Raw genomic sequence first — 60,948 nt, 5'->3', positions numbered from 1 at the left:
TAATTGGTGACTCCAAATTGTCCATAGGTATGAATGTGAGTGTGAATGGTTGTTTGTCTATATGTGCCCTGTGATTGGCTGGCGACCAGTCCTGAGTGTACCCTGCCTCTCGCCCGAAGATAGCTGGGATAGACCCTCTTGAGGATAAGTGATAGAGAATGAATGAATGAATGCAACGTTAAAGAAACATATGCAACACATACAGTTTACAACAAAAACAAGAGAAACAAAAGCATTTGTAGGTAAAAAGGCCTGATGGATACCATTGTTTATAATTGCTTACAATTGCACAATACACCACCACCATGTTTGCATATAATTATATGATCTCTGGTTATCAGCAAGGGGAATATTCCTAAATTATTAAACTTGTCTCATAGGGTCACAGAAGTGTGACATTTGCTGTAAGTCATCCTTCTCAGACATGTACTACGGTTTGAAGAGGTGTCATTTCGAGTCAACCACACCCATATAACACATACCAGAGCCGGCTCAGGTATTCTTGATGCTCCAAACAGAATGTGACTCCCTTTGGATTGACCTTGATAGTAATACTTTAACCTCTGCAGTTTTTAGAAACATTATGTACATGATTTTGGAGATAATGTGGTCGACAGTAGAGGTAGAATACCTTACTCTTAAACGTAACACATACAGTACCTAACAGATAATTTTGTGACTATAGGGATGGTCCAATACTGGACAAAATTACTGGGTCAGATATCAAAAAAATATATATAACGCTAAAAGTGTAAGCACCTACATAAGTGACATTGGTGGGAAATAGTGTTTTTGTTGTTGTTGTATTTATAAAACCTGAAATCAAGGAAAGCAATAATTGTAGCGGTCAAATCTGTGGAGCTAACCGGAGAAAAACATAATTTGCTTTTGCTTCTCATTGAGTGCAATAGTCCCACCCTCGGCCATCTCTGTGTGGAGTTTGCATGTTCTCCCCGTGCATGCGTGGGTTTTCTCCGGGTACTCCGGTTTCCTCCCACATTCCAAAAACATGCTAGGTTAATTGGCGACTCCAAATTGTGAGAATAAGCGGTAGAAAATGAATGAATGAATGAGTGCAATAGTAAATAAAGACCTAACTTTATTTGTTGCATTATTTTTGTCCTCTGTCTCCATTGTAAGGCGATGGGATGCCTTAGTTTTGCTCTGGCATCTGCACACGTTACCTTTGATTTTGAGAAAGGCATGCTCCACGACCTTCTGTTAGATTCTTTCTGAATATTTTGAATAATTCCTCTTAGAGAGTATAGACACACCCCTATTCATGTGTCTTCATGCCTAGTCCAAACCTGCAATAAGCCTTATGAGGAAAAAAATGGAGGCACAAAGTAAACATTTTAGAGAGACAGTTCAAATCTGGCAACCGAGTTGGCTTGGAGTGTTCTTGAAGTTGATCCATTTGTCTACAATCTATGTACATATACGATCTAACCAAGAGGTCAAATGTGAAGAAGCAATGTTGTGAGTAAATTATATTGGTTCACCTGGAGGTGGAGCAGCACCATTCGTTATCTTGACGCTAGAGAACCAGACAGTCTCAGGTATCGTTACTACTTTGTGTTGGCCCCTCTTTTGCATTCAACCTTTTCCTCCCCCTCTCCTCTCCTAACCACTGACGCCACATCCCAGGAGGCATATCCATGTCACTGCACAGGTAGAGCACTGTCACAGAATTAGCTGACTGGAACATGTCTGCCTCTCCTGCAAGCCTACGAATTTTGTAAGTTCACTCCCTTACAAAGACATGAACACCATCTGTGTTTATGGCAGGTTTATTGTCATTTATGGTTCATATTTCTGCCTCCAAATGCGTAGAGTCGAGGTGACAACAAGCCCCCACAAGTGCAAATTATTATTCTGCTATTATGACTACAATTCATTCTTGAGTGAGCTTCATTAACTTACCACAACAAGGGCACTATGCTGCCACTCCTCTTTATCTCTGTATGAGCGCCACCCAAGCATACCACAACTACATTCAAGTGTACAAATGGAAAGTTTTATTGCAAGGATGTCCAGTGGTAGTAGCAGTGACACTGATGGGACACAACATTGACAAGTTGCATGCAAAAGAACACAACCACTTTTTTATTTAAAATGCAAATCATTCAGTAACTTGTTTTTTATAAGTAGTCAGTGCATCAATGGTTTGTTATTATGCAGTTTTTAGAATGAGAAGAGAGACAACTGGAATGTTGATACTAATAACTAATAAAATAAAAGCTTTGTCTAGAAATAGATATGTCAATCTTTCTAGTCTTGTTACAAAATCTCAAAAGAGGGTAAGCCCAAGTTTGGACAGCCCTGTTCTAAATAAACAAAACCATTACCATTTAAATTCACATGAATCAAATATATTTTCGTGAATGGTTGAAAGGAAAATGAAGACGTTATCCTTCAGCTAGAAATGCCTGAACGCAATGTTACACAAGCGGCCACACCCTGAACATTGCAATTATCATCACCACTCTACAAAACCAACTTTGCAGAATGATTTAAAACCTTCCCCTAACACACATATGCACGCAGACATGCACACGCACACACATGCACACAAATTCATATTTTGTTCAGGGCTTGTTGTTTGTCTGGGAACTGGCATAATGGTTTCTGTCAGAGTGTGAAAAGGAAAATAATAAACCATGTCTTCCTTAATCATGTCAAGGAAAAAAGATGAGTTGTCGGTACATGCAATGATCAGTCAAAATCATCACACCAGCAGTCTAAAAATGTCACAGCATAAAAGAAGAAGGATGAGTAATCAAAATATTTTGGGCGTTTTGGCAGGTGTGGAGTGTTTATGGTACTCCTTCCTATCCTACTTCCATCCATCCATCTTCTATGCAGCTTATCTTCACATGGTACAGTATTTGCAAAATATAGAATATTAAAAATTCTTTTTTAAACCTCAAGACTTTGCAGTACAAATACAAAAAACCCACATACGGTATTCCTGTTAAATAACAGCATTGCATATTGTATAAATAACAGCTATGTTTCAACTTTTTTAATAAGCCTGAAACAACACAAAAGTGTCCTTGAAGTAGGGCTGCCACTAGCTATTTTAATAATTGACTAATCAATTGATTATTTTTTTCAATTATTAAAAAAAAAGATGCACTTTTATTTCCGCCATTTAGCAGCAATCATGAATGGACCTTTTCCTCACATAATAATATACTGGACTAATTTCGTGGCCAATATGCAAGCCTTATCCTGTCTCTTGAATGCAGGAATGACAGGCGGCAAAGGTGGGTCTATGGATACACGCCCAGATATTATCTAACCCATTCCCAGTGTGCTGATTTATTATCCCCGCCAGCAAGTTACAAAAACATGCTTATGCAGACACTTTTCAAGTTCAAAATTTACATTATTAGAGGGGTCACCATCTGTCAGAGCTGTAAAATAAGACAGGACAGGATAGACAGTTCAGCTTTTAGAAGGCCAAGTTGCAGTGGAATGCTGTTTTGCAAATGTTGGTGTCTGTGTGCGTTCACTTCTGTGTAACCTGCCGCAGGGCAAAATCTCATGGGAATGCAGTTTGCTTTATTAAGGAATCATTTGCTGTGCATCGGTTGAGACTCAAATGTCATGATGAATACTAGCAGTGCTGTTGGATTAGTTGTGATTTCCAAAAAATATAATGGTTAAAACGAGTCTGAACCATGCAATTGGCTTCAAAAATGCTTGCCGGTAAATGACAGACAAGGGAAAACATCACTTTCACACACACTTGTCTTGGGTGTATGCCAATACATAACTCCTTGTCCCATGCACTTCCAAACACACAGGCATGCCACATTCCTCAACAGAGGTTGGTTTTACTAGATCGGTGTTTCCACTATCATTATTACTGCACCCACTCCCCCACACGTCTGACAGTCAAGTTCATTTTGTTTTCTCTATCGTCGTTTAATAGTACATTTCTTATATATCAGGCCGTCTACCTTGTGTCTTTTACTACGCAAATTAATTGTGTTATTTTATTTGTCAGGGCTGCACGGTGGTTGAGTGGTTAGCACGCAGATCTCACAGCTAAGAGACCAGGGTTTTTTCCGTGGGTTTTCTCCGGGTATTCCGGTTTCCTCCCACATTCCAAAAACATGCTAGGTTAATTGGTGACTCCAAATTGTCCATAGGTATGAATGTGAGTGTGAATGGTTGTTTGTCTATATGTGCCCTGTGATTGGCTGGCAACCAGTGTACCCCGCCTCTCGCCCGAAGACAGCTGGGATAGGCTCCAGCACCCCTGCGAACCTTGTGAGGAAAAGCGGTAGAAAATGAATGAATGAATTTATTTGTCTCATTTACACAACATGGTGGTTCACAATTCAATGCTTTAATATGCAGAGCAATCACAGAATTATAAGACATTTCAAATATATATTTTTTCCTGGAGAACAATATGCATGTTCTTCATATATACATATAACCACAGCAAATTATTCTCTTCACAAGTCAATGCCTCACCAGCCATAAACCTCACAGCACGTCACTGGTATGAATGAATTAAATACTGTGGTCTTGAGTCGGTTGAAAGGTGCTATAAAAATCCAAGTCATGATTATGAGTAGTAGTTGTGATGACTAACAAGGCTGAACAAGCCGAAATGAGTATTTCAATTATGATCTGCAAAAAGTGCTCATGCATCAGAGTAATATAAGAAAGATTCATGAGAAAAACCATGAATCGATAAAGTGCTTGCATAATTTACACATACGGTACGACTCTTGAACATACTAGTACACATATGCTTCAGCACTAACTATATATCCAAGTCAAAGACACTTTCATTTATGGTTGACAAACTCGTTTTCCTCAGAGCTCCACCCATTGGCTGGAGGCATGTGTGTGTTTGCGTGCTTGTGTGACAAATAGTGGATGAGCTGGGTGTGTGGAGCTAAAGTAAAGGTTTGAACATACCTGAGGTGGAGAGTAGTGACAGGCAGAGTGTTGTTTGGTTGAATAGAAATTCCACAGATATATTACCTTTTATTTATCTCTAACACTCAAATAACAAAATTGCAATGTACTGTTTTATTACTGTTTTATTTCCTCAATTTGTTATAAGTCACACTGGTGTTTTGTAAATTGTCATTGTGTATATATTCCCAGATGAAATTGTATGTGATTTATACCTGTCAATTTTTATACATCAATTTGTTGATTTGAGACAATCCCTACTTGTTTTCTTAAAGATGCTGCACACAGCATGATGAATAAATCTTTATTAAGTGGATGTAGTAAAAATGTGAAGTGGATGTTGTAAAAACCTGTCTTAAAGTAGTTCTTCTTGAACCAGATAATTATATACCAATGTCCAAGACTCTCGAGACAGCAGTTACCAAGCAGTTACAGGGCTCCAGACCCAACCAGGATAATATTAATTAACTGAATATTTTTGTTGTTAGAGCACAGACTGTTACCTACATTTTGTTTTACCATTATGGGAAATAATACCCCTACTGTCACCCTTACACTCATATAATTCTTGTTCACACTACATTGCGCAGGGAAATAAGAGACATCTGCCGCTAATAATATATGTTAAGCAATTATTATTTTTTTAACTTAAGAAAGTGTTTAGTCGAAGTGAGGAAGAAGGACAAAGTAAGAAGCCAAAAAAGTACCACTTCCCCACAAAATGTGAGGAAAGCCTTCTCTACCATGTCAGAGAGGCCATGGCTGACTTCATGAAGTATTAAGGTAATGTAATTTGAGGTAATGTCTCATCAATGTAACATTACTGACGCCTAGTGACCAGAATACTTATCTGTATATATATTTTTTGTTTAATAGGCTATAGCCAACCATGAAACAGCCATTACGGACTTACGAGTACACCACTATCTGTATCTATATCTGTATCCGTTCACCCATTGAAACTATCTGTATCCGTATTTGTACTCAGACTGGGCGGGACATAAACTGGACATGGGTGTGGTTTAACTGGAAATTGCTGGGGCTAAAATCTGTACATTATTCTACATCTGAAATTGATATGGATTCATCAGTACTTTGTACTGCTAACTGAAAATGAACCAAATTCTTATATTGTAGGTAGCACGTCTGTTTTATGGTGACTTCATGAAATAAGACAAAAACAATTTGTAGGAAAAAATGCGGCCATGCTACCCCAATTGAGTTGTTCAGGGTCTGCCCATTACGGAACAAGTTTATCATGTAACTAACTTTAGATATAAGCCAAAATAGAGGCGAGGTGAAGAAAACCTAATAAACCTCGGGAGAGGCGGTCACTGTGTGTGACTGACCAATCACAAAGCCTGAAGAGTGAATACATAATGAAAATTTTCTTTAAACACAAATACGGATAATGACGAAATGTACTTGTTTTCATACTTGTAAAAATGCATGATCCATAACAGATACTCGCTTATAACGAGTATTTGAGGACTTTCAGTCAGGATTGACAATTTATCCTAGCACTGTAAAACACACTTGCAAAAGATAACAACCTTGTTGCTTCAGACAAAGGTCTTGCTTTTTAAACTGGGCTTGTTTGATAGACCAGTTTATTTTAATACAGGGATTAGAACATGTCATTGGCATTAAATGAACTGCCATTAACTGGATTAAATCCTATTTGTCTAACTACTTAACAGTCTGTAAGTCTGTATGTGTTAAAGTTAGTCATGGCATTCCACAGGGATCCGTGCTTGAACCAGTACTGTTAATGCATGTTTTTCCTTGGGCAGTGTTATTAGAAAACACTGTTATGCAGACGCCACCCAACTTAGTCAGCTAACAGACATCAAACTGGATGACTTCTAACTTTTTTACTACTAAAGTCAGATAAAACCGATTATAGTCCTTGGCTCCCAGCACTTCAGAGGCAAGGTTTTGACTATAGAACTGCTTGAGATGCCCTGCACTCACCCCTAGCAGCACTGTTAGGGACCTTGACGTTAGACATGATCAGGATCTATTCTGTAAATTGCACGTAGAACAAGTGTCAAGAACAGCATTTTTTCACCAAATAATATTGGAAAAGTGTCGGGCTACAGCAGCAGTTTGTCTAACTTATGCCTGCCCATACCATAACCCGATCTCCACCATGTGCAACAAAGGCAAAAGAAACTGTGAAGAGATCCTGAGGTCGACCATCACTTCATGTTGCAGCATGATCATGCATGGTCCCACTGCACATTTTGCAAAGCCCTTTTATTGTGGCCAGCCAACTGCACTCTTATGCAATACTAATGCTGTCTATTCAGCATCTTGTGGATGCTACAAAGTGGAGGGATCATGAATGCACACTAACACAAATTTAGACAGATTTGTTAACAATATTTAGGCCTTTTTTGTATATAGAAACGTTTTAGATATTTGAGTTCAGTTCATTAAAAAATGGGAGCAAATACAAAAGTATTATTGTTACCGGTATATGAGTATAAAATTGTTTTAAAATATGTTGAAAACACTGCCCCAGGCAGACAAGGAGTGGCTGTCAGGGGACAGGGAAACGTTTTTGGCAGTACAGGTTGGGCAGAAGGTGTGGTTACACAGGCTCCAAAAAAAAAAAAAGAGCCTCCTGGAGCTTGAGTGCAGTCTGTTGCAGGAACAGGAGCTAGGAGCTGGCAGCTGGAGGGAAAGGGAGCGACCTCCACGGCCTCTGGTCCTGTCGTTGCCCGGTGTATCATCCCAAGGCCTCGACAGGCTCACCGGAATGAGTCAGTACGGTTCCCACAACACACTGAACATGAGCAGAAGAGGCGACCCGACCACCGGGGGGTCCTTCCGATACTCCCGCAGTGAATTTGTGCACGGAGGTGGTAATGGATACAACAACATGGACGGCTACAACTCTTTGTCCAAGTCTTCAGTTGGAGGAATGCCTTTAGACACCGTAGGAGGAATGGCAGGTGCCATGAGAGGCGGGATGAGGTATGTTTTAATGCGATTTGGCTTATTTTGGTAATTGCCCACTTAGTGTCAAAATGTTGCTGTGTGTCACTATTCAGCTGAACCAACCGCTGAACTAAACAGGTGTCAGATATAGAAAAGCATAGCAAATGTCCTAATAGTGAAGTACCTTTAGACACCCAAAATTGCATAAGAATCCCATATACAGTATACAGTGACTATACTGCATTGACATTTTTTCAAACCTTTCAATCATCCCCATGCAAATCTGCATAGTGATGTACAGGTATGGCGATCTTGTCACCCTGTTGCATTGATATTTCAATTTTAATAAAAGGTTCCCTTTAAGTTTTACACCAAGCCCAACCATGTAGAGAAAAACATGTTTTGGATATACCTTTTTTCTTTTTCTGCAAAATGACCCAAGATTTAATCTAATGAGCACCAATGGACGAGATGTATCAAAAACTGTCTCCTATTCATTTCAAAATATTTAATGTGTGGATTGTTTTGCAGTGTTGTTGCATGTAGTAATACAATATTTTTAAGGGCACTCTGAGGGTATTAAACAAACAAAAAATACTGTCAATACTGTAATTTTGGATCTCATTACATTGTGCAAGTGTTCATAATTCCATTATAATTACCATTCTTCTTACCACAGTGGCATCAATGATATCCATCAAAGAGCCGTGACTCTTCAAGCCCAGTGTCAGGAGGACCTCAGAAGGGCTGAATTTGCCCTACAATCTGTGAGTCAATATTTATTTTTATCCTACCTTAATGCCTCTCTCCTCAAGCAGTTCACACAATGGTTGTGGTCAGAGTATTTTTTGTTACAAAAGAAAAGTTATTGTCACAATAAACAATGGCTTGTTGTAATATGAGTAAGCTGTGGCAGTTTGTAATACTAGTCAGGCTGAAAATGACAGTATGTTGTTTATATAAATTTACAACACACTACTACCTTGTCAATGCGTCCACTGAAGGCTTAACATTTTATTTGTCAGAACACACATGCCTCCTTAAATTGATGTTAAGCAAATTGTTTTTTGCCTGCAACGTACTGTACAGTGTACTGTGGAAACGTGGGACTTATGTTGTTGCATGTAAGTGCAACATTGGTTACCTCACTAATTTATGATGATAGGAATTCTAAGAAAGCCTGATAGATTAAGGACATGTAAAATACACTGAAATATGTCGTATATAGTGACATCTAGTGGTGTAATTGAATATTGCAACCAAAAGAATGTCCTCGTTAAACCTCTGAAGTTAAGGATTTTTCAGCTGTTGCTTGCTGTTGTGTGTATAAAATATAAATATAATATAAAACAACATAGTTAAATGCAGTGAAATATAATTATTTACCTAACACCCCCCTCCCATATGGCGTCCCTGAATTGGACTCACAAGTGTGAATCATTGTCAATGCCCTGTGATCTCGCCCAAATGAACTGTGAACTGATGATGTGATGCATTCAATTGTAATCTGATGCATGTTTAAATGAAATAAAACCATTACCATTACCAAATCGACTTGGATAGGCTCTAGCTCACTCGTGATCCTGAACAGGATAAGTCTTGATAAGTCAATGACCAAATGAATGAAAAATGGGAAGTCATTTTTGGCCCTAACTTTTTTTTTTTTATCTATAGCATTTTTTTCAATAGCATTGTTTATCAGCATTGTCACTGTGTTTATGTATTTCAGGGCGGTTCTGCAGCTGATGCAGAGCGCTACATGTTGAGGGCCAAAGACACCATTGATCAACTGAAGAACTATGCGGTGGACCTCAGACAAATAGGACAGCCATTTGACAATGTTGTCAAAACGTAAGAGATTATATTTTTATTCCTTTTTGAAACACACTTAAAAAACCATAATTATAATTTTACTTAATTTGACTGCACATTCTTTTCTTTCCTTTTTTCCCCTCTTCTTTTCTCTTGTATCTTCTCTTTTTTTCCTATGCTCTCAGCATTAGTTTTCAACTAGTGCACTTTTCTGGTCAAAAACACTGTGGACACGTCACACACACTCAACAGGGGCCCCTGAAGCACCCAAAAATGGCATGAAATGCCAGAGTTTAAATTTTGCGATTTTTGACAACAAACGTAAAGAGGGGGAGAGTATCCTTTTTTTCCGTTTTTTTCAACTTGCTTCTAATGCACTTTTCTGGTCAAAAACACAGTGGAAACCTCACACACACTCAACAGGGGCCCCAGCAGCACCCAAAAGTGGCATAAAATGCCAGAGTTTGAATTTTGTGAGTGTGCATTTTGTGATGCACATTCTTTTCCAACTACTTTGGGTGAGAGGCAGGGTACCCCCAAGACTGGTTGCCAGCCAATCAGAGGGCACATATAGACAGACCATTCACACCTATGGACAATTTAGAGTCACCAATTTATCACTAATATGCATATTGTTGGAGATTGTTTTCCAGGAATATGACATTTAGTGCATTTCCTCATCACAATCCATTTTACTCATTTTTAGTTGGGAGATTTGTAACGATCAGCTGAAAGGGGTCCACTTGGCCATGACGGGCTCCTTGCAGAGGAGGAGGAGCGCTCGAGGAAGCTCTAGTTCCTGGGAAGAGCCGGGTCGGAGCTTTCATGATGCAGTGGCCTGGATTACACAGCAAAAGGTGAACACAGGGTGATACTTACACAGAAACGTTTTCAGGTCAAAGCGGCCAAGTGTTTTATTGTTTCAGCCTCTCATCCACATCCTGGGTACATATCTGGAACTCTGTTTTTTGAAAATGACTTTCAGAGTGGGACTTTACTAATCCGGCACATGTGGATGCATTTTTTTTAAATTTCAGTAGCATTCTTGTGTGGACACGGCCACAGTCACTCACGAGACTTGCAGATTGGCATGAATTGATTCATCAATTCAAATTTTGCATGCATACTGTATATGCTCATATAGACACTTTTGCCCCCCCCAGAATCTGATTGGCACTGCCTCCTGGGGAGAGGATCCTGCGGGGATAGAGAAACATCTCATCAGTCACCAGAGGTTTCACAACTCCATCCAGAACAGCCCTGAAGTGGAACGAGCCAGGAGTGACCTGGTGGGTTGAATCATCTAGTTATGTTATTGTTACTACACTAAGCCTTGAAGTAAGTCTAATTAGTTTTTGTCTAAATGCAGGGCATCTTATGGGTCATTTTTCATATTATATATCGAGTAGCAGGGCTGCAACGAGGACGCCCCAGCCAATTGCACTAAACATTCATACATTGAAAAATGTATCATTAATTCATGTGATCAGTATTGGTATCGGACGATTTCAGTCCTGAATGATCGGAATCGGCAGCATAAAACCCTGATCGGAGCATTTTCAAAATTAAATCATTCCTTAGGTTAAGAAAGGAGACAAGGGAAACCTTCATGCTTTGGACCAGGAGTGGGACAGTCTCCAGGTAAAAGTCATCCTATTGAGACAACATAAGGATGTATTATTTTTAATAAAGTGCTCTTCTTGCCTCTACTTTTGCAGCAAATGTCATTTGGTCGGCTGCAGCAGCTGGGAGACCTCCAGCAGATCATTCAGGAAATGTCAAAGGAAATCATGTGGGTCAACGACAAAGAGGAAGAGGAGCTGATATTTGATTGGGGGGACAAGAACCTTGACCAGTACATCCCTCGAAAGCAAGAGAGCTATTCAGTAAGTATACATACTGAACGTCATACACACATCAAGTCAAACAAAACTTTTTCAAACAAGAAAGAACAAGATAATGTTTTTTTATGTGTTAAATAGTCAATGCCACACATAATTTTGTTTGAGAACAGCAAGCCTTACATCTTTATGAAATGAACCTGTATACTTCTGCATAGTCACCCCTTCAACAACGTCTCCAAGCTCTTATTCTGGGAACTGGAACTTATAGTTGTGTTACAAAAGTTACTTTTATTGCAACTGTTGATCTGAAATCGTAGAAGGTGTTTGGTTTTAAGGTCAGATGATTTTGTGGGAGAGTTTGGAGAGGGAGGAGCCAGCAAGTGTGGCCTCAAGTAGGGGCATAATCTCGGCTTAAGGCTGCGTTCACATATGTGGTTCAATATGCTTGTTCAGACAAAAACAGAAATACATTGCTGTATACTGGGCTGCACAGCGGTCGAGTGGTTAGCGCACAGACCTCACAGCTAGGAAACCAGGGTTCAATTCCACCCTCGGCCATCTCTGTGTGGAGTTTGCATGTTTTCTCCGGGTACTCCGGTTTCCTCCCACATTCCAAAAACATGCTAGGTTAATTGGTGACTCCAAATTGTCCATAGGTATGAATGTGAGTGTGAATGGTTGTTTGTCTATATGTGCCCTGTGATTGGCTGGCGACCAGTCCAGGGTGTACCCCGCCTCTCGCCCGAAGACAGCTGGGATAGGCTCCAGCACCCCCGCCACCCTTGTGAGGAAAAAGCGGTAGAGAATGAATAAATGCTGTATACTGCTGTTTACATGATGTAATACAAATACTTCAAACCAAAGTACTGTTCGCTTAGTTGAATACATTGATTATTTGTAAATTCTGCTTACATTTTGAATGTTTATCAATGAAAAGCGCTTCCAACACATTTTCTCTTAGTTTATTAGTATTTCTGCATGCTTTTGCCTGTCATTTTAGCATTGGTCTGTGTCTTTGCTCTGGGCAACGTTCACCTTTGAGCTGAAGCAAACCGAATCGTTTGAGTTCTTTCTCAAGCGGTCTTGGTTTGCTTCATTGGTGCACACAGCCATGTCTATGATTGTGTTCACAACAAACAAACTATGCTAGCAGAGCAAACAAAAATTGAACTAAACCACCCTTTCTTTAAACAACAGAAATTGATGAGTGCCCTGGAGGATAAAGAGAAGGACTTGAATAAACTGAAGGTCAGAGTGGATGCGCTGCTGAAGAACAACCACCCAGCTTCAGACAAGATAGAGGTTTGTTCTGTGTGATGAATGGTGCAACACACAAATTGTTTGCTCCGCACATCTTTAAAGACTGTAGATCATTTTTCATAACACTGTGTGTATTATGACATCTTCCGTTGGTATTTTGCTCTCAAGGCCTACAGGGACACACTGCAGACTCAGTGGAGTTGGCTCCTTCAAATTACCAAGTGCATTGATGTGCATCTGAAGGAGAATGCAGCATACAACCAGGTAATTTGACACATTGTTAGATCTACTACTTAGAATAACAATACATTAGCAGGGATGAGTGGTACTGCAACATTACCTCACAGTAACATTGTACATTACGTTTGATTGTGTATTGTATTATGAATGAACTAAACAAACAACAAAAAAGGTTTATTGCGGCGGTTGAGCTGATAGTTGATACATACATACCAACACATGCACACATGGTTACTTTACAACAAACACCTCTTCATCTAATGGTGGTAACTCAATGTTAAATAAGCCAGCTGTTTTACCACTGACTGAAATAAATTTCAATGTTTCTTAAAGTTCTTTAAGGAGGCCAATGAGACATACAGATCCCTCCAAAAAGAAAAGGAAACCATCTGTAAGAAGTTCATCCGTGACAAGAACACTCCACTGGACAACCTGCTGGAGCTGCTCAAGGAACTGGAGGTACAATGGTTTGAGAGCAGACCATAGAAGAAAAAAGCTATTATGAGTCTAATGGAACATCACTAGGCTGCAAGGTGGCCTTGTGGTTAGCGTGCTTTAGCATGTTCAAAACAAACCTTCCAAATCAAATCAAAATCAATGTTCTTGATTTGCAGAGGGAAAGAGAGACAATAATGGATCACAAGAGGCAAGTTCAACATATTGTTAACAAAGCCAAGAGCATCATCAGACTCAAGCCCAGAAACCCTGAAGAGAAGAGCAGCAGCCCCGTTATTGTCAAAGCCCTGTGTGATTTCAAACAAGATCAGGTCAATATTTGTTTTTAGTACCTTCAGATTATAATCTTTTTTGTACATTTGTCAACTTTCTATAGCATCAATATCTGCTTTGTTTTGTCTCCACAGAAGGTGATCTGTAAGGGTGATGAAGCAATCTTAAAGGGCAACAGTCAGCGTAGCAAGTGGGAGGTTACCGGGCCGGGGGGACTAGATATGATGGTACCTTCTGTGTGCTTGATAATCCCTCCTCCCAATCCACTCAGCATCAATTTGGCCACCAAGTAAGTCGTTAACCTTTTCTTTTTAGTCTTATGCCCCTTTTCACTATTTCCAAAATACTTTCCTGGACACATGAAATTATATGTTGAATGAAACCTTACCATTCTGAACTTCTAATCTAAACTCTACTATATCCTATTTCATTTGAATTGTTATTCCGTCTGTCTTGACAACAGAAATGAACAGTATTATGAGTCTATCCTGTCCATCTGGAATCAGTTGTACGTCAACATTAAGAGTCTCATTGCCTGGCAGTACTGTCTTGTGGATATCAAACACATAAACTCCCTCACCATCTCCATGGTAAGTGATGACTAATCTCTTATTTATTCATATCTCTCATTATATGTATTCACTCAGGCACAAAGTATTAGTTTTTATGAAGATAATCCTGTTATGTAGAGTTAATGGGCTACATTTGTACTTCCAAACTAATAAAAGTACTTTTACAATAATTCATTCATGTATTCTTATTTGTAGAAGTACTAATGATGATGGCTGAGGAGGACATTTAACAGCTAATTAACTGCGGCAGCGTTAGCTCAGCCTTTAAGGGTTAGAATTCTACTGTGGACAAAAAAACTAGTTGTTCGGGACTTTCTCGAAGTCACATGATGCAACATTATTTCACCCTTTGTTGCCCTGGCACCGTTACACCGTACTGTAGCGTTGTTGCATCCTTGTTAGACCATATTGCCCCTGCTGTCATATTTCCCTCTTTTTGTCCTCCTTTCGTTGTTGTCTGGATTAAAACCTGCAGCATTTCAGAGTCACACTGCTAATGATCGGATAGTTATGTATATTTGGCAAGCCAAACGCATGCAAGTCTGTGAAAGGTGAACTACGATGTAACAAGGGTACACTGTTTGAATAGGAAAATCATCAAAACCAAATACTGTATGTTTTTTTAATGTATGGCTGGATTGTGCAATTGTTTCTTCAAAAGTAACACTTTATATGTGTGTATGTGTTTAGCTGGCAAGGATGCGTCCTGAGGAGTACCGCGATCTTCTCAAGAGTCTTGAGACTCATTACGAAGAGTTCAAACTCAGTTGTCAAGGCTCACAGATTTTTGCTGATGATGACAAGAGGAGCCTCGAAAGCCAATTCAATGGAGCACAGGCCCACTATGAAACTCTAGTAGTGCAGTTACCTGCTTATGGTAAGTAATATACATACAGTGTTGCGCAATGTGATGTAAACAAAGCTAGTAGTAGTGCAGCAGTGTCCATTATTTTACAGATGTACATGTCTATATGCAATTTGACTGAAAGACTTACTGCCCAATATTTTTTTTTATGATGCGATCAAGTCACATGACTTGTGACATACTACAACAAGTAACTTTATCAGTGCTAACGTGTCTTATTATTTTGCTTATCATGTCTACTATATTAAGTAATACAAATATAAAGGTTACTATAGGGGTGTTATTCCATGTCTACAGGGCTCTAATCATGTTTTTAAAAAAACATTCGAAGGTCATAAACATTTTTTATGGTCTAACTATGAAAATATCCCATTTATTAATATTGAATCTTACTTATCATGGTCAGGTCTGGAGCCAACTAACCACAATAAACAAAGCACACCTATACTTGGAAATATTCCTGCTAAAAGTTTCAAAAATGTTTGCAGTTGAGCAGCAGCACCAACAACAAGTATTTATCATGCAAGTTCCTGTCGAAGAGGATACCAGAAACCTCGAAGAAGAGCGACAGAGAGCAGAGCTGAAAAAAGTGAAGAAAGAGGTCATGAAAGTGACAAAGACGGAGCCGGTGAAGAAGAAGGTTGTCTCTTCTTCTCACAGTTTAACAGAGCTGCACACACTCAGATTGAAGCTGGAGGAAGCTGAGGGCTTGCTAAGTCAATACCTTCATATCTGCTATGGAGACAATGAGGCCAAGGACTGTAGCCTCAAAATCACCCAGTTAGAGGTAAACTCAAAATGATGCAAAATCACTGTCAAATTTATTGCAAACTCTTTGGGGTTTTTTTTCTTGATGAAAGAGCATACAGCATGATGTCAACCTGATACAAGAGGAGTACTTAAAGCTGAAGGAGCGCATCATGAAGGAGATGGAGAGCATGAGTGATAAAGATAAAGCGTGGTTCCTGCAGAGCGAACTTGGAGTCATCAATCAACGTCTCAGCATTCTGGAGAGTAGCTCATCAGCTTACCTTAAGCGGTATGAAAACACAAAGAACTATCTATTTATTCACTTTTTGTTTGTTTTACCCTATTTTGTTAGTTATCTTTGAGCTGAATGAAAACTGCAGTGCAAGTTTAATTACATCAGTACAATTAGTTGTTAAATATGATGGAAACAGGCTTATTTCTGCCATTGATTTCTGCCAAAAAAATGACCAGTTTACAAGTTTTTTCTCAAATTCATGTCCTGTTGCAGTTTGTTGATCTGTAGTTCACACAGGAACGCTCCTGCGATTTTATTATTATTTTTTGGTGGGTTGAAAACAATTCACATCCACATTGTCCCGGATTAGTAAATAGTTGATGGATCCCCGAGTGAAAACGATGTATTACAAATGGCACATTTAAGTGTCGCTATGTGAGCTGACACGCAGACAAAACCATGTGACACACCAAACTATAGAAGAAGAAAGGACCCATGTGCATGAATCCGTCGTCTTCCACTTTAAAAAAAATAGCATTTGGCGCATGCGTAACACGTAAAAGTCATATTCTAATGTGAATATATATTTAAATATATTTTAACTGGATTTTAGAATGAGATGCGCTGAATGAAATGCAATTTGTTCCTTTGTTATCAGGCTGCAGGCTCTCAGGGACATGCTGCAAAGTATGGCACGAGCTGAAGATATAATAAAAGTTCATGAGGCAAGACTGACGGAGAATGAGACCACGTCTTTGTTGCCAAGAGATGTTAACGACTATATGAGAACACTTAAGGTATGGACTGATAGATGTGTATAACATACTGATCAATAGGAACGTTTCAGTAAGCTTTCTGTTACTCTACATATCAAATTCTGGGACAGGTTCTTGGAGAATGCTTTAGAAAAAACACTTAGAAAAAACACTCTGTTACTCGATGCAAACACAGAGACTTGGCTGGCCTAAATGTCATCAAAAGCATTAATTGAGCAGAGAATGTGTGCCAGCCCCAATCATCCAACATCAGTGACTTCAGACCTCAAATGTTCTTCTGGAAGAGTGCACAATAACATAAATCTTTTAGAAAGCCTTCCCAGCTGAGTCAAACATGATATACGTAGCTGCAAAGGGGAGGCCAGCTCCTAATTTTTGTTCCATTTTGACTTACCGGTTATTCCAGTAATTACAGTATATCAGTAATTTGCATTGAAAGAATATCGAATGCATAATGAAACACCAATTGATTTTATAATATATTCATATTTTATATTCCTCTAAATGGTTAGCGCGCAGGCCTCACAGCTAGGAGACCAGGGTTCAATTCCACCCTCGGCCATCTCTGTGTGGAGTGTGAAGTTTGCATGTTCTCCCCGTGCATGTGTGGGTTTTCCACGGGTACTCCGGTTTCCTCCCACATTCTAAAAACATGCTAGGTTAATTGGTGACTCCAAATAGGTATGAATGTGAGTGTGAATGGTTGTTTGTCTATATGTGCCCTGTGATTGGCTGGCGACCAGTCCAGGGTGTACCCCGCCTATCGCCCGAAGACAGCTGGGATAGGCTCCAGCACCCTCGCGACCCTCGTGAGGAAAAAGCGGTAGAAAATGAATGAATGAATGAATGAATATTCCTCTAAATTTGAAGTGGGCATCTTCATGTAATGCAGACTCAGACTTCATCCTACTGTTAATTTTATATTTTGCATATTGTGTGCAGGGCATTAAGGAAGAGTTGGATCAGAGGAGTGATATTCTGGGCGCTATGGAGACAGAACTAGCCAAGGCAAATCAGTGGAATGATGAGGTGGGTGGGCCCTTCCACAGGTGTGACATGATGCTGTCCAAATATACTGAGCAGGTGGGCCTCCTGTCAGATCGCTGGAAACGAATACAGACACAGATAGATACCAGGTATAGTCCAAAGTCATATACAAATGTAATACGGCCAATAAACATTAGCCACTATATACGTATCTGTCAGGGTGCAAAGAACAAGCTAAAGTGTCTTGTATAATATATTGTACCATTTTTACATGTCTTTCTCTCAGACTCCAGGATTTGCAGAGGTATTTGCCTCAGCTGGAGCACTACAAGAATACCAGTTCCTCCCTTATCAACTGGATTGACGACACTCGCAAAAAGCAAGACATCCTACGAGCCACCAAAATACAGAATGTTCAAGTTCTGAAGGACCACATGAACGATGAGAAGGTTTCAGAACCTTCCCACAATATTATTTTCTTATTGTGATAGTGTTTGTGTCATGTGAGTTCAGACATCTAACTTCTATGTATATATATATTTTTTTATTTTGTCAAGGCTCTGAATGCAGAAATTAAAGCCAAAAGGGACACAGTAGAAAGTGTACTGAAAGACAATGATGCCTGTGTGAACTCCATCAAGGTAAGGAGGTCTACACTTTTTCTTCTAGTTCCTTTAACTCATTCAATCCCAGCCATTTTTCAAAAGTTGTCTTTCTCGGTACGGCAATTTTTGATGATTTTTCCAGGCATACGGAATATTGAGTTGTAGGGCTATATAGACATGGTAAAAGAAAGATTAAATCAACAGAAAAAAGATACATTTCAAGGATAACTTTCACGTTGAGGCAAATTTAGCCAAGGACCGCACGGTGTACGAGTGGTTAGCAAGTAGGCCACACAGTCAGGAGATTGGGAAGACCTGGGTTTGATTCTCTGCTTGGGCATCTCTGTGTGGAGTTTGCATGTTCATGTGGCTTTTCTCTGGGTACTCCGATTTCCTCCCACATTCCAAAAACATGCCACTCCAAATTGTCCATAGGTATGAATGTGAGTGTGAATGGTTGTTTGTCTATATGTTCCCTGTGATTGGCTGGCGACCAGTCCAGGGTGTACCCCGCCTCTCCCCGAAGTCAGCTGGGATAGGCTCCAGCATACCCGTGACCCCAGTGTGGATGAGGATTGTGGTTGTTTTCACGACTTAAAACTGCACTAAACATGATCTCCTCTGTTGTGTAGTTGAGTCATCACCTCTTTTTGCCACTGACTCAAAAAGACATATAGTGAGTGGTCTGGTTGAAAAAACATATAAAAATGTATTTGGTAGCAAGGCCTTGATTTATTATATGAACCTGGAACTGCAACCTAGATGAGACTTTGAGATGTTTTTACCAATATGTCAGTAAAAACAATCTGAAATTAGTGCCTATGAAAAGATCCTTAGAGTCGACTCACACTAGGCCCATCGTACCTAACCTGGGCCCACTGAAGCCGTAAAGCACGGAATGTTTGACTCGTGTGAGCGTACTCAACCATGCCCAGGCGTGGCACAATTCTCCTCTTTTGGCACGAGTGGAAGAGGTGACCTCGACCCCAGCACGATTCCATGCACAAGTATGCATGCACTGTAGTGAAGTCAAAGCATGACAAGAATGCGACTGCTCCTTGAAGAATATTTCATTATCTAAAAGTGAAATCCACAGGACGTCTGCTCACCCAGAACTACATTTGTGGTTGTCATAAAGGTGTCATTTTAATCATACGATCCTCTTGCAAAAATGAATGACATCAGCATCTTTACCATCTTTATCCTTTTTAATGGGAGCAATGGGTGAGCGGCTTGGAACAGGCACTCAGCCAATGCGCATTTTAGGGTGTTTTAATTTCACTTCACTTTTTTCTGATGCGCTGCCAACAAAGGAGTCTGCCTCATGCTTAGGAGACATAGTGGAGGTTAAAGTTTAAAAAATTCATAAAAAAAATGCTGTCCTTCCTCGGTGTAGGGACTGGCAACTATATTCTTGATACTATTCTTCTGCTGTGTGAATTTATGGGAATGATTTTGTAACTACGACATGTCATAACACAGAATGTCTACTATTCTTGTAATTAATATTTTATTTTTACAATATGCGAGTGACCATTAAAAAAAGCTCTTGGCCAAAAATGGCCACAGTTTGTTACAATTGTGCAGGATTGTTCACACCTACTGTACACTCAGATCAACAATGTCCACTGCTCCTAATTATGTGGGGAAGAGTGGAGGTTGTGGGCCAGCATGTAGTGTATAATACACACACACACAGGAGTGTTGACCTTTCTTTACATATTCCTTGCTATGTATGTGTTTTGGTAAATGTGTGTAGATGTCATTAGGAGCACATTTTGATGATGTGTTGCTTGCAAAAACAGGGTATATCTATTTGTTTACACCATGGTCACCTAGGTATCACCTTCATATGGGACTTTTCCCCCTCATATATATAACTGAAGCCTGATTTAGATTGATGAATACCTGATTTTATGCTGCTACACAATTGCATAACCATGCCTAAATCCAATTACAATGATTAAAATATTGTTTTACAGGAATATGAAACGGATCTAGCATGTTATGCATCTGGTTTAGAGACTTTGCTTAACATCCCCATGAAGAAGACAATGATAAGGTCACCATCAGTGCATCTTATTCAGGAGGTAAGTGGAAAATGGAAAAATGACATTGGACATTCATATTAAAACACATTTGAGATTCTTTATAATCTAGTAATAATAATAAAATTTGTAACCACTACATCCCTTTTCTCTCAGGCTACTCAACTGCAGACACGTTACTTGGAGTTGCTTGCTTTGTCTGATGGCTACTTGAAATTCCTAGGAGAGCTCCTCAAAAACATGGAAGAGCTTAAGGTACTGAAGTATAGATTTATGAATATTTAAATAAATTGCATGTTTACATCATTTTGACCTTGTATGACTTTTGTCCTGCTTCCAGATTCATAGCACACGGATTGACTTGTTAGAGGAAGAACTTTGCAGATTGAGGGAGGACATCCAAGACCGCAATGCCAAGAACAAATCTCTTGAAGACGCTGTTGCCTGCTATCAGCTGGAACTCTCCCAGTCAAAGGAAAAGCTGTTGTCATTGGAGGAGATAAAGCGAACCACTGCTCTGCAGTGCGATGCCACAAAAGACAGCCTAGACACCACTCAGAATGAGCTGGCAGATCTAAGTGATCAGGTGACACATCTCAACTTCTTGCTGGAAGAAGAAAAGAGGAAGAGGAAATTAGCAGAGGAGCGTTACACACAACAACAAGATGAGTACGAGTCTGTACTTAGGAAGAGGCATACAGAGCTAGAGAGTGTCAGCTGGTCCAAAGTGGAAGTCGAGAAGAGTATGGCAAATAAAGACCATGAGCTTGAACAGCTGCGACGGAAACTAGCAGAGGAAACATCAAAGGTGGCAGAGCTTCAAAAGGATATTTCAAAGGTAAGAATCCAATGCAGTACAGAAATCAATAACTTGAAGTTGAACTATGAATCTCAGATCCATATCAGTGATACCAAAATCCAAAGGCTTTTGGCCCAGAGGGAGGATGATACAGCTCAGCTTCAGATGCAATATGACAGGATGCAGGAAGAGAGGAGGGATAGGGAGGAGGAGCTCAGGAAGCTCAAGCTGTCCATCAACCAGGCGGAGGAACAAAAGAAAAAGGCAGAGGAAGAAGCTCATCGTTGGGTCTCCATAATCACAGAAGAAGAATTCAGGAGAAGAGAACTGGAAATAGAGATCGAAGTCCTGATCAAGCAGAGAGAAGAGGAAAGCTGTAAGTACGACAAGGAGCTGGTTTCAGTTAGAGAGGACCTACAAGAGAAGATCGAGCAGCTAACCTATGTCACCCACAACCTGGAGGAGGAGATCCGTAGAAGGAAAACTGCAGAAGAAGGACAAGAAGTGCTTGAACACACTTTGACCCAACTTCAAGCAAAGCTAACTACTTCAGCAATGGCTGTGACCCAACTAAGGGAAAGTGAGGCAGACCTTCAGAATGTGTGTTTGAGGCTGGAGAGAGAGAACAGGGACCATGGTAGAGTCGAAGAAAACTTGAGTCGATTTCTGGGCCGCATAAAGGACCTTCAAGCTGTGAGAGATAGCTTAGAGATCCAGTTAGACAATTTAAGAAAAGCTAACCAAGAAGAAGTGTCCAGAAGAAGACAACTGGAGACAGAGTTAGAAAATGTCAATATGACGATGAAGGAATACTCTTGCACCATCACTGCATTACGCCAAAGTCAAGAGCAAGCCGACGCATCAGAAAGAAGAGGTGAAAAAGAGTACGCCATGCTGCAAGACGAGCTCGAGAGAAGCTTGAAACAAAACAAGAACACTGCAGAACAGTTATCGCAACTGAGCACTGAGCTAAAAGCCTTACAGCAGCAACTCTTCCTGGAGCAAACAAGACTTAAAGAGGTGAACCAAAGAAACAATTCTCTGCAAAGAACAAATGAGGAAAAGAGTAAAGCTCTACATGAACATTGTACTGAGCTTCAAACTCTGCAGAAGAATACTGACACTTTAATGAAAGAAAGGCTAATGCTGGAGGAGGAGCTCAGGGCAACTCGACATGATAAAGCTGAAGTTTTGAGATTCAAACAGGAAAGTGACGATCAACTCTCCTCCCAAATTACTGCCCTGGAGCTGCAGCTGCAGGCCAGTGAGCGCAGCAATGTTGACTACCGCAACCTTGTCTCAGAGCTCTCCTTGGAGAGGGAAAACCTCAAAGTGGAGACTAAGAAAATACAAATGCAGGCAACTGAGGTACATGGACGCCTGGAACCTACCCCCAGTCTGCTCCCCTCTTTCCAGATTATGGATCATAATCAAGTAGTCATTACTGTCACTGAGACATTATTTCTTCCTTGCATGAACACCTTAATTATTTTCTGTAGTTGTTTCTCACTTAAGAGTCTGATATTTCCTTTAGACTTTGCTAAAATGTTGGTATGCTGTGTACAAGGTAAAGAAAAACATTTTTTTTTTGCCTGTAACACATTCCTTGTTAATACAAGGGTTTGATTTCTGTTGAACAGTAATTCTGGACACTATTTCTTAATTTATTCTTGCCGATGCTACACAATTGCCTCATGTAAAACATATACATTACTATCCAGTGTTTCACCTGGAGTACGTGACCAGAGGAGCAAGACAGAGACACAGTCAAAAATTAACACAATTGGCACATGTTTTCGGCTTTTTTTGCCTTATCCCATCTATTTCTCAGTGAGTTGTAGTCATTCAATTCGGAATCATAATACTCTTATCTGGTCATGGACCTGCCCTGAATTACAAGAAGCAACACTGCTTTGAAACTTAAACACTGTGTCTACGATACAAGTACATATGTATTTTCTTTATTTTATACAGCATCCTATATTTTAGAATCAGGGGCTGGAAATGTAGTGCATGACATATTCTCATTAAGTGTGCTGTGTTTTAATGTTAGTTGATGTGTAGTATTTACACTGTATTCTACCACTACCATTCTGTTTAAATAATACCTAGCCAGAACTGCTTGCTTGATTTTTCCTTTGCCTATAGAGGCCCATCAATTGCAATTTTTTAATGAAGTATACTTGAACACATCTGGTGTCCTTTTTTGAGACGATAACATAATCCTCATAAATTTCAATTTGTTGCCCAAGATTTGATTTTCAAACCTTTTTCTAGTTTATCTCCATTAGTTTTGGTTACTGTTATACCAAGAGAATACTTCATTAAATGTCTACTGTCTTGCAGTTTCCACCCAAGTATATTAAAATTAAAATTTTAGGAGAAAAAATGAAGATCAAAATGAATAATGAAGATCGATAAACATATTTCTGAAGTGACTAATCGTCAATATCTTCTTTCCATTTATCTTGCTTTCTACAGACGTCAACCACAATACAACTGCTCCAGTCCCAGTACAGTGAGATTGGGAAAGAGAGAGATACTCTGTTACTCCAGCTGTCAGAGACTGACAAAGATCACCCCCAAAGGATAGAGGAGGAACTCAGACGCATTAAGATGTCTCTTGAGTTAGAGCTTCGAAATAAGCAGCACCTACAAGAGGAGAATGAAAGAGTAAAACAGGATTTAAGTTACTGGAAGGAACAATACGAAAGTAAGCAGGGCCTTATAAGGCAATATGATGCAGACAAGGAATGTTGGGAGAAAGAAAAGAATGCTCTGAAAAGCGAGATAGAGCGGCTCTTGAGGGAACTTAGGGACCTCGAGGAAATGTATAAAAGGAAGCTCTCAATCCTGCAGAAAGAACTCACAGAGGTGACGGTTGTGAGACAAACCATGCAAGAGGAGCTAAAGAGAGCCAGAGAACCGCCGACATTGGATCCCGCCACTGTGGTTTTTGATTCTGTCCGTAAATCAGTCACAGCAGCACAACTGCTTGATTTTGGTGTTTTGGATCAACCAACCTTTAACCAGCTCATTGGAGGACAAAAGACTGTTCATGAGGTGTCTGTTGATAAAAAGGTTATTCTGAAAGGAACAGGCCCAATAGCAGGAGTGATTATTGAAAACCCAGAAGATGACCCATCTATTACTGGTTTCCCCTATAAAATAACTCTAACTGAAGCAAAGAAAGAGCGCCTTCTACCACCAGATGCCGTTGACCTGCTACTGGATGCGCAGGTGGCGACAGGCCACATCATTGATCCCAGAACTAATCAGAAGTTGACAGTTGAAGAGGCATGTCATCAAGGTGTAGTTGATGAAGAGGATCGACAGAGGTTGACAAGAGCAGAAGCAGCAGTTATAGGATTCAGAGTACATGCCACAGACAAACCCCTCTCGGTATTTCAGGCCATGAAGAAGGGACTGGTTGACAAGACAACAACGCTCCGTCTCCTACAAGCTCAAGAGTCCGTGGGTGGCATACTAGATCCCACACTCAGTGTGTTCCTTCCCAAAGATAAGGCTATTGAGCAGGAACTGATTGACGATGACACAAACTACATTCTGAATCAAAGGCCTGAGCTTTTCTTGGACCCAGACAGCGAGACTGCTGTAACTTATTTTGCAATGAAAAGAAAATGTAAGGTAGATCCACAAACAGGCCTTCTTCTTCTTCCTGTACTTAAGAAACTGGACACCTCTAAACTCATCTTTGATGGTGTACGAAAACCTGTGACTGCCATGCAGTTGCTGGATTGTGGTATTTTAGACAAGCCAACATTTAAAGACCTGGAAAAGGGGAAGAAAACTGTCCAAGAGGTGTCCATAGGCAAACATATTAATCTTAAAGGAACTGGTCCCATTGCTGGGATTATAGCTGGAGCTAAAGGCAAAATGTCTTTGTCAGAGGCCAAAAAACAGAATCTCCTTTCTCAAGATTGTGCTGATTTGCTTCTAGAGGCCCAGGCTGCCACTGGTCATGTCATTGACCCCATAACCAATAAAAAGCTAACAGTAGAGGAGGCAGTTGCTGCCGGAGTGGTAGACACAAGGGATCAAGACAGACTCTTAGCAGCACAGGCTGCTGCTGTTGGCTACAAGGATTCCAGCGCTGGCAATCCTCTTTCAGTGTATGAAGCCATGAAAAAGGGACTGATCAACAAGAACATTGGAATACGCCTCTTGCAGGCCCAAGAGTGTGCTGGAGGCATACTAGATCCCAATCTCAGTGTGTTCCTTCCCAAAGACATTGCTATTAGTCGTAACATTTTAGATGTAAATGTTCGGAATGCTCTGGAACAGAATCCCAAGTGTTATCTTGACACAGATACTGAGCAGGATGTCAGTTATGGAGATTTGAAGAAAAGGTGCAAGACAGAGGCTCACACAGGTTTGCTACTGTTGCCGATCATTGAGCGGAAAGACCCATCCAAACTGATTTTTGCTGGTGTCCGTAAACCAGTCACAGCACAAGACTTATATGATTCTGGAATTTTGGACAAGCATTTGTTTACCAAATTAACCAAGGGAGAGAAAACAGTTTCCCAAATTTCAGATGAAAAGCAGGCATTTCTAAAAGGATTAGGATCTATTGCTGGTATAGCGGTTGGATCTTCAGGTATAGTGTCTTTATCAGAGGCCAAGAGACAGTTGCTGATTCCCCCAGATAGTGCAGATGTACTGCTTGATGCCCAGGCAGCAACCGGACATATTATTGACCCGATATCCAATCAGATGTATACAGTAGAGGAGGCATGTGCCAGAGGAGTGGTGGACATAAGAGACAGAGACCGACTTCTAGCAGCAGAATCTGCCGCTGTGGGCTACCGAGACCCTCGCACATCAAAACCTCTTTCAGTCTTTGAAGCCATGAACAACGGACTAATTGACAGGAAAACTGGGTTACGCCTGTTGCAGGCCCAGGAGTCTGCAGGAGGGATTTTAGATCCCAATCTCAGTGTGTTCTTCCCCAAAGACATAGCTATGAAATGCAACCTTTTGGATGAAGACCTATGTAAGGCGTTAAATCAGAGAACAGCATGCTACCTTGACCCAGATACTGAGTGTGAAGTCAGTTATGAGGCTTTAAAGAAAAAATGCAAGACACTGTTCAATTCTGGTTTGATCATTTTGCCAGTTGTTGAGAGAAAAGACCCTTCGAAATTGATGTTTGATGGTGTTCGCAAGCCCGTCTCAGCAAAGCAGTTGTTTGAGTGTGGAGTCCTTGATAAGTCTACATTTGACCAGTTGGTGAAAGGGGAGAAGACAGTCTCTGAGGTGTCTGCTGAAAAGGTTGTCCATCTAAAAGGAACTGGACCCATTGCTGGTGTAGTTGGCCATCAAGGAAACATGTCTTTGTTAGAGGCCAAAAACAAATGTCTCCTGTCCCCAGAGACGGCAGATTTGTTACTGGAAGCCCAGGCTGCCACTGGGCATATAATTGACCCCAGCACTCATGAAAAATTGACAGTCGAAGAAGCCTGTGCCAGAGGAGTAGTGGATATAAAGTACAGAGACAATCTATTGACTGCAGAGGCTGCTGCTGTGGGCTATAAGGATCCAAGTATGGCCAAACCGTTGTCTGTGTATGAGGCCATGAAAAAGGGACTAATTGACAGGCAAACTGGTTTACGCTTCCTGCAGGCCCAACAGTGTGTGGGCGGTATACTTGACCCGAATCTCAGTGTATTCTTGCCCATAAACACGGCAATCAAGCGCAACCTGATAGATGAAGACCTCTGTCATGCTCTAAATCAGTGTCCTGCGTACTACCTTAATCCAGAACCTGAACTTGATGTCACTTATGGGGCTTTAAAACAACGGTGCAAGACAGAGTCTCACACGGGGCTTCAAATTTTGCCAATTTCAGAAAAAATTGACCCCACAAAATTGATTTTTGATGGTGTACGAAAGACTGTGACAGCAAAACAGTTGTTTGACTGTGGAATTTTGGACAAGCCAACATTAAACTATCTAATCATGGGTGAGAAAACTATTCCTCAGGTGTCTGCGGAGAAAGAGGCTTTACTTAAAGGGACTGGTTTAATTGCCGGGGTTGCGGCTGGATCATTCAGAAAAATGTCCTTAACACAGGCAAAGAAAGAAAAGATTATATCTGCTGCAAGTGCTGACTTGCTGCTCGAGGCACAGGCAGCCACAGGGCATATCATTGACCCTCAGACTAATCAAAAATTGACTGTAAAGGAAGCATGTGCCAGAGGACTAGTCAATAAGGAAGATGAATCAAAGCTGTTGGCCGCTGAAGCTGCTGCCATAGGTTACAGAGACCCAGTTACTACTAAGCTCCTGTCAGCTGGTCAGGCCATGAAAAAGGGACTGATCGATGGGGACACAGCTCTCCGTATACTTCAAGTTCAAGAGTCTACAGGAGGTATTTTGGATCCAACTCTAAGCGTATACCTACCCAGAGACATTGCTATGGATCGGAATCTGATAGATTCAGACATGTACAAGGCCCTCAGTCAGTATCCTAAATGCTATCTAGATCCAGACACTGAAGAGGCAATTAGCTATCAGTCTTTGAAGAAGAAATGTACAGCAGACCTAAGCACAGGTCTTTTGCTTCTCCCAGAACCTCAAAAGCCTGCAACTGTCCAAGGGCTTAGAGACCAGGTGTCTGTGATAGATCTAGTGCATGCAAACCTTCTGGAACCATCCGATATTGAAGAATTAAAGGCAGGCCGATTGACAATTCAAGACATTGAGTACCGCTTGCGCTCCTACTTAGGGGGGTCCACTTGCATAGCAGGAGTATTTGACGAAGCCAGTGATAAAGTGATGACATTTTATGAAGCCATGAAAGAGGGACTGTTACAACCTGGGACCACTCTGCAGTTTCTTGAAGCCCAGGCTGCCTCTGGTTTTATAGTTGATCCGGTCAACAACACTCACCTGACTGTTAGTGATGCTTACAACAAAGGTCTGTTTGGACCAGAGTTCAAAGACAACTTGCTGTCAGCAGAAAGAGCTGTAATTGGTTATAAAATACCAGGTACGGATAAGGTTATGTCCCTCTTTCAGGCAATGGAGATGGGTCTAGTTGAGAAAGAACATGGCATACCTATGATAGGGGCACAGATTGCCAGTGGCGGTATCATTGATCCTGAGCACAGCCACCGGATTGATTTAAATGTTGCTTACGTCAGAGGATACTTGGATGAAAAAACGAACAAGCGCCTGACTGATCAAGGTATTGATACAAAGGTTTTCTTCGACCCAAACACAGAAGAAAACTTAACCTATCTTGAGCTTAAGAAACGCTGCATTACCGATGGGAAGACTGGTTTCATTCTTTTGCCAATTGCAGACAAGAAAAAACAAGAGGCAACAATGAAAAATACCCTGAGAAAGAGAAGAGTAGTTATTGTGGACCCGGAAACTAATAAAGAGATGACTATACGTGAAGCATACAATAAAGGATATATTGACTATGACACCTACGTGGAGCTGTCTCAGCAGGAGTGTGAGTGGGAAGAGATCACTTTCACTGCTCCAGATGGTTCCAAACGGTTTGTTATTGTTGACAGGAAGACAGGAAGAGAGTATGACATCAATGAACTGCTTGAAAAAGGAGTCATTGACCAGTCAGTCTTTGCTCAATACCAATCACGCAGCATCACTTTAACACAGTTTGCAGATATCATCACTGAAAAGACTGAGCAGAATACGTTGCCTACAGCAACTGCCTCAATGCCATCTTTAGTGTCCTCATCCTCAACAGTAATATCAAGGTCTTCAGTTTCTCTCACAACGATGAAGTCGACAATACCTTCCACCATCCAAGAGCAAAGCACAGCAACCGATAGTGTTGCTCAAGACTCTGCTAACACCCTGAAGCAAACATCTAGTGTTTCTATCACCCTAACCTCCCCTGTTGAAAGTGTTGGTGAAAGGGATCCTGTAGGTGCCATATTTGATACAGAGACTTTAGAAAAAATATCTATCACAGGCGCCATAAATTGCGGTCTTGTGGATACCATTACTGGCCAGCGACTACTCGAGGCCCAGTCCTGTACTGGGGGAATCATAAATCCAGCAAATGGTCGTCGCCTCAGCATCCAAGAGGCTTCCCGCCTAGGTATAATTACTGATGACATTGCAACTAAACTCAAGCCTGCCCAAAAAGCTTTTATTGGCTTTGAAGATGTAAAAACTGGTCGTAAAATATCTGTTGCTGAAGCCATGAAGGAGATGTGGCTACCTTATGAGGCGGGCCAGAGGTTTATGGAGTTCCAGTTTGTAACAGGAGGGCTTTATGACCCAGAACTGGGCTGCAGAAGGACTATCGCAGATGCTTTGAAAATGGGCTGGATTAACAGTAGCACTGCTATGAAGCTCCAAGACATCAGACACCACACAAAGAATTTAACATGCCCCAAAAGCAAACTGAAGATCTCTTACATGGAGGCACTTGACAATTGCTTGGTGGAGGAAAGCACTGGCGTGAGAATGCTACAAGCATCGTCTGTGTCCTCCAGAGGAATAAGCAGTCCTTACAATTTCGCCTCTGCCCCAGGATCCAGCACAGGTTCTCGTAGTGGCTCACAACAAAGTTCCCGAAGGAGCAGTTTGGATTTAGGCTTGCCCACCTCCCTCGCGACCAGTCATACCAGGCTCACCAGCCTCTCCACCAGATCTGAGAAAAAATAGAATGACCCTACACCAGATGTCATTTTTCATTGTTAGTGAATCTGTCTATTTTTAATGTTCTCAAAGAAATATATGTATCTGAATGTATTCTCTGCAATGAAAGAAACAAGATTTGCATGTGTTGGGTGTCTGAAGTAAACATTAAGTGGGATAAGAAATATCCGCCATGTTGTAATTTTGCATACACTTATTGTAGTTCCATTAAATTTCCCAAATAGAATTTTAGACTTAGACTTAACATAATGATACTGTATTTGCATTTATTATATTCTACTCTGTTTTAATGTAACTCAATTTGCTTGGTTTCTTGCATTTTATCATTTTAAGTTCTGTAACACTTTCTAAATACTGGAACTCAAAATAAATGCTTTAACCTTTTGGTCTTCATGAGTGTGTTGGGTGTCACTTTGTCTTGCCATAGGAGTCAAACATATCTTTGAAAAGGAAGATGCTGATTGATTTACGTATAAGATATGGAATGGATATGGAAAACAAGTGTGTATTGAAACTCCCCCCAAAAACATCAATGTAATAATACATTTCATAAAAATGTAATAAATTATTTTCAGGGGTGGCAGTGGCTCAGGTCGTAGAGCAAGTCTGCTCAAATGTTGTGGGCTCCTTCCACGTGGTCATGGTTGTTGTATCCCTGGACAAGACACGTCACCCACCTTGACTCCAGTGCTGACCACATTAGTGTATGAATGCTTGTGGTGATCAGGGGAGGCCAAATTCCTTATTTTGTAGATTTTGCATTTAGTTTAAATGTATCAGTTAAATGAAAAAGTGATATAAAAAACAATTTAGTTTATATTCAAATGTTATGTATTCTTTCCGTCCAGGCCTTGAAAAAGTCAACATACGATGCAAAGCTCACAGAATCAAGTATTGATGGATTACCAAGTATTCATTACAACTCGCGATTGAAGGCATATGTCATTCTTTGACGACGTCAGGGTCAACATGAGACCACGTGACACAACCAGGAAGTGCGAGGAAGGCTAGACCGTCTGAATTTACAAGGCTGTTTTGCGGCTGGAACAGGACCCTCCGAACGTCTGGTTTCGTTCACCGGGTAGGCTATTGGCCGACTAGGGTGCAGACCCCGAATTCAAACACGGCCATGCCTGGAGAGTGGGGCGCGGGAGTGACGTCATGTAAAGGCGACTGTTTACTTCGCTGTCACTCGTGTTGTGTGAAAATAAGCGGAACCAGCGTGTCCAAAAGAAAGCTATTTTGTCTTGTCGTATAGTTACTTTAGACGCCCTACACATCGGACGCTACGCAGGTTATACCGAGAAGTGAGTGGAGAGTCGCATCTGACAGCATTTGTTTAGCACGTAGCACTACAATTGATACCGTCACGCTAATGTTGTTAGAAAGCCCTTAATTTTATATGTTGGTGTCTTTTGTGCTCCATTGATATTGTTTAGCTTCAGGCGATGTTTTGTTCCGTTGTGGTCGGCAGTCAGCTAACGCACTGCAGTAGTGCGTTAGCTTAAAGTTGTGCGTTAGCTTAAAGAGCACAGTTTACCAGCGCATGTTGCCACTGATTGAAACAAATCCACCCAAAGGGGGCCAACCTGGCGTGTTCTTTGACTGGAACTTGACTGCTCCAAACCAGTGCATACTTGGAGACATCACACCACGCTGAGAACCTCTCTGTTTTAGGTATGGGTTTTTTGAAAATTCGCATTGTGCAGAGTTTATTGTTTTGGAAGCTCACTTTCCTTTTGTCCCGCTTTCGTCAGGTGAAATCATGGCGGACGACCCTCAGAGAAACTTTCGCTCCGCTTATTATGAGAAAGTTGGCTTTCGAGGGGTGGAGGAGAAGAAATCTTTAGAAATACTACTCAAGGATAATCCTCTAGGTAAGTAATTTAAGTCATACAATTTTGATTTAAAGGGGACCTATTATGGTAAGTCAGGGGTCTGCAGCCAGTTGATCATCAGCTGCTAGTAGCTCCTAAACACTTTTCAATTTGCCCTGCAAATAATTTATTTATTTATTATAAACTCATATATCCACTATAGTAGAAAGTAGGTTTCTGTGTGGGTTATTGGGAGTAGCTGCTCTACTTCCACATTGGATTCGGAATCCAATACACATGGCTGTATGTTAAAAGTCAACATTTTAAAAAGATACATCGCCGTGTATTATCAAATCCAATCCAATGCAACTAGCCGTACAAACCAGATGTCTTTTTAAGCACTAGCCACAATGGAGTGGCCGTGCCTGCAGCACATTAAATGAGATCGTTTTCACAGGAACCACAAAATTTAAAGAAATTCAGCTGAATAGGGAGAGTCTGCAGAGTCTGGAAGAACTAGAAAACTTTGTGTGTTGGTTATCGTGTGAAGCTGCTCCATAAGAGTTCACAACTCAATACATTCATTAATTCATTTTCTACCGCTTATCCTCACGAGGGTAGCGGGGGTGCTGGAGCCTATCCCAGCTGTCTTCAGACGAGAGGCGGGGTACACCCTGGACTGGTTGCCAGCCAATCACAGGGCACATATAGACAAACAACCATTCACACTCACATTCATACCTATGGACAATTTGGAGTCACCAATTAACCTAGCATGTTTTTGGAATGTGGGAGGAAACTGGAGTACCCGGAGAAAACCCACGCATGCACGGGAGAACATGCAAACACCACACAGAGATGGCTGAGGGCAACTAAATAGAAAGGGTTGAAAAATTAGCATAATGGTCCCCTTGAAATTTTTTAGACTGCAACAATGTTTATGTCACTCTGGCTTTTGTGTTTGAATACACGATTAATGTAATGCAGCTATTATTTTGACTGTGAAACTTATTTTGACAGATCTTGAAAAGCTGAGCACCTTCAGTCAGAGATTTCCCCTCCCATCCATGTATAGGGTCCATGTCTGGAAGGTCTTGTTAGGTAAGACACATGTATGCATGTAGCATTATGATGAACCGCAAACAGGGTGTGCTATAATAGAGTAAGGTGGATAGATTGTTAAAGTCCCAATGCACTTTTTTGGAATCTTGGAATCATTCATTCATCAATCATTATCCCATTTTCTCATATTCATATTTCATATAAGGATTGTGAATGATGGGCTAAATAAAAAAAGTGCAATTCCCCTTTAAGAGCATACTCAAATGAGTACCTAGTACAATTCCCTCTCTCCCCTTATCCTGGCCTGCGCATTCATGCTTTGGCTCGTTTTCTTGCCCCATCACTTCTATTCTGCTGTATTACTTCAATTTCCCTGACTCTCAACAAGGCTATATCCACAGGAACATGGCTCACAAAGGCCAAAATGCATAGAAAATATATCATAGATAGGGGAAAAAAATGCTTATTTGTGTGGACATAGCCTTAAGTACACTCCCTGGCCTTGTGGAGATGCATTGCAACTCTTTGTTCTCCACCTCTGCACCAAATGTACACATCCAGTCCCTCACTTTGAATGTGTACCATAGGAGAAGTTGGTGCGCTAAATATTCATACTATTTACAATATAGATATACCAATACTGCCCATTATCTTTCAATTTGTTTTCCAGGCATCTTGCCGCCCCACAGCGACTCTCATACTCTGGTTGGAAGCTACAGAAAGGAGCAGTATGAGGACATCCTGAAGGCTCTGGAGGTGATGAGATACATCAACTCCTCCACATCTTCCACCCTTGTGTACCTGCGTATGTTCCAGCTGGAGAGCCAGGTGCTCCCGCGCTGTTCTGAAACCTTACCACCGGTAAGATTTTTTATAAAGTGATCATTCACTTTTTGTTTTTACACCTACTTGTAAAAAAACTGTCTTGCTCTCCTACCCCCACACACAGTCAGGACTCATGTTGCATTCACAGACATTCAGAAGTCACACAACTCTACACTACACATAACTGCCAGGTCGTTGCAGTATCATTCAGCATGTTAGACAAGAATCTGCACCTATGGGAGCAACAGGAACAACTAATACGCTGAATATGCTCATGTGCTTCGCTGCTTTCCAGGTACAAATTTTGTCGCATTTCACCGGTTTCAGTTCCAATATCAGTCCCTGAAACCTGGAAAATGCTATTGGTGTGACGTACACCTGCAAAACAATCCTCAAGCTACAGTGATGCTAGACTGCGATTGGTCGGCTTGTACTATATTGCTTGTATTTCCCATTGTATCCGACTGGTTCAGTGGGCAAACAGCCCACCTCCACAATCACCTTCTCTTTTTCATTTGCAATAATAATGACTGTTGTCTTGCATTGATTAGTTTCAGCTGCAATAGCACTCCCTTTCTTGCGTTAATTACCATCATTCACTTTAAAAAAAAGAGCCTCACACCAGAAATGGCCCCTGGGCTGCACTTGGTACAACCCTGTTTTTATAGATCTTCCGTCAGTGTTGAGTGCGTGACATGAAGTCAACACTGTTAGCAACCACAACTCTGACTATTTAGCTTGTTAGCTTCCTTCTTTGCAATTGGCCAGCTGCACATTATAGAACCAAAATTATAACCTACAGCTCTCTTTTGTTATGGGTGGGTTCTACAAGGAGAAAACAATCTTTGATTGAACTTAGGTATATTTTATGCAAAAGAGAAGAAAAAACATCGCCAACAACAGGGTAATCCATGTCTATTTCTCAACACAAGTGGCAGAAATAAGGAATGTAATGTTTATGTAGTTTTGGTACAAACAATATTACATCAAATAAACAAAATAATGTGCCCACAGAACATGACAATTTGACTAGTTTCTACTTTTATGTAACTGGCTACTTAAATGCTGTGTCTGTGAAAATGAACCCAAGAGGTGTGGAAACATGTAGATGACGATCATTTAATATCAAAGTATGATTTTGAGTAACAAAACTTGTAACAAAACATACGCCATATGATGGCGGGTGCACCCTTGCTTATGAAGTGCTGATGCTGTTTACCAGGATGAAGAAAACAAGGATTTCCTGTGGATCAGTCGAGCAATGGAGGAGATTGTAGAGGACCCATGTGACTGCTACTGGCTCATAAAATGTTTTATCAGTCAGTTCCATACCAAGTTTGGAGACTCAATTCCACATCTTGTAAGTATCAGTCACAGCATATATACATTTTATTTGTTTATTTATGAATTTTTTCTGTATCTCTGCCATTGTGTATTTTGCACTAGCCAAAGAGCCTGGAGCACTACTTGAGTCAGGAGGAGCCTCAGCTGCTCAGCCATTTGAAGAACAGTGGTGCCTTGGCACAACTTCCATACAGCCTCTGGTTCAAGCGATGCTTTGCTGGCTGCTTGCCTGAGTCAAGCTTGCAGCGGTGAGTCCACAGCTGTCTCTAAGTATGCCTTCTTGTCTTTATTGTCATTATTTGCTGTTGCCAAGAACTTTTTAAAATAAAACCGTCGACCACATACTGTATGTCCACTGATAGTTAAAAAGGAACAGGCTGTCAATAAACTCTGCTGCACATTTCTAGGAAAACTGAACTTTTGAAATTTTGCCCAACATCCACAATCTTTATGTGAAACATAAACAAACACACGTCTCTCCCTTTTCCCTGTGTTCTCGAGAAAAACAACTAGCACAAGGTGGCTAACAATTTAATAGGAAGCACCTATACTGCCTATAAAGCCCTCGAAAAAACATCAACAATGTTGCATTTATTAGACTAGACCGGGGGCCGGGAAGTCTAGGCTTCCCTACTGAGACTTCTGCCCGTGCAATCCGGACCTGGCTAAATGGAAGAACATGGATGGATGTTACATGTACATAATGTGACTTGCATATTAAACAACTACAGTGACAGGTTTGCTGAGGAACAGCTGTGATCTTCACAGGGAAGAAAGCAACCATGCCAGTGATGTACCCTGCAGGTGCTTTTAGAGGGTGACAAGCTGCCCCCTTACATCAAAGACTTCTGGAGCTTCTGTAATTGTTCATGCCAGAAGGCACCTCCCCAATAGTGAGATGTGAGATACTGAACAAGGTTTGAAAGACCTCGCACAGTACGTGTGTAACCAAGTGTATTTTCACACTTGGCCGTAATGGATTAATAACCTACAGTGCCTGCAAGGTTTTATTGCACAAGGAGGCACATGTACAGGTTCGTCTGAAGTCCGTCAGTGAAAACTTGAAGTCTTGGAGGAATGTGTGACTTGACTATTTGATATCAACTTGATTTGGCAGGTTTAACTAATGTTTAAAATGACCCAGAAATCACGTTAAGCCCCCTTAAATAATAATAATTGCCCTTTTTATTTTTACTGCAGTTCCTATTTTGACCAAGTTATACCAATGTTTGTCCCTATAAAAAAAGTTTGGGTTTTATTTTTTGTTGAAATCAAATGGAGCGTCGATATTAATGCTTTCATAAAGAAAAAGCAGATGATATATTGTACATAAATACATTTTCCAGAGTGTGGGACAAGGTGATCAGTGGCTCCTGTAAGATCCTGGTGTTTGTAGCCCTGGAAATACTACTCAGCTATAAAATTATTCTGCTGGGAATCAGCCGACCTGAGGGCGTGGCCAAGTTTCTGTGTGATGTAAGTAAACAACTACACTATTGTCAAAAAAGAACAAGTCAATCAAGTTAGGTAGATACTGTCAGTCTTATTGTCCTAACAATGAGTTTCCTATACAGATGCCGCAGGAGAACACGGATGCAATTGTGACTAAAGCAATTGATCTATGGCACAAATATTGTGGCACCCCAATGCATGCCATGTAACCTGTGAGGAATTCCGATTATTGCCTTCCCATGATGCAACAGCAATTCACTTGACTCTGATAAGAAGCTCCCAACTGGACAGTTCATGACTGCACAAAAACTGTTGGATAAAATGAGGAATCATTTTAACGGACTTGAACATTGGGAGCGACTTCAGAAGAAGACATGTCTCATAGAGCGGTAAGTGTGAGTGTTTGAAAAAGACAAACAGGCAACAATTTTTTTTCTTTAAGAAACTGCGTACATCATTGAAGACTCACAATAAATAATACTCACATGCATTTGTTCTTTTTTTTGCAAAAACATTTGAAAGTCATTTACTTTCTTTATTTACAAGTATAATTCTGTACATGCAAGCAAGTAGAATTACTCACGATTGCCCATAAACACACACACACTCACACAATTTCATACACAAAAACATCCAATCTGTTCTCATTTAATGAAATCACAAGTGATGAATGATTCTGAATTGACTGTAAACAATATACACTTAATAAAAACAGCAATTTTGACAAACTGGTGATTGGTTTTCAAAAATTTGCAAACAATAGGCAGTTATTATTTTAAGCTTTAAAGGGATTTTATCCTGCCTGCTCTTTTCAGGAAGATAAAATGATAGTAGCTCTCAGTAGGACATTACAGTAAATTTATTTTAATAAATTTATTTCATAAATCTCAAGTTGTGTACAGGCTGACATGCTCGAATTCAGCAGCCTGCTGCCACCACTATGCTTACTCCTTGCGATTGGTCAGGGGGGGTTTCAGCCCCCTCACTTTTTTGCCTCCGCTTAGAGTTGCATAGAGACACGCCCTCCTTTAACAGACTACATGCTAATGGTTAACAAATAAATCATTGTTTTGTATAATAGTTTGGCTACTGTTGGTACTACTTACTGTAGGTACTACTTCAACAACTTGGTTTTAGAAACGCAGACAAAAATTTTGAACTACGATGTTACTAATGTGTAAAATCATAGTGTTTCATATTGATCATTGACGTAAGTATGTGTCTACAAATAGTGTATCAAATGAAACATGGAGAAATCCCTGTAAATGTGGCTGTAGAGGCACAGTGAACCAGAGGGTTACTGAACTGTCAACAGCCGGCATTCTGAGATGCATTCAAACTTTGCTTTGGTCACTGGGAAACTTGACTCTGCAAGGAGATTATATTGGTGCCTTGGTTAACGTCATTAATCTGTTCCAGAAGGTCTGACGCAAACCAAAGCGAATTTTCCCATACAAAATAATGTAAATCCAATTAATCTGTTCCAGACAGCCAAAAATGTGACCACAAAACACATTTTGTAGATAATCATTATAGTTTTAAATGTACAAAATTAATTAACTGAGCATTTAGCGTCACTTTTACACAGTTTTGTTGGAAAAACACCCATAAAAACTATCAATAAGCCATAGAAAATGAATGAATGAAATTAATATATAAAACTAAATATCAAAACTAAATGTAACTTGCCGTGTTTAGTGTGCTGGCAAGTAAGGTGTCTGGTGAGTAGGTTTGAATGTTTATGTTTTGTTGTTGGAATCACAGGAGAGTTATGGATGTAAAATTAAATGGGCAGCAACACCCTTGATGCGCAGCTGGGTTTGATGGACTGGAGTAGATGTACTGTATGTGCACCGCAGCCGATGGCGGGCCACTCACAGTCACATTTACATACCTCTGAAATGACGACGGTCGTGTCTTTAAGCAGTAAAATTCAGGTGTCTTTCACCCTTGTCTCAGCACGTCCATTGCCTTTCTCTTTTGTTAGGTCCACGTGTTTACGTCATGTAACGTCTTTTGTAACGTGTACGTCTTTCTACAACTCTGATATAAGCAAACGCTGTTGTTCTAAAATGGTGCGTGTATTTATTGCGAGATTTGGGCATGATCCAAGATGACGGCGTAAACAACTGGTGTTTAGGACTCTAAAACAGTGTGCAAAGGCAACATTTTGGCAACAAATTTGAATATTAACCACAAAATGGGCAAACTGGGGCGGACGTTAACAGAGGTACCACTGTATCGACATACAAACAAATAAAGGAGAATCTGTGATTATTGCTTTGTTCACTGATTAATTTGGAGACATTCTGGGAGAACAGGGCAAGGGGTAAGAGTTTAACTCAGTTGGAAGCAATAAAAAGGTCAACAAACATTGACCTTTCTTAATAAAGGTCACAATAGTCAAACAGAGTTTCACTGTATAGCTTTCATGTCCCGTATCCAATTCCCAACACGGTGCAACACTTGTTAGAAAAGAATTATCTCTGGGTTAGTTGAAATACTTTTGTGACCTGAACAAAACCATAGGACATAGTGACTAAATAGCCAGATGCCCATCATGGCAATCATTTATATATACAGTATATTGATTTTTCATTCATGTTTTTATGTTCAGCCTTCCTCCTCAAACTTATCAAAATTGGCATTGATGGACTTGAAATAACTTCTTCAGAAACAAAGGTGCAAAGTTCACTATCATAAAAAAATGTTTTTTTTTTCCAAATCTGAAATCTCCACTGAAAAAAGATGCCAATCCCGAGTTGACAGGTGTATAGTCTTTTGGCAGCCTGCGTGTGGTATGCCATCACCAGAGAGGTGTTCCGGAATAGAAGGGCAGCATCGAGCAGTCTGGACAGTGTTCACTTATAGTATGTAAGAATAGAAATACAACCAAGTTCCCACTTCAGTTTATGGCCTATGAAACCTGCAGAAGAAATGAGAGCGTTAGATAGAGCATGCAGTATATGCAACTAATTGCAACAACAAAAAATGTTTTTTAGAACGAGCAGTGTCCACACAAAGATATGTAGGCCTGCCATAATTAATAAATCGATTAGTCAAATGCTAAATGTGTGTATGTGTGTGTGTGGTTCATTTGCTCGTCTCTGTGTGCCACACAGGCTGGATTACAAGATGATCCACAAGACGGTGGAGGTGGGGCTACTCGTGAGTGGATACAGAGGGTTAACAGTTAGCTTTGTGAGGCAATATGAATGAATGAATGCCTCAAATTGAATAGTGTACTTCCGTCAGTACAGTTACACAGGCAATACTGGTAATATTATATGCTAAGTTCTTGAGTACGCAGATTTTGACCAATTCAAAACTGTTTATCTGTTCACTATTTTTCACTCTGCTCCTCAGCCGCAGTTATTTTTAACTTAATTCTCCCCAATCCAGGACATAGCGACTGGCGACTATTATAGGCAGTAGTGATCAATCACTGCATTCTCATCATTTTTGTGGTTTTGAGTGCAATATCCGAGTACTGACAGCACACTGCATTTTGCCGTACATTTCACACTCGTGCATTCGTTCTCCTGTCTCAATTTAGGTATTTAGACATTTGGCATTTTTTTCTTTTTGCCAGGACTTTTGTTTTTAGTCTGTGAATAGGATGTTTTGTTGGCTTGAGAGCAGGCTACTGACTTGACCATTGAAGGATATTCAATGTATTTTCCTTCAAAATGTGTTGTTTTCACAGTGATGGTAGACTTCTTCCTTTGGTGATTTAAAAAAACAGTAGTGATGCTAGATACTAGCTTTCTTACTCATACCCGATATACCAATGTTGTCAAGCAATTAATATCCGATACCGATATAGCTCTTCCTTCAAAATGAGGTCACATTTTCATGAAATTAATCAACACATTGTGCTTCCTTTACTGTGATGCCACTGGATGCGTTTCACAAATAAACATTTGTGCAAAATAAGACAAACAATGAAATACTTTATGCAATGTATGTTATTATCCAGTTAAATATGATTGGAGAGCTTCACATTTCTATGTGGCACAAGCATCCGTTTTAGAAAAAAGTAACAGTAAACCCTTGGTTGTCTTTGTTTTATACACAATAAATAAATAGCGTTATACTACACAAACAACGTTATGCTTGCAACTTGTTTGAAGTGGCGTTTGGTGTGTGATATACCACGGCATGCATGTGTATTTTATTTGCAAACATCATCATGTAGTTGCATTCTTACCTAGTTAAGTGACGACTTGACTCATGCACCTCCATCTCTGTGCTTTTAAACTCATTCAGTTCTTTCCTTATGGCAGCCTGTAATGACATTAAGAAAACAAATAAAGATAAATTAATAATGTGTCGATGTTAAGGAAAGAATATTTAAGTCATTATGCAGGAACCTTGTCCACAGCTGTTAATCTAGTCCAGGGCTTGTCAGCCCTTCTGTCATAGTCCTGAGCCTCAGCGACCTCCACGTAGTCACTAAACCGGATGAGGATCTTTGCTTCTCTCAGCTCCTCCACTGTGGGCCTCTGGCTGAGCTAGAGGTGGGAGGAAGGGTTGAGTGTGAGCCATAAACACAAACTAGCTCAATTCAACACATTTTTAGCTAGATTATGGATACTGTTGTTATGGATACAGTTATTCAATTGTCAATACAATGGAAATGCCAAGTTGAATGCGGGTTTGTGTTGGGTTTATCGTTGGGAAAACAAACTTGCTATTTTATAGGAAAGGATATGGCTGCTCAGAACAATATGAGCAATACAGTTGTCCCTTGCAATATTGTCGTTCATCACTCACTCTCTGTGTTACACTTTTTAAAAATTTATTAACATATTTAAGCACAAGTGATATGTCATATTCTGGTCACGAAGCAGCAGTAATGATACAAAACATTCAGACCTTACACAGGGTGGAGGAAAAAAATGTTATCCTCCCATCCCATGTGGAAGTGGTACATTTTTGGCATAACTCCTGTGATTCCAACAACAAAACATAAGAAATAGATTTGAGACCAACTGGTCCGCTTGCTCGAGTCCCTGCAGCATAAGAGTTGCAATATGATGTAAACAATGAATAATAGGATTAGAAAGGTGACAACAGACCAATCATTTATTGTCTATAGGGCTCCAATAATGTTAAAGACCTCATTTAGAACGTCATTAACAGGTTTTATATGCTCTAACTACGAAAGTATTTAATTTATTAACATTGAATTCTATATTGGAGAAATTAATTTCACGCGGATGGGTCTGGAACCAATTAACCGCTATAAATTAGGGACAACTGCACAGTTAAATCAGATCTGTTATACACAGATCAGACGGGCATCAGTCTTTTCATAATATACTTTGAAGTTAACAGGACATACAAAAATAAAATGCACAACACTTCATAACAAGTCAGATAAAATATGTGCTGTTTGTTCTTTACAGGCACATTAAAACATGTATTTTATTGACTAGTAATTTCATAAACGGCAAGAACAAAAATGAAGATGTTTTCAGATGCTGCTTACCTTTTTGGATAAATGTCTCTTGATCTCCCGCTTCTCTTCTTGCTCCTCAAAATCATTTCGTGCTAGAGGGGACATGAAAAACTCTATCACATAATTGTTTTTGTCTTTTCTGTTCTATTTTTAGCATCCAAAGTCACCTACGTTTCAGGATGTTCCTCTGTTCCAGTTCCTCTGCAGTTGGACGTTGACTCAGTCGTCTGAAAAAAGTACATTTGTATTTGAGTCCAAGGAAGTTGTTGTTTTCATGGTTAACCTAACTGACGCAGAGCACTGAATAAGGCAATGAGGCAATGTGATCGGATCACCTTAACTCAGCGGTTCTCAATTACTTTCTGTAAAACCAACGCAAGCATGTGGAGAACATGCAAACTCCACGCTGAAGTGCCCAAGCGGAGATTCGAACTTGTTGATAGTGTCCCCACCTGGTGAGTTTGGTTGCTGTTTGCTGCCTGGACTCAAATCTCTCCTGATCTGACTGCAGTGGTAGAATGTTCTTCTCCTCCAGCTCTCTCTTTGATGGACGGTTACTCAGTTTGATGGCCAGAGAGTCTTTTCGTAACACCTTCAGAGCCAGTGTGCCTACATTGAAAATATTAATTAGAAATGAAGGCCATATGCTATTGTGAAATATAATGAATATTGTATCCTAAGTCATCTGTTATTTGATATATTAATTTAGTGTTTATTAGTCACCGTTTACAGACTTGGATTACCTGTACTGCAGCAAGCCACTACAGAGTCTTGCAAGGGTTCAATTTTACAACTCTAGAACCACCTCATCCATCAGTAATCAATGGATGTGGCTTGCGGGCCACCAGTTGACGTAGACAATTACCTTGCACTGTTTTAGAGGTACAATCTTTCTGTACAAACTTGGTGACTTGTTTAATTAAATGGGACCTATTTTGCTCATTTTAATCCCTTTGTATTGAGTTGTGGACTTTTATAGAGAATCAACACAGGATAACCAGCATAGAAAGCTTTCTACATCTTCCAGAATGTGCACCTATTCCAGCCTTCTTTGGATTTTGTGCTTCCTGTGAAAAAGGTGTGTTTTAATTTATTCCACCCACAGCCCGCCTCTAGGCACGCCCACTCTGCTGTGGTTAGTCACAATGTGGTTGAGGTGCTCAGGCGGACTTCTGGAAATCTGCTGATCTTAACTTTATTGTAGTTGATAAAGGTATAGGAGGTGATGATAAACGTCGATTTATCTTTTTAAAAATGTCCGCTTTTTACATACAGCCATAAGGTATGTGCTGTACCCCGAATCTGATCCGGAAGCAGAGACTGGACAGTCCGGAGTTTCTCAAGAGTTTCTTCACTTCCATTTACTTCTGAATGGTAAGTAGCTTTATTCTTCTTTTACTCGTAGGGAATCACAAATTCCAACGGTTTTAGAAAAAAACTCTGAAAGCGAATATTCAGAGCCATCTCAAACTTCTTTCAGAGCTCACCTACAAGTTTTCACGTGACTACGACATTCTAACTAGTCATAGGTCACAAAAGTGGAAAAAGCATAATAGGTCCCCTGTGTGTGTGTTTGACAGTGAGCAGACACATGTAACAAACAGAAATCTGAGAAAACACCTACTTATGAACATGGTTTCATCTTCCTCTTCTTCATCCTCCTCTTCGTCCAGTTCTTCCTCTTCTTCTTCTAGCTCTTCTTCGTCATCCCCGTACATAACAGGTAGATCCTCACAATCTGCCTCATTGGGGAGATTCTCTTTGTCGTCACATTCGATCATCAGTGTGGGGACAGCACGCATTACAGAACTGCAGTTGATGGGAAAGGGAATAGGTTCATTAAATATTGCTTAGGTTGTGAGAAACAGTACATTGTTAGTTTTATGAGTTGCAGGACTTCAAATCTTGACACATGACACAATTTAGTCATAACTAATGCACATAGCTTTTAATAGCAATGTTGGTCACCAGAGCTGCAGCATACAAAATAAAGTGAAAGTGTACAAAAGTTCAAATCTGATTCTCATATCTGAACAAAAGAAAAAGGAATGATAATTTTGAGTAGCATTGCCGAGAGAAGGGCATCAATCTGTGTCCCTGTTTGCAATGGTCATGAAAATACTTGGGAAGTCATTGGAAGTTGAGTGCAAAGATCCCAAAACCCTTGTGTTGTCCTTGATCAACTACTTGAAGTTCCTCTTCTGTGTGAGGAATTTCTACTGTGGTACTTTTGTGGCCTGAGCTTGTCAACCAGTTGGTCTGTCCTCAGTTTTGCAAGCATTTTCATCTATTTTTGTTGCATTATCATGCCCGTTGACGGTGCTTGAGTAAGTTAAGAAAATGTTCTTGATCACGTAATCTATTTATGGTTGCTATGCTACATTTATTACATGATGTGAATGGTCAACATGCATTTAAAATATTTTTTTTCCTGCTCTCTGGATAGTTCCTCACCTCTCAAACCTCTGCATGGTTAGGGCCAAGGTCTTGTTGAGTTCCTCAATGATTCGGCTGGGCGGATGAAGAGAAACAGGAAGCGTCCCATATTGTATGGAGTGCCCGCCGACAGGAACTTGGCTGGGAGGGGCGGAGCACTTCTGGAAGGCGAGTAAAGAGGGTTCCATACTCCCTGCAGGTACGGAGATCATGAGCTTCTTTGGAGGTAGCGGCGGAGATAACTTCACCGACATGCACGGCAACTTTACCGGGGTGCCATCTGTAAATTGAAGAGCGTAAGCACTATCACTATCACTTTCCTATCATTTTCCATTATAAGGTTGCAGAGACAAGTATACCTGTGCTGTGATTTGGTATCCTGGTGAAAGGTTTGGGTGGTAGCGCAGGTGGTTGCTTGTGTACCACGGGACGTCTGAGGAGTGTTGATTCAGCATCATCCCCTGAATATAATGAAGGCTTCTTTGTAGGTGGAGCCTGGATTAATTTATGGGTGTGGTCCTGTTGACTTGTGCCCTCACTTGGGATCTCAAACTCTAGTGAGCCCGAGGAGAAAATCACAGGAATTACCTCAATGGTGTTAAATGGTTCGCACCATTGTATGTTCTGGTAATTGAAGACTTTAAATGACCATGTGAATGTGAATATGCTCGCTTTTTGTCCCAATACGGCAGTCAAATAACTGACAAGTGATCAGTCAGTGAGTGTGCCCTGATTCTCATCCTAAGTCAACTGGGATAGCAACTAGCTTCCTCATCACCCTGATCAGGATGAGCAGTATAGAAAATGGATGGACTGACTGAGAGCTTGACATCACAGACAATGCTGCAGATTTTTGGTTGCCTACCTCCTGTTGCTGCTGCTCCTTCCATCGGCTCAGCGCCTTCTGATTCTGACAAGCTGCATTCAAGCACAGGAGAGCTGCCATTCTGCAGCTTCTCCTCTTCCTGTGAAGATGTGGGTGAGATGTCTGCAAATGCACAGCACAAGAACAAGACCAGGTGAACCAAGAGAGAAAGAATGATGCCAGTCACAAGTTGTAAGTAATAAATACGTCACATTAAACACATTTTTATTTAATTAATGCAAAATACACAATTCTATGAACACTAATGTTTAATATATTTTGACCCAGAGCAGAGCTTTTTTGACATGTTTTATCAGGTTATTACATGAGGTCTAGAAAGAGGTTGTTGGCAAAAATAGTGACAGTTCGGTCCCCCAAGGTTCGGTGTTTGGTTCTATTGATGGCAGTCTGGAGGTCGCAGCATGAGGAGGTTATTGAGGGCTTTGTATGGGAGGAGAATGAGTTTGTCGTCTACAGTGAGTTTGTAGGGTCTACGATGATGGACGGGGGAGCCAGTGGGGCTGTAGGAAGATGGGAGTAATGCGGTTATGTTCAAGAACAAAAAATGACTCTGTGCTCCTATGATTTTAATTTCCCTCATCGTATGCATTACACACGCTTGACAAATCACTTTGCGGCAAAACACATCACACTGTCAAGAGTTCGCAACATTGGCTGTCCTGATGATGTGCAAACAGAGAGGAGAGTGAGTGCTTTCCCGGCGGGTTTTACGGCAAAACGCATCACACTGTCACAGTCTGCAATACTGGCTGTCCTGATGGTGTCAAGCACACCTCAATGCGCTAAAAAGGAGAGGAAGTGCACACCTGGCGGGCTGCTCATAGGCCACCAGGAAGAAGTGATACAGGGGAGAGATGGTGGAGATGGGGTACAGCCATTCTTGCCCTGATGAGGCATCGTCCCTTATCATTGTCCCCTTACCAGAGCAGGACCCTGCAGCTTTGGCCCCATGTTAAATCCCCCTTTCAAAGCGCTGGGGACTACAGTGCACAGAACCCTTGCCACACAGACGTAGTTTCAGTATTGAGAGGTTTGGGATTAAGGAAAACCCCTTGAGTTTGCAACTGTCTGGGTTCAGGGAGCCTTGGCGGGGGAGCAGCCTGGAGAAGAGCCATGGAACTTAGTGGACAGCTCTTGTATAGTGGGTATTTGTCTGGGATCACTGCTCTCTTTGCTTTCCTGAGGTCAACAGACAGCCAGTTTTGTTTCATGTCACCACCAGATTAGGAACCCTGGGCAAATCGTTGACGAACTCAACAACAGCAACAGTTTCTACAGCTCGGCCATGATGTCTTCGCACCAGGCAAGGGGCAGCTGATGTGGTGATTGAAGGAGCTTTAAGTGGTCCAGTACGGTGACGGCCAGCGCTGCAGCCGGGGCATGGCCACAGTGAGTATGTGGAGGAGCGCATAACAGATCAAAGCCCATCAGGTTAGCATCTTGGTGAGACATTTGACAGAGGAACTTTAGGAGGGCGATGGAGCCATAGTGCACAGAGAAGGTAGCTGTGTGCCAATCTGTGTATGTCTGGGTGTCGGGACCACGGGGTCAGTGGCTGATCTGGCACAGTGATGAACAAAGGCAGAGGAGACAGAAAGGTCAAACTTGGTTGCCAATATCATGTCCAAGAAGTGAGTAACCAGGAAGCTGAAAAGAATGTCCATAAAAACTGCATTAGTCAAGTCTGGATGAGTTTTACAGTATGTTGGAAAACCTGAGCCATTGGTCTTCCCTTCCACAGCAAGTAGGCAGAATGGCAGCAGAAGATGTAATTTCAATGACTTCAAAACCAAAAAGACTGGCCATATTCCATACTGCTGTTTTTTTTTTTGTCAACATCACTGCTATTCCTCCCTTTAAGCCATTGGAAAAAGTCATCATTTCAATGACAAACATGGAATAGCACAGACACTATGGTCAAGAATGGAAGACGATGGATATACTGACCCACTGTACATGTATACAATGAACCTTCTAATAGTGGCTGGTGTGTTCAGGCCTGATGTGAGACTGCTTTTCATGTGTGGAACATTGGGGGGGGGCAATATTTCAAGCTACCATACCGCTGTTCTGTACCATACAGGCAGTGCTCAAATTGTGCAAAACAGCACATAAATGTAATGGTAGAGTGTAAAACGGCAATCCTTCTGCTCTTTGAAATACAAAGGATTATTCATGCATTTATAAATATGACATACTGTAAACATTCTAAATACGTATATATCTGTACTTTATTGTCATAGACACTTTTATAAGGGAATTCTTGATCCAGATCAATATTGACCTAAACCATATTGTGAAGGTATAAAATATGAACAGTAAGTAAAGTCTGTTGCCTGTAGTAACAATTGAACCCATGATATTCCACTGCTAGTAAATTTGAGTACATTAAGTTCGTACACGATGAAGACTGACCTTTCTCGTAAACGTCCTTCAGTACTCCTTTCTTGATGAGCTCTTCTCTGCTTTGTCGTGTAGACATTTTCCTTTCCAGCACTGAGCAATAAGATGGCAGTTAGTGCGTTGAGTTAGCTGAGTACTCTTTGATATACAGTATATTTTATACATGTATTATCTCACAAAACTACATTCCTCCCATTTCAGCAACCATTTTATTACAGTAGTAAGTCATCTGTACATTTCACAGCAGTCACTGCTTGTATAGCTGAGGAAGTATACACTCTGTGACATTTTGAAGCCACACATTGGATGGGCCAAATGGCACCCCCCAAACACATCAAAGATAACTGCCTTGCTTAGGAAGCGGAAAGCGAAGATGATAGAGTGGCTATCACTGTCTTCAGACATGAGCCCCCACTACTACTCTGACTACTGTTGTCATATTAGTGGTTTCTCTCCAGGTACTCCAGCAGTCCAAAAACACTTGTAGGTATGTTGTGGTAATTGATGACTTTAAATGAAGGGTGAATGTGGTTATGGTTGGTAGCGTGTCCCTATGTTCCAATCCTGAGAATGACTGGTGATCTGTTCAGGGTGTGTCCCGCTTCCCACTCTAAGTCAGCTGGAATAGCATTCAGTTTTAATGGGAATCCAACTGAACATCTGTGGGGCATCCTAAAGCGTTAAGTGGAGGAACGTATGGTGTAACATCCACCAGCCGTGTTTTGTCATCATGGAGTTGTGGACAGTTGTGGACAGGCCATTACTGGAATCTTCAGTATTTGCTACTGTGTGCTGCCTGAGTCTTTGTGTTTTTATTGTCCATTTTACCTACCTTCAATAATCTCAAAATACACATCTATTGTGTTTTTTTACTCATGTTAGCTATGGTGGAGGTGAATGGAGAAGATGTTGTGTGTTTTGTCCTCACCAGCAGAGGTCTGTTTGAATTTTTCACTCTTCTTCTTTCTCCATTTCCAGGGTTTAAAGAGACGCCCCAGTGTGGCAAATTTACTTCTTCGCCTAATTGGAGGTGTGTGTGTACCAGGTACCAGCGAATCAGAACGCATTGCTGCTAGGCGCTCCACTTCTTCAGCTGCAACACAAAATGAAAACAGCACGATCTTTAACATGGAAACAACATTCACAAAAATAACCAAGCAAATAGTACATTGCGTCATAATATCCATCCATCTATTTTCTGTGCTGCTTATCCTCATTTGGATCACGGGGTATACTGGAGCCTATCCCAGCTGACTTTGGACAAGAGGCGGGGTACACCCTGGACTGGTTGCCAGCCAATTGCAGTTCATCATAATATATTGAATCAATTGTGTTTTTGTGAAGATGTAGAGTCTCCGATATCATAGAGTCTGGTAAAGGAGTAAGCCATGGTTACAGACACTAAAGGCAGAAAATACTGCAAATTTTGGGGTCAATCCAATAGGCCAGCATTACCAAAACCGATAACGACACCTACACTTTTTACTATATTCACAGGACATTGTCTGTGGATGTTCTCATTCATACGGGCCAGTGTGTTCTCAGGGTATAGATCGCAACGGGACTGTTCGGATTGTCTTGGAAGACGTTTCACCTCTCATCCGAGTGAGGCTGGATAGCGCATCTTTAGTCTGAGAACTTGCAAGATCCAGTGTATTTATCCTCTAAAGGAGGAGGCATGCCAGACAGGAATAGTTTTATAATTTTGTGGGGCATGATACGAGTGTGATTATTTAGTGTGAGGAGAAATAGTTCATATAAATGTAAGCACAGCTTTGATGTGAACTTGTGTGGCAAGCTATCTACCATCTAAATATAATAAGGAATTTTTAAATGACTTGTGGGGTTCTCCTGGGCTCCATTTATGGACCTCTGCTCTTCTCTGTTTTGATCTGCTGCCCCATTTTCAGAAAGCACAAAAATGCTTTCCACTATTACGCAGATGATATGCAGGTGTATATGCCCCTAAAAGAAAAGGATGCCGTCACATTATAAAATTTGATAGACTGTCTTGAGGAAGTAAAAGCCTGAATAGCTCTATATTTCCTCAACATGATTGAAAATAAGACTTCTAAACCTTTGAGTGAACCCTCCAGCTCCAGCTAAGACAGAATGAGTTGTTTTTATGAATATTGGCTTGCTTTATTAACTTATATTATATCAAGAGATATCTGCTCAGCAATGTGTGTTCAGAGACAACAAAATGTTCAGGGTTTCTGTTCTTTCAGCCATTTATTTCTAGCTCTCTCACATCCATTCAGCTTTGTACCTCTTCATCCTCCTTGCTTTGACTGGGCTCAGCATGTGTTGGATTAATACAACGTGACAACAGCAGCGCCTGTGGGAGTGTGTGTGTGTGTGTGTGTGTACGTCCCTGAAAAAGTGTGAATGAGAGTTGGCCTATCACAAGAGTTTGAGTCACCACCTATTCTCCTTCCTGTTTTCATCACTGTTGTTTTGATAGGTGGCCCTCACCTAAACAGCAACCTAATGGGAGAAATGCATCAGAACACAACTTAATATAAAAAACCTCAGCTCGTTCTTATTTGGTTATGACATTCTCCAGCAACACTCACTGTCCAATGTGCTCGAGAATAAACTGCATGGGTTCAAACTTACAATTACTACAAATATCTCCGTGAACCTCACAAATAGAGTGCAACCAAGGCACAATAATATATAATAATAGATTACACAATACGCAAAACACAATATTAGCGTAGCTTAGTGATTAGTGGTAATGTAAATGCCTGGTATAGTACATTAGGGGTGTCATGGTACATGTAAGTATAGCTATATTGTGTCACTGTGGGTTAAACACCTTATTGGCTCAAGTGTTGTCTCAGTACAATGATTCATTTGTCTGAGCTGAATGGAAGAATCCACATGCCAGAGAGGATGAGTGAGGGTTTTGTCTGCTTTTGGTGGGAAGCAGCAACATAGTGGATCTGCATTTAAAGCTCTCCCTTGTTCATTTGTCATGGATGCGGTTTGCATTTTCTTGTAGGCCTATTTAATATACAGTATGTCAGTAATAATATATGCAAGATCTATTACATCTATTCTATTTAGAGAAAAGGGGTGAGGTGTTTTGCATGCGTAACTCACACCTTATTATACAGCCAATTATTTCCTTACAGAGAGGGACAGTTTTTATATTTCCAACCCACATTTGTCCTCACTTTCCTCTTCAAATGCTTACATTTTTCTGACATTTAAGTATTCTCTGACTCAGTCTTTTGTTTAGGTCTTCTTTAAAGCGCCCCCTGCTTTATTGAGAATGTGCCAATGTCTGCGTCTCTGGGAGGTTCTGGGAGAAATATGCAACTGAGCTGACCTTGATTTGGATAATACAAGTAATGGATTATCAGGAACACACACGGAGAAAAGGTAAAGTTAAGATTCTTTAACTTCTTCCTACTACTTTTCACACATATTGAATTGTGCAAGTGTACAATTATACCGTATGTGATGTTCTTAATTTAACATTTTGAGCATGTCCAAAACAAACAATAACCATGACCAAGCAATGGGATGTATTGTGCTGTGGACCAACTTCAAACCTGCAATTATCATACATTATCATAACATTATACAGTATGTTAGAATTTAGTATTAAGTAAAGGGTTTTATGCTTAAAATAAAAATGTTCAAAATGCAAAAAAGCCTCTGAATACAGGGAGATCATTTTTCATGACCATGCATTCCCAATCACAGATTCTCCAATAGCCTTCAATCTGACTCATCCAGGTGTTCTGTGGAAAAGAGTCCAGTCGTCATCAAAGGTAAGTCAACTAGTAAAGTAAAATAAACTGATTTCAAGATGACTGATTTCAATACTGTCATACTAGTTACTATAATAACCACGTACTTTGTAAGGAAAGTGATGTACATCTGAGTGTTTCATTGACTGTATCAGAACACATGTAGGTTAGGCTAGGTTTGACAACAAGTGAATTGTGTGTGTTTGTGAGAGTAGTGTGATTTCATTAATCACGTCCCCATTTGAGTCTCCAATTCTCATGCTTTGTAAAATCTCACTTAAAATTTACTATTTTAATTAATTACATTTTTGTGTTCCATGTTAAGTTTACTTTGGTGAAGATCTTTTCTATGGTTTGCTAATTTGCTAATGTCTTTGCTGCTAGCGTTAGCTCTGGCTACACTCGCGGTTGCTCTGTGTTGATGCAGTAGGCTAAATGTGTGCTGCTTTGGTGGTCAGGAATGTCCTCCTTACAATGATGGCTCTTCACTCTACATTTATCAGTGGTGCTGTCTAGTGTTTTGAAATGTAAATTTCCCCTTCTCTGGACTGACAACTTTCACATGCTCCTCCATTTTCATGTCTCCTGCTCACCTTGCCGCCCCAACTGCAATGGGAGCCTATCAGATGATGCTAAACAAGCCCAAACATAACAGCCAATCCATGTCCACTTCTGTGTGTGACTTTCCATTGTTTTCCACCCTCAACAACTCAAGCACAAGCAGCCGGACGTATAAAAACAAACTTTGATGATAAGGCAATTCACATAACAGAAACAGTATAATTAGAGATGGAAGATTTCATAAACACAAGTAAAAAAAAAAACCTTTATAACTGAAACCCCTGGGCAGGGTGGTTATGGATTTGTAAATTTGGACCCATGCAAGACCCTGGACTTTAGTGGCTTGCTACAGTACATGTAATATGAGTCTGTTAACATCGGCCCAAACTAAAACAAATACCAAATTAATGCAACAGTTACTAATACAGTACTTAATTTTACGATTGCATCTAACCCTCATAGTGTCTGCTGAGAAAAATTCTGTCCCTTGGACAAATGACATTGATGACCTCTCACTCTTCATGTGGCTCTCTAGTGTCTAGACCAGGACCGACAGGACTCTAAAGAATTAGACCTCTTGCCCTCTTCATCCTGAATGCTAAACCCTCCGGCTCAGCAACTGCATTACTCACTATGCTCTTCTTAGATGTGTTTTTACCTCATGAGGACATGAAGCTTTTCATGACATCCTCACTCATATCAACCACAGATACAGAGCTGGCGGCAGTATATAAAAAAAGTCATCGAATTACTGAATTTTAGTCTTTAACCAACTTAATCCAAGACGCGCGTATTCTTCATGTATGCTCTCTAATCCAGCAACATCCAATGAATTTGCAAATAAGGCCTTTTTATTGATTTTCACCCTCATTTTCATACTCTTTATGTATGTTACTAATTTATCTTTTTATATAGAGTTACAGACACGATGACATTCTTTTCTTTCTACATTTCTGCTCAATATTTGTTCCAGCTTGTGGGTACCCAGTTACCATGCTTCAATCAAACTACGGTGTGAGTTGAGGGTCAAACAGGCAGTGCTTAAATTAATGCCGTGTCAAAAAAATTACCACGGTTAAAGGAAACTTTGGGTCATTTACTCATGAACTTTAACAGCCCTAAAAATTATGAATTGAAACCGCACTGATTCCAGCCAAAATAAATATCATTATTGGTCGCACTCCCACATTGTAGATGTACTTGATGTTGGGGTTAGAGTGTAAATCAGCCTGAAGCATTACAACCAGTACCAAAGTGATGACACAACACCATCAGCCATCAGCTATCAGGCCAAAGCTACTGTGACAAACTCGTGTTTACTAAACCTTATACTCACATCCCGCCCCCAACACACACGGACACATTGGTACAAAGGACACGACTGCATGTACAGCTACGCACAAACATCAGAATCTGAATCCTCTGACTTGAAATAGATGTAAACCCCACGAGTTGGTGTTGTGATGTGCATTTGAATAAAGGAATGAATGTAGCTGTCAACTCTGTTTCAGCTAATAGTCTGGGGCAGCAGTGTTTGCCTACCCCCATCGTTCAACTATGCTTGATACAGGCTTAGACACTTTTTAGTTTCAGGAGCTGTTTAATATTGGCTGGTGGAGAACATTGGTGAGGATATGTGAGCCGGTGTGAATGGAGTGAATCATAAACTTCCAGAAGCAAAAGACGGGTTGCGGTTGTGGCAGTGGCAGTTAAGTATGCAATAAAGTCCAGCTCTCATACCAGAAATGTGATATTATTAATACAGATCTAGTACCTGCAATATGGAAAGTGTAACCATGACTAGCCGTCCATGCACACCATTTTAGAATTAAGATTTGTCACATTCTGGAGAAGGGTCCATGGCATGCTACTTGGATGCAGTGCGGCGTAAGTGGAAAAAGAAAAAAAAAGGAGGGGGAGAAAAAAAGCCTACGTTTTGTAACAGTTGGGGTTCAGCACCAATGAACAATGGACAGCTCCTCACTGACGCGTTAAACCTTACTGTAATGCTGAACAAGAGGGCGAACTCGTATCCATGTAAAATTGGACAATGAGCAGTTCTTTAGCCGTGCAGCCTTTGTGAGTGTTTCGTCGTGACCATGGCAACAAAGAAAACGTTTTGCACAGACAAACCCGTGCATCGTTAAATTAACGGATTTGTAATCGACACCTCACTTTCTCCCAATGCAGCGATTAGTTGACACAACATGACACAGCGTCACCCATAGAGCCTGATTATCATCAATCCCTCCACTCGTTATAACAAATCCAGCCTGTGTGGCGATTTCTCTCTTTTCATTTCACGGTGCATGACTCATAGTGAGGTTATATTCTCCAAGCTGAGCATCATGGGTACCGTCAGACCTGCAACATAAAACCCCAGACTCACGCTGGTGTCTCGGCCTGCGACTGATGATGGTGCATCTTTTCCCTGTTCGGTATCGCCAACAAACAGCAAGTGCAAACCACAAGCCACCACGGCCACCACCACCACACGTGGAGGTGTGCCAGCATCATGTGTCGCTGCCAGGCTCCCCTACCTGTCTCCAGGTGCAAAGAGATTCTCGCTTCATTGATGTAAGGCGTGTCACTCTTGGAACGGACTCTCCGGATGGGTCTGCGGTCCTCCTCTTGCGGGGCCGCTTCCGCCATGTCCAGAGCCGCCAGCCAGGCAGCGTCCACCGACGACCGGCGTGTCTGAGACTCGGCGCCGCAGCCGCTCGAGCACTCACCCCGGCTGACGATGCAGGAGGGGGAGGGCGGTTGTAAGGGGGATGGGGGAGGAGAAGAGGAGAGGATAAAGATTGATTGAAAATCTGTACTATTTCCCTGCAAACTGAGCTCCAGACGCTCATTTTCAATGTAATGTAATCATTGTCTGTTGATTAATATTTGGTCAAGTATTTTGAAATCCTAGCGGAAATGTTCATGTAGTTACTGCTATTATTGCTTTGGAAATCTGCTCCAATTAATCTACTTTGTTGAAGTATCTTTCACGTTAATTACAGGTTATCATTCTGTCTTTTTAGCATGGCAGCTCCAGAATAGGGAATATTTGCTCATGCATATTCACTACTTTCTATATGCTCTTAATGTGTCGGACTGAAAGTGTGCACAGACCATCACTTCAATCTGGATGTACAGCATCTCACAAAATTAGTGATTTCTTTTCACGCTAATATGGAAAAATGAAACTTTGAGTAGTCAGTGTACAGCTTGTAAAGCAGTTTAGATTCAGCAGTATAATTCCTTGTAGAGTTATGTCAATACGGTGTATCCAAAATTCATTTCTATTGTATTTTCGCATGGAAGAAGATACTCTATTGTCATAAAATAGTTGCTGAAGTGAGTGTTGTATTCAGTTTTCAAGTTAGTGACATATCTGCAGCTTCATTCATTCATTCATTTTCTACTGCTTTTTTTTTAAACATAATTTGAAGGTTTTTGTTATTTAATTTATACCTTGACAGGGGCAAATGTTCAACCTTCATTTTATCAAGATGTCACACATTTCTTCCTCAAGTGATGCTGTAGGCCTGCTGAATGCCTCTCTCACCCATTTTTGTCTATTCATCTATTGCAGGGTTCGCAACCCCCATTTCCTAACCCACATTCGGCTCCACTGCATGTCCATGAATGCATCGAGACTGCGTTCTGACTGATGATTGGATTAGCAAGTGAAGAAAGTGGGTGGACCAATGTGTACTGTGGGACACAAAAAAAAGACAACCTGTTAAGTTGCTACATCTGTGGTAAGATATACATACGTAACTGTGTATAGACAAGAAAATAATTTAATTCTGAATGAATTCTGTATGCTGATATGTGGCAAGAACTGAGCAAACAACAACCAATGTAACATTGAGATACATTTTCAAAACAAGCATTCAGCTTTTTCGGAAAAGGCAAGGCAAGTTTATTTATAGAGAACCATTTTTAAACAAGGTAATTCAAAGTGCTTTCCAGAAAAGAAGAGTAAAACCACTGCATAAAATCATTCCTTCCATCCAACAATGTGCAACTAAAACAATAATTATGTCAAATTTTATGTAAAGGGATATCAATTTGGGAACTATTGGCCATTATTTAATAACAATACCGTCAGCAAGCATATTTTGTATTACTATTTTTGTTTATTATTAGCACATTAGTTCTTAAACTCGTCCACAAACATTCAGCAAATACAAAATGTGAGCGAGTGAGACCTCTCACACTGACACAAACATGTTTTTGTTTATTTGTGTCAGTTCAAAATAAGATTTGTTGATTAATGATACTGGTTTTAAATTCTAAATGGTTGTGAGTAAAATAGCCTTTTTAGGAACATCCAGAAAGTATTATTATTAAAGCAACAATGCACCTTTCCTTCATGAAATGTACAAATGAAAATACCTAAAACACAGAGCCATAGTCATAAAATATAATTGTTTCATCATCATTGGAAACTCAATGTAATTTCATTTCTCTTTTAGAACACATTAAAATACGTAGAAATTAATCATTATATTACAGTAAATATTATATTATTACAATTCTGTAACTATTAATTAGAAATCCAACAGTTTTTGAATGATGAATGCGAGCTGGTGATTTGTCCTACTTTTTGACGGTCATTGAATGCATCGATGCACAGAGGGATGTATGGATGTATTTCCCCCCTTTTTCTTAATATTTCATATTTCTTCATATACCTCATATTTACTCCCAAATGCTGATACTACGCGGGCATGCATACGTAAAGGTATGATTTGATGATGTGCATAATTGTGATAGTTCCATGCTAAATCGCTAATGCTAGCACAACACTGGACTTCAGCCACAGTCATGACATTGACAGCCTGTCAATAGCAGCTGTAACTCCAATTTTACCTGGCAGTTAAATGCAAAAATCATCAGAGAGATGTAAAAATGTAATAAAACACTATGACAATGAAAACAATACAGACACTGCTCCGATATCTGGCAGGTGATGTAATCTGTGATAAGTCCAACACAGCGACAGTAGATACAAATAACTTTGGTCTTGCTACAAGAGCCATCTTCCAAATAAATAAGTAAAAAGAAGAATAAAAACAGAGCATAAGCTAAGAAAAGCCAAGCGCTAAAACTAAGTTTTAAGAAGAGTTTTAAAAGAGGATACTGACTTTGCGTGTCTAAGTCCTCAGGCAGAGTTCCATAGCTGAGGGGCCCGGACAACATAGCCCTGTCACCTTTGGTCCAGGCAGGTCCTAAAGAAGGCAAGAAATCCCACTTTTCTGACGCTTCATTTTTTGCCTGTTTTTCAGGTCTGCAGCTGTTTTTTCTCCTTTCTCCTTCTCCACTCTCTTTTTCCAGAAGGTTTTGGCGGAATGTCTTTCCCATTATGTATTTTTTAAAATAATTTTAGGATGCACAGACAAGAGAAAGACAAATATGTTCATTTCTCACATCAGGATTGTGGATGATGGGCAAAATTCCCTCAAAAATGCAGTTTTCCTCAAACTACAACCTATCTCAAATCTGCCTACTTTGTGCCAATTAAAAACAACACTAAAATAAAGAAAAGATATTGCATTAGGGAGTGTTCGGCGCGAAAAAAATAAGAGATACATTTGATGTCTATTTTTTTTTAGAAAATAAACGTCATACTTTGGACAAAAAAAGGTCTTATGAGGTTGAAAATTCACAAGTTTACAGTGGTATGAGTCCGCCATCTTCTGGTTGTTTTTCTTCCAATGCTCCTCATTACCAAGCTTCTGAAATCGTCAACGTAAGTTGTATATTATTATTAATTTGCAATATTTTCTCTCTATTCTCTTCGTCTATATAAATACACTAATTTGCACTGTTTGGTAAAGTGCGTTATTAGGAACAGGGAAGCTCAAGAGGAAATGTGATGACGCACTTCCTGGTCCACACACTGCAAGTGTTCCGGCTGAGTTGTGAAGGTGTCACAGGTAGGGAAAATCTAATCAGACTTGATAGCTCAATATTGTCTCTGCAACTTCACAAACAATTAATTTACGTCATGCCATCAATGTTATTTCTGTTAACGCTGCTGTCCAGCCTTTATTATAGAAATTAGCGTGAGCTTACATGCTAACAGGTAGTGACTGTACTAAGCTAGCGATGGAGAAAGTAATGTGTAATTCATGTGTATAATGTATCAAAACAAAACAGAAACGCGTCTTCTATAACTGCACACTACGTTATAGTATTAGTGTTTGACAATTACATCCGATCCTTCAAAGACATCAAATTGTTAAACTTTCCGTACCGACGCTTAGTGTTTTGAGTGCGTAAGTGCGTTCGCACTGAGAAGTGCGAAAATATTCAGTGCACTTCCGTATCTCCATGTTTCACCCCAAATTGTGAATGCGCAGTGATTCGATTCGTACACTTCCATTCCATACACTTTAGTATGTACGATATAAAGCATTATACACTGCGTACATTCAGTATTTCTCGAGGACGCCAATTTTGACAGTGAAGTGACCAAATCGTAAATGTAATTGTTGTTACTCACTTACCGGAAATGACGATGCCAATGTTTATCTGCTTCGTCATATTGTCTTTTTAAACTATGAATTGCAAACAATCGCGGCACTCCCTTCTCCATCACTTATATAACCAGGATGGCGATGATTGTGGAATATTAGGGTCTGTATACTCACCATTTCGCGTGTGTTGAGTGTACATCTGGGTACAGCATTTTGTTGGACTACACTTATGCACACAAATACATAAGTGTAAGTACAGAAGTGTGCGAATATAAACACAGGGGTGGACACTTACTTAATTTGTGACAGCATTGTGCATGCCAGACAGTGTCCACAGTATACTTATTGACGTGTACTAATAGAAGTTTACATTTTGAGACACATCAATAAAATAGTTGGAATAGAAGAATGAGATGACTACAAATGATCATTGGCAAAAATGATGACAAAGTAAACAATCCAACTTTGTCCCTAGGCATTGAACCCTCATGATTGTGCGCCAGCTCACCACAAGAACCCAGATAAAGTCACAACTGGATGCTTCACTGAGGAAAGGCTGGAACAGTCACACAATGGCCAGGCCCAGTTCAGGTATGTTCACCAGTTACAAGTTCACATTTTCCATAGAGAACAAATGTGTACTAACATAGTCGCCAAGGCATTCTGTCATGAAGTTTGCCTTCTTGTGAGACATTGCAGAGGCATTCATTGTCCAAAATGAATGAATTGACTTATTAAACTTTCAATTAGCTAACTGTTAATAATAAATGTCTGAAATAACCATCTACAGTCTAATTGATCATAATAATTCTTTGTAATCTCACATGACCAGTCATTGCGAAAATTCATGATTTGAAGTTAGTTCATGTTACAAAAAATATTCTCAAAACAATCAGATATAATTGGCTGTGGGCCAATTCTGCAATAAGGTTTCAGCCATTATTGTCTGTTTTTTAGACCTTGCAGCATTCAGGGAGATCTTCTTAAAGGCCTCCAAGATAGCCATCATCACTGGTGCAGGAGTGAGTGCAGAGAGTGGAGTCCCCACCTTCAGAGGGGCAGGAGGCTATTGGAGAAAATGGCAAGCTCAGGTATGCTTCCACCTCTGTTCTTAAAAAAACATTATAAATATATTGTAAGTCATTGTTTGACTTCTATAAAAGTGTTATATTTAAATTCAGGGCCGTCAATCATTGAACTTTTAAAACATTATTGATGGTTAATTGCTAGATTTTCACAATTAAGTGGTAATAACAAGGCAATTATGCTTGCTTTCAACCAATAGCTGTTGATTATCATGTTAAAAGAGTATTAAAGGTTTTCCAGAATTTTCTCCACAATCCTTAAAAGGGGACCTATTATGCTCTTTCAATTTTTCTGGCCTATAAATGTGGTTAGAATGTTGTATTCTCGTGATAAACGATGCCAAAGTTTCAGATGATGAGATTTGCGCATTTGGCTCTGAAATAAGTTTGGGATGGTCTGAACGCTCGGTTTCAGAGAGTTTTTTTTTTTTTAACACTGGCTCTCTGTGATGTCACAGAGTGCCAGGCTTCATTATATGGCCGTGTGCTGGCCACATACACTCTCTGCGCTCCCCCAAGTAGCAAGCAGTCAGTAACCCCAGGCTCACACTGAATCCGTTGGGGCTGCGAGAAGCATTCCACAAGATTGAAATCCCTGTTGTAAGCTCATGTGGTGCAGCTACTTTTTGTTTTTGAGACGACGCGGATGCTGGAGCACTCGCAGGTCAAGCTGTGGGTTTTCCTCAGCCAGATCGTACCGGACTAGATTAGGACCAGAGCTGCAACTGATTCAGTGTGAGCTTGGGCTAACAATTTATATATATGATATGATAATATGATATGCAAAACTCTGGGGTGTTTTATGACACCGGTTATGATGATTAGTCATGGGTGTTACACCGTCATCTTGCTGATGTGCCCTTTTAGGATCTTGCCACTCCTGAGGCCTTCTCCAGAAACCCCTCACGTGTGTGGGAGTTTTACCACTACCGTCGTGAAGTCATGCTCACGAAAAAACCTAATCCTGCCCACCTGGCTATTGCAGAATGTGAGGAGCGACTGGGCAGACAGGGTCGGGAAGTCACTCTCATCACTCAGAACATTGATGAACTTCATCGCCGGGCCGGATCTAAAAATATCCTTGAAATACACGGTAAATAAGTGTATAATATGAACTAAAGGCAGTATGTTAAGTGGGACAGCAAGCAATCAGTTGAAATAGTTTATCAAAAGTCAAAATGGAGAGAGTCATTACTGTTGGATCAGCTATATTGTGCTCAGCAGCATGCTCCTGGAGCAGCAGACATGTGTTTACCGAACAAACAACCAAGACTGCAAAAAAGGCTGTTGG

At 40.5% G+C, this 60,948-nt stretch overlaps 5 protein-coding genes across 9 annotated transcripts in view; 4 read left to right on the top strand and 1 right to left on the bottom strand.

The window, feature by feature from the left end:
• The first annotated feature begins 7,435 nt into the window (after window positions 1-7,435).
• Window positions 7,436-30,472, top strand: LOC131129676 (desmoplakin-B-like). Its single transcript, XM_058073441.2, has 24 exons — window positions 7,436-7,926; window positions 8,570-8,657; window positions 9,620-9,741; window positions 10,409-10,559; window positions 10,866-10,991; window positions 11,284-11,343; window positions 11,421-11,588; window positions 12,744-12,848; window positions 12,975-13,070; window positions 13,380-13,505; window positions 13,661-13,813; window positions 13,910-14,064; window positions 14,239-14,365; window positions 15,038-15,224; window positions 15,701-15,999; window positions 16,073-16,251; window positions 16,856-16,994; window positions 17,916-18,109; window positions 18,247-18,409; window positions 18,518-18,601; window positions 20,548-20,655; window positions 20,770-20,868; window positions 20,954-21,451; window positions 23,894-30,472. Exons 1-24 carry the CDS (start codon window positions 7,451-7,453, stop codon window positions 30,083-30,085), a joined length of 10,095 nt encoding a protein of 3,364 aa, XP_057929424.2. The 5' UTR covers window positions 7,436-7,450; the 3' UTR covers window positions 30,086-30,472.
• On the top strand, window positions 21,593-22,926 carry LOC144898315 (desmoplakin-B-like). The gene is made up of 2 exons (XM_078789868.1): window positions 21,593-22,846; window positions 22,912-22,926. The coding sequence occupies exons 1-2, from the start codon at window positions 21,593-21,595 to the stop codon at window positions 22,924-22,926; spliced, it is 1,269 nt and encodes a 422-aa protein (XP_078645994.1).
• A 553-nt stretch (window positions 30,473-31,025) lies between the features above and the next one.
• Window positions 31,026-42,866, top strand: tbc1d7 (TBC1 domain family, member 7). Of its 4 annotated transcripts, none has more exons than XM_058073445.2 (9): window positions 31,026-31,160; window positions 31,660-31,756; window positions 31,837-31,956; window positions 32,917-32,997; window positions 33,629-33,819; window positions 35,006-35,143; window positions 35,230-35,375; window positions 36,474-36,603; window positions 36,702-37,321. In XM_058073445.2, exons 3-9 carry the CDS (start codon window positions 31,845-31,847, stop codon window positions 36,786-36,788), a joined length of 885 nt encoding a protein of 294 aa, XP_057929428.2. In that variant the 5' UTR covers window positions 31,026-31,160; window positions 31,660-31,756; window positions 31,837-31,844; the 3' UTR covers window positions 36,789-37,321. The 4 variants fall into 4 exon arrangements, 3 of the variants coding, with proteins under 3 accessions (XP_057929428.2, XP_057929427.2, XP_078646155.1); XR_009129867.2 differs by lacking the exon at window positions 31,026-31,160 and adding an exon at window positions 42,198-42,866 and having other exon boundaries at window positions 31,205-31,756; window positions 36,702-36,968; XM_058073444.2 differs by lacking the exon at window positions 31,026-31,160 and adding an exon at window positions 31,205-31,386 and having other exon boundaries at window positions 36,702-37,322.
• On the bottom strand, window positions 36,799-54,849 carry phactr1 (phosphatase and actin regulator 1). The gene is made up of 13 exons (XM_058073442.2): window positions 54,634-54,849; window positions 48,697-48,861; window positions 47,781-47,861; window positions 45,345-45,467; window positions 44,839-45,033; window positions 44,498-44,759; window positions 43,668-43,852; window positions 42,496-42,652; window positions 42,215-42,270; window positions 42,074-42,135; window positions 40,953-41,093; window positions 40,790-40,866; window positions 36,799-39,505 (listed from the first exon to the last, which is right to left on the bottom strand). Exons 1-13 carry the CDS (start codon window positions 54,743-54,745, stop codon window positions 39,490-39,492), a joined length of 1,632 nt encoding a protein of 543 aa, XP_057929425.1. The 5' UTR covers window positions 54,746-54,849; the 3' UTR covers window positions 36,799-39,489.
• A 3,081-nt stretch (window positions 54,850-57,930) lies between these two features.
• Window positions 57,931-60,948, top strand: part of sirt5 (sirtuin 5) — a 5,521-nt gene continuing 2,503 nt past the window's right edge. Inside the window, exons 1-4 of one of the 2 annotated variants that reach the window (XM_058073085.2) lie at window positions 57,931-58,029; window positions 59,048-59,163; window positions 59,530-59,663; window positions 60,525-60,750. In XM_058073085.2, the coding sequence (XP_057929068.2) occupies window positions 59,061-59,163; window positions 59,530-59,663; window positions 60,525-60,750 (463 nt within the window). In that variant the 5' untranslated portion in view covers window positions 57,931-58,029; window positions 59,048-59,060. Of the gene's footprint in view, window positions 58,030-58,255; window positions 58,733-59,047; window positions 59,164-59,529; window positions 59,664-60,524; window positions 60,751-60,948 lie in introns of those variants that run through there. The other variant, XM_058073086.2, reaches the window with a different exon arrangement.

The sequence above is a fragment of the Doryrhamphus excisus genome, linkage group LG4 (genome assembly GCF_037039965.1).
Source record: "Doryrhamphus excisus strain RoL-2023G ecotype Guam linkage group LG4, RoL_Dexc_Guam_v1.1, whole genome shotgun sequence".
In the NCBI taxonomy this organism is placed as follows: domain Eukaryota; kingdom Metazoa; phylum Chordata; class Actinopteri; order Syngnathiformes; family Syngnathidae; genus Doryrhamphus; species Doryrhamphus excisus.
This window is presented reverse-complemented; position numbering and strand designations above follow the sequence as displayed.

What these genes read in the sequence shown, in the direction of transcription:
- LOC131129676 (XM_058073441.2), top strand. Translation starts at nt 7,451, where the DNA reads ATGTTGAAAACACTGCCCCAGGCAGACAAGGAGTGGCTGTCAGGGGAC. An exon ending in CCTGGATTACACAGCAAAAG is followed by an intron (nt 10,560 to 10,865) that starts GTGAACACAGGG and finishes TGCCCCCCCCAG; the next exon opens with AATCTGATTGGCACTGCCTC. An exon ending in ACTATATGAGAACACTTAAG is followed by an intron (nt 16,995 to 17,915) that starts GTATGGACTGAT and finishes TATTGTGTGCAG; the next exon opens with GGCATTAAGGAAGAGTTGGA.
- LOC144898315 (XM_078789868.1), top strand. Translation starts at nt 21,593, where the DNA reads ATGCAGGAAGAGAGGAGGGATAGGGAGGAGGAGCTCAGGAAGCTCAAG.
- tbc1d7 (XM_058073444.2), top strand. Translation starts at nt 31,845, where the DNA reads ATGGCGGACGACCCTCAGAGAAACTTTCGCTCCGCTTATTATGAGAAA. An exon ending in TGTCTGGAAGGTCTTGTTAG is followed by an intron (nt 32,998 to 33,628) that starts GTAAGACACATG and finishes TTTGTTTTCCAG; the next exon opens with GCATCTTGCCGCCCCACAGC. An exon ending in GAGACTCAATTCCACATCTT is followed by an intron (nt 35,144 to 35,229) that starts GTAAGTATCAGT and finishes ATTTTGCACTAG; the next exon opens with CCAAAGAGCCTGGAGCACTA.
- phactr1 (XM_058073442.2), bottom strand. Translation starts at nt 54,745, where the DNA reads ATGGCGGAAGCGGCCCCGCAAGAGGAGGACCGCAGACCCATCCGGAGA. An exon ending in CTCTTTGCACCTGGAGACAG is followed by an intron (nt 48,862 to 54,633) that starts GTAGGGGAGCCT and finishes TTTGTGTTGCAG; the next exon opens with CTGAAGAAGTGGAGCGCCTA. An exon ending in GATTAACAGCTGTGGACAAG is followed by an intron (nt 40,867 to 40,952) that starts GTTCCTGCATAA and finishes ATGTCATTACAG; the next exon opens with GCTGCCATAAGGAAAGAACT.